Raw genomic sequence first — 72,089 nt, 5'->3', positions numbered from 1 at the left:
ATGGTGCAGAGAATACGGTGACAACTTTCTAGAAATCCTTGGGCATCCTCTGTAGCTGTGCCACTTAAAGTAGGTGGACTATACCTCTTAAACATCTCAAGTCTCTTTTGTTCTTCTTCTGACACTTCTGGCCTGACCTCAAGCCGAACTGGAATAACAGGTTGTACCGGTATTACACCTGGAATCTGACCAACGTGAACTGCTGCTCTGAAGTTGTGTTAGGAGTCTGAGCTACTCCCCTAATCTGCGAAATATTTTGTGCAACAGAGATCAATCCCGCCTGAGTTAATGTACCAAACATACTTAGGAACTGTGCTAAGGTCTCCTGAAGTCCGGGGGTAACAATAGGTGTTTCTGGTACCTGTCCCCCAACTGGAGCTACTGGTGGCTCCTCAACTGTTATTCTGACAGGTGCTCTTGTCACAGCACGTGCCCTTCCTCGACCTCTACCTGGGCCTCTACCTCGGCCCCAGCCTCTTGCAGCCCTAACAGTATGTGTGGATGCCTGCTCAACTAACCCAGTAACACATGTCCTCACCATCTATGAGAGAATGGAGATACAAAGGTTCAAATTCCAAATTCAACAATTCCGCACGAATGGAATGAAAGAAATGGAAATTTCCTAACAGTTCTATAGCCTCTCGAAGATAAGTACAGACGTTTCCGTACCGATCCGCAGGACTCTACTAAACTCGTTCGTGACTCGTAGAACCTATGAACATAGAGCTCTGATACCAACTTGTCATAACCCAAAATCCCACCACAGACGTCGTGATGGCACCTAGTCTCTAAGACTAGGTAAGTCGATTACAATTACATTTCAGGCCATATTTTTATATATAAACTAATACCGGAAATAATCACAAGTATAACAACCTCCCAAGACTGGTAGTACTGAGTCACGAACTCTAACGGAATACATAGAATGATCACGAGGACCGAATATACAGTACCGTTTGATTAAACATTAACAGTACAATGAAATGAAAAGACTCCAAGGGACTGCGGCGACCAAGCAGATCTACCTTGAATCCTTGCGATCCCACTCTAACTATGTCCGAGTCCGATACCTCCAATACCTGGATCTGCACAAAAATGTGCAAAAGTATAGTATGAGTACACCACGGTTGGTACCCAGTAAGTATCAAGAGTAATCTCAGTGGAGTAGAGACGAGGTACAGCCAAGACACTCACTAGTCTAATAACCTGTGCAATATAGTATACAAAATAATAGGAAACACATAACAATAAGGGCAACATAAAACAACCAGTGATGTGCACAGTAAGACAATAAAATCACCATTAATATCGCTCAACAATTGATAAATACAATTACATCCAGTTAAATGAAATTCTTCAATTAAATATCTTTCACACATAATTCTTACGAATAAAAATCTTTTTCAAATATAATTTCCTCAAAAAAACATCTTTCGAATATAAAATTGTTTCAATAAATATCTTCTAATATAATTTCCTCAAATAAATATATTTCAAATACAATTCTTTCATATAATTATTTTTGAATAAAAATTCTTCCAAATAAATATTTTAAATATAATTCTTTCAATTAAAAAATTCACCATGTGGCATCTCATTTCATAGTCATAAAAATGCGGGTCTCATCCCATTTTCATATTTTTTGTAAATATGGGTCTCAACCCATTTTCATATTTCCATGGCACTTCGTGCCCATAATCAAATCATATTATTTCCCCGGCACCTCGTGCCCTCATTTCATATCATAACTGCACGGACAATTCACGTGCCAAATATCATTATCATTTAATCACAATACCTCGTGCCCACATTTCATATCACAACTGCACGGACAATTCACGTGCCAATATCCTCATTATTTACTCACGGCACCTCGTGCCCACATTTTATTTTATAATCCTCCTGGCAATAGCCACATGCTCCCAATTTTAACATAAATCATATTATTATCAATTTACCAACAACAAGACAAATTGCACAAGGCATAAAAATAAATACAAGAAAATCACAACATCACATGAAAATCACCAACACCACAACTCCACATCATCACATATCGTCCCTGACAATAGCCACCGTTATCGCTCCTATAGCTACCCTTATCGCTCCGCCCAGACAATATCAATAGCCACTCTTATCGCTCATATTGCCACCCTTATTGCTCCGCCCAGACAATATTCCAACAAATACAACAACAGTGAAATGCCACCCTTATACCCACATAATATCAACTGTGAAATGCCATCCTTATCTCCCCAAAATAATAACTCACACAACACGACAATTTACAAGAAAAATTATCACGGCGACATAACAAAATCAATTCATATCACAATTTGCCCAATGGCCACAACCAAATTCCAAAGATATAACAAAATCAATTAATTTCACAACAAATAGCCCGAGACTCCACACAATATATATATATATATATATATAAAATCTCAAAAATAATCAACGGAGATAGAAAAATAATCAACATAGGGCACACCTTCATTAATCCAAATTTAGATAATTATATTAACACTTCTTTTTAATCTTGCTTAATTAATTATTTGCATAGGGAAAATTCATATTGAGATTAAATTCCAAGAAATATCAAACCAACAATACTCACGAAATTACATAAAGTTTCAAGTAACAATCACATCAAATAATCATATAAACAAATTCAACAACAAGGATTTAGGCATGACAAATAGATGATTTAATAAATACTAACAATTATCCAAATTACTACATAATTTTTCCCAAGACTTTAACTCAATGAAATTTGCACATATAAGACCGAGTACGTACTCACCACCTTGCGTACACGGCTTTTTTTTACATTTCACAAATGGCATATAAGACTCGATGCCTAAGGGGTAATTCCCCCACTCGAGGTTAAGCAAGACACTTACCTTTTTGAAGTTAGACCGATATTCCAAAATAGTCTTCTTACTTGAATTGACCTCCGGACAGCTCAAATCTATCCAAATTAATTGTATAACTCCATTAAAATTTATCGAAAACAAATCCGGATAATAATACGCTGACTTAAAAATTTATTCTAAAAAGTCAACAAAAGTCATCGCGAGGCCCGCCCCTCGGAACCCGACATATTTTTTATGAAATTCGAACACCCATTCCGATACGAGTTCAATCATACCAATTTTATCAAATTTCAATAACAGCTCGACCTCCAAATCTTAAATTTTCGTTTTTGGAAGATTTTGTAAAAATCTTGATTTCTTCCATTTAAATCTGAATTAAATGATGAATATAATCATGGATTCATGAAATATAAATACTTTAGGATATAGAACACTTACCCCAATTAAGATTGTGAAGAATTCCTCCAGAATCGCCCAAATCCGAGCTCCAAAAATTCCAAAATGAAATGCCCAAAAATGATCATTTTTGGTCCTTATGATTCTGCCTAGTTTCGCACCTGCGGGTACTGTTCACGCACCAGCGGGTACTGTTCACGCACCTGCGAAAAAAATAGCAGTTGCCCAGAAATTCCAGCAGCTTTTCTTCAAGTCCGAATTGTTCTGTTAACCTTCCGAAATCCACCCGAGGCCCTCGGAATCTCAACCAAATATACTAACATGTCCCAAAATATAACAAGAACTTAATCGAGGCTTCAAACCACGTCAAACAACGCTGAAATTATGAATCGTGCATCGAATCAAATTATAAGTTTTCAAATCTTCCAACTTCTATATTTTGTGCCGAAACGTATCAAATCAATCTGAAATGACTTTCAATTTTGCACACAAGTCATAATTGACTTAATGGAGCTATTCCCATTTCCGGAATCGAAATCCGACCTCGTTATCAAAAATTCATCCTTCGGTCGGACTTTTTCAAAATCTTATATTTTTCAACTTTCGCCAAAATGTGTCGAATTGTCCTACGGACTTTCAAATCCAAATCCGAACATACGCCTAAGTCCGAAATCATCATACGAAGCTATTGCCATCCTCGATATTCTATTCTGGGGTCGTTTGCTCAAAAGTTAACTCTTCGGTCAACTCTTTCCATTTAAGCTTCTAAATAAGAATTGCTCTTTTAATTAAATTCTGAATCTTCAGTAAATCAAACACGACCACACCCCCGGGTCATAATACATATTGCGAAGTTGTTCGAGACCTTAAGCCACTGAACGGGGCATTAATTCTTAGAACGACAAGTCGAGTCGTTACAGTAAATCTCCACTAATGTAGGCTCACCTGATCTAAAATCAATTAGGACTTTATATGGTTGTAATGTGGGCTAAGGGATGAGTAGAATATATTTAAGAATAGTGAGTCAACCTCCTAAGCACTTTAACACATCACATGATAACTTAAGCGTACATTCCTCAATCCACTTTAATTTCACAACTACAATTACCCCAACAATGTTCCCTCTTTCTTTAAGTACTACTTTAATTTATACCCCACTAGTAAGAACAAGACAATAATTTATTCACCTATATTTTTCCTTCTCTTTTTTCAGATTTTTCTTCTTTTTTTTTCTTTTTCAATTTCCGCTAGTGGTGTATTATTTTACAAAACAATTGCACCTTTCTTCCTTTTATTGGTTTCACTCAAAAGTCACCCCACACTTAGTTCCTTCTTACTTCTTTTAGTACTCATTTCACAATTATGGTGCTTTAAGAGGTAAGAGGATCAACACAATATCAATTAAGAACAAAAAGGGTATATGCTTGTAATGTGGGTGCCAAATAAAATCTATAGGCTCAAAGGGGTTAACTAGGGATAATTTTTATTTATGGTAAGCAATAAGTTCAAAAAGATCAAAGAAAGCCTAAAATTATTTTTCAAACCGAGCATCACCTAAATTTTCGCCCCGACTCACATACCGGGCAAGTTCTAGAATCAATTATTAAAAATATGGACTACACAAATATCTCACCACACATGGCACATGACTCACTAAGGGCGGCCAAATTCTGACTCTCAACAAATGCAAGCATTCACGGAGCCACGAGATATTAAACATTAAGCACAAAGTGAACATAAGTCAAGTAAACGAGACATAAGCGTCACAAGACATGCTATCCAATTTAACAAGGCATCATGGACAATTTCAAGACATAAGGAAGATACTACACACGCCAAAACCTAAATATGCTACTATCAAACAAGTCAAAGGCGCCTAGGTTCATCTCATCTTTCTTCCTCCATTTTATTCCCTAAATTCCTAATCTACTCTAAAAGAAAAAACTATCCGGTTCAAACTACATCCCATGAAAAAGAACCAAAGTACAAAAAAAACCACGGGGGATTATTGCTACATATGGAAAACTTAAAAGAAATTTTTTTGTATTTTTCAATTTTATAATTTTTTTGTTTAGACTTTAATCCCTCAAGAAAATTGTTTAGGAGATCCATCGTCGAGAAAAGTCCAATTGTTTTTAAAAAAAATTAATTTTTTCTGATTTTCCACATTAAAAACAATTAAGCTACTAAAACTACTACTATAATAATACACAACTACAAAAATAAAAATAAGAAGCTAAAATCAAAATAAGAAGTTAATATTTTTACTAACATACTACTACTAATTATCTAAAGGAATTCTCTCATCTCATACTTAAAAGAGTGCAGTGTCCCCAATGCACAAATAAAAATAATAATAAGGGTTGTAGACAAGAAACTCCTTGAAAGGCCAAAGACCGAAGCAATAGCAGCTCACGGGGTGCTCAGACTTCTCCCACGGATGATCCTTTGTGCGGTTACCTCACACTAGTTCTAATCATCTGGCTTGCTTTTGCACACTTCCAATGGCTTTCTTCCTACGCTCATAATCCTACAAAATAAAACAACACTACAAAAATAAAATAAATCAAAAACAAACAAAAATAAAAGAAAGCAGTAAAACTGGGTTGCCTCCCAACAAACGCCTAATTTAACGCCGCGGCACAACATGAACCACTTTTTTGCCTCCACCTTGAACTTATGAATTGTACCCCTAACAGGGCATCCAGTCTGCGGCTATGCTCCTTTGGTGGGGCTACAAAGATAACTAGGTCAAGTAACAAAGTTTTCACTCTATACTTTTTGGCCTTTAGATGAGGAATGTATTTTTTTTTTCTCTCGCACTACAAATTCAAGAATATAGGCACTCTCACCCTCACCCTTTGACTCCCTCATAGGCTCATATGACTCAATTACTATCTTACTATCTAAACATAATATGGAAAAATAATTAGAATGAGGTCTAATGCGCCCTAACTCATGAATTGTACTACTATTTACATCCTTATATTTACATATAGTAGAGTCTGCAAAAGTTATGTTATCTACTCTCTCACATGACTCTAGAGCACCTTCTCAACATTGGTACCATCAAGGGAAATATGGTCTAATGATTGGTATTCTCGTTTTAGCTCCTCAATTTGGTCTAGAAGATTCTTTTCAGCTTCACAGAACTCATCATTAAATTGTTGGGCGTTGCACGCATCAACCTTTGAACTCAAATATGCATCCAAGTTATGCACAACCAAGCCAAAATTATCAATTTTATATGCAAGCTCATCTCTCCCCTTAGACCAATCATTCACAAACGTTGTTAGAAGACAACGACGTTCCGCATATTTACCTAATCGAGAATATCCATCCCAATACCAACTCTTACTCCCATATTCAAATTCAGATCTCCAAGAGGTCAGGCCATGACAAGCCCAAAAATATGGGCCATAAAAGTCTTCCGTCAAACTAGTATCTTCATTAATAACCTTACCTCCAATATTTTATCCCCATATGCCATGCTGAGAGAACAAGTAAAACACTAAGAGAAAAATCAAATAGTTATAAAAATAAAATATTTACAAAGAGAGAAGAAAAAACAATACTTGTAAATATAAAAGTAAAAGTCTAATCTAGAAAAATAGTTAATTTCTAAATCCCTCGTAACGGCACCAAAAATGTGTTGTGGCCAAACGCACGTGCAAGTATACGCGGTCGTCAAGTAATAAAGTGACTAAAAGTCGGATGTCGAACCCACGAGGACTTGTGATTAACTATTTACTAAATTAGACTATCCTAATTATCTGAACAAGAATTAAATCCAAAAGTAGTGACGCTAAAGTAACTAAACTAAAAAGAAAATAAATAATAAACTCTGAACAAAGGAAGAATAGATTTTTATGTATTAATGTAATGAAAACGATCTAGGGTTATGGGCTATCTAACATTCCTATTGTATTCTTCAATTGAATTGACTAACTAATTTATCTAGTTTATTGATTGATATGGTTAATATTGCTCATAAGAATCTGTCGAGTTCTTACTCGCCTATTCAAGCTAACCTAATGCCCATATGTATATGGAGTTAGAATTAACAAGAATGCATTTATAATTCCTGTACATCAACCAAGCAAGGCAATTAGGTATATGTCTTGTATACGGTCAAAATCGTGCTTACCCGATTTTGTATGGTTAATCGAGATTGGGGTGGCAGACCGAGGTTCAATCCCAAGTTATATTGGATTGTTGCATGAATAAATATTGTCTAGCTCGTGATTCAGGGATCGATCGAGATCGAGACCAGCTAAGGTCGAGACCGAGAAGGATAGGGATCTAGCGAGATCGAAAGAAGCCTGCTAAGTCGAATAATATAAAGCTGAGGAATCCGTGACCGGGCGAGGATTGTGGCGGAGATCTCGACATATATCAAGTCAAGACCGGTTGATTAGCCAATCAGTAGATTTCCTTCTGTATTTAGAATTGTACCATATGTAGAACTCCTCTACTATATAAAGGGGGGTTCCAATCATTTTGTAGAGGGGAATTTCACGCATAACAAAGCAATATATTACGTTTTCTCTCTTAAGCTCTCTTATTCAGTTGTTCAGTTCTTGCTTCTCAATAATATATTCAGTTGGTTCGAGGGCGACCTAGCTCGAGGGACAAAGTTGCGCGTTACATTGGTTTGCTTCATTTTATAGTTAATTTCTAACTTCAATTCTTATATTTCTGAGTTTGTGCCAAATGAAATCACATATCGTTAAAACCACTTACAAATTTAATTGATATCCGATTTTAAGGGTAAACAGTTTGGCGCCCACCGTGGGGCTAAAGATAATAGTGATTGCCTGGTGCTAATTTTCATAACACACACTACTTTACACTTGTTCTTGTAAGCGTTTTTGATTCCAGGATTAGCATGTCGAACTTTCAAGCAGTACCCAAACACATCGACAATGGTCTTGGTTTTCATGGCGAAAACGACAACGTAGTCGCCCTAGGAAACGAAGTGCCTCCAGTTGATCTCGAAGGAGTACTGGTTGCAGACCCCATCGACGTCAGTTCCCATATTGCCCTGAATGCAAATCTGGGCGTCGACCCCGAAGATAGCATCCGTAGAGACGTTCGATTAGCCGGTCAGAACGCACAGGGCGGCGAAGAAGGCGGAATCATCCTTCGAATAAAATTCAAAATGCTACAGGCTCAACAAATTATAATAGCACAACTCCAAAATTAGAACCACACACCGTGTAGGGTCGAACCCGAGCCAGCACAGGAAGTTGTTCACAGGGCCAAACCAGTGTCGGGGAGGTCAAATGTGAATGAGTTAGGGACCAACCCTGCTATCTTGAAAATGTTCGAGGAGCTGACAAATCGAATTGAATCGGGGGAGAAGAAGATTGAAGCGAATGACAAAAAAATGGAAACATATAACTCTCGAGTTGATCAAATTCCAGGGGCACCACCGATTTTGAAGGGTTTGGATTCAAAGAAGTTCGTATAAAAGCCTTTCCCCCCGAGCGCGGCTCCTAAGCCCATTCCGAAGAAATTTCGTATCCAGAAATTCCCAAGTATAATGGAACTACCCACCCCAACGAGCATGCCACTTCTTACACATACGCAATAAAGGGGAACGATCTAGAGGACGATGAGATCGAGTCCGTACTGCTGAAAAAATTCGGAGAAACCTTATCAAAGGGGGCGATGATATGGTACCATAATTTGCCACCTATCTCCATTGATTCTTTTGCCATGCTCACAGATTCCTTCGTCAAAGCACACGCTGGAGCAATAATGGTCGAAACTAGAAAGTTGGACCTCTTCAAAGTAAAACAGAAAGACAACGAGATGCTCAGAGAGTTCGTATCCTGATTCCAAATGGAGCGTATGGATCTGCCCCCGGTCACCGACGATTGGGCCGTTCAGGCTTTCACTCAAGGCCTAAACGTACGAAGTTCGTAGCCTCACAACAGTTAAAGTAGAACATGATCGAATATCCAGCTATAACCTGGGCCGATATGCATAATTGGTACCAGTCAAAGATTAGTGTCGAGGATGACCAGTTGGGGACTCCTTCCAGGTCCGTCTATCCAAACAGGACCATCGACGAAGTTAAAAGGGATATTGACCGGGAACCACGATCAAATAGAGATCGATATTAGTCATACGATAGAGATCGGAGAAACAACGGGCCTGGACGTAACCCCGTTCGAATTGATAGAAGAAATGATCGAGGACAGATCTCTCGAGAGCTCATGAGTAAGAGCGGTTTCGACAGGAATGTCAAATCCAAAGAAGCACCATGACTATCGGAATACAACTTCAACATTAATGTATCAGCTATTGTATCGGCCATTGGGCTCATCAAAGACACCAGGTGGCACCGACCTCTGCAGATTGATCCGGCTCAGAGAAATCCTAATCAAATGTGCAAATATCATGGCACCCGTGGTCAAAGAACAGAAGATTGCAGACAACTGAGGGATGAGGTAGCCCATTTGTTCAACGAAGGGCATCTTCAAGAATTCTTAAGCGACCGGGCTAAAAAACCACTTCAAGAACAAAGATTCAAATAGACAGAATGAGCAAGAAGAGTTACAGCACGTGATCCACATGATTTTTGGATGGGTCGATATTCCTCAGGGGCCCGTTTCAAACGCACCAAGGTGTCAGTCACGAGGGAAAAGCAGACTCGAGACTACGTATCGGAAGGGACCTTGTCTCTCAAAAATGAGGATGCAAAAGGGGATCTTACAATCCCACAACGACGCACTGGTAATATCTGTCCTTATGAATAAAATTCAAGTTAAACGTGTTTTGATTGATCCAGGTAGCTCAACCAACATTATTCGATCGAGGGTCGTAGAACAGCTCGACCTACAAGATCAAATTGTGCCTGTAGCCCGAGTACTTAATGGCTTCAACATGGCGAGCGAAACCACCAAAGGTGAAATTACTCTGCTAGCGAACGTGGCCGGGACCATTTAAGAAACAAAGTTCCATGTGATCGAGGGTGACATGAGGTACAACGCCCTGCTTGAAAGGCCTTGGATCCATAACATGAGGGCAGTACCATCGACCCTTCACCAAGTTCTGAAGTTCCCGACATCGAAGGGAGTCAAAACAGTGTACGGGGAACAACCCGCCGCCAAGGAGATGTTTGCAGTCGATGAAGTGATACCAATATCGGTGCTCTCGTCAATGAAGGGATCGTATTCGAAGGGAAAGCAGGAAGCCAAATAGCAACTACAGACACCGGCCTCGACCCAATTACAAAAGCAAGGGATCAATGAGGATGACGACTACTGGATCCCTCGATCCTTCGTAATTCCCGATGACTCCGATACCACCAAATCGACGGTCAAAGAGCTGGAACAAGTCGCACTGGCTGAGCATCAGCCCGAACGAAAGGTATACTTGGGCACGGGGCTAACCCCCGAGCTCAGAAAAAAACTTATTCATTTCCTTAAAGCTAACATGGATTACTTTGCTTGGTCCCACATCGATATGACAGGGATCCCACCAGAAATTACCACTCACAAACTGAGCCTGGACCCTAAATTCTGCCCGGTGAAGCAAAAATGAAGGCCCTAGTCCAAGGTCAAACATGCCTTCATCAAGGACGAGGTAACCAAACTTCTCAAAATAGGATCCATTCGGGAAGTAAAGTATCCCGAATGGTTAGCGACGTAGTGGTAGTCCCTAAGAAGGGAAACAAACTTAGAATGTGTGTAGATTATAAATACCTGAATAAAGCATGCCCTAATGATTCTTTCCCTTTGCCTAATATCGATTGTATGATCGATGCTACGACCGGCCACGAAACTCTCAGTTTTCTCGATGCCTACTCCGGGTACAACCAGATACAGATGAACCCGGAAGATCAGGAAAAGACCTTGTTTATCACTAAGTACGGTACCTACTGTTATAATGTAATTCCATTCAGTCTAAAAAATGCTAATGCAACTTATCAATGCCTAGTAAACCGAATATTTGAAGAACAAATAGGACATTCAATGGAAGTTTATATTGATGACATATTAGTTAAGTCCCTACGAGCAGAAGACCATTTAAAGAATTGCAGGAGACTTTCGATATACTGAGGAAGTACAATATGAAGCTCAACCCCAAAAAGTGTGCATTCGGGGTTAGCTCGGGCAAGTTTCTTGGTTTCATTGTGTCCAATCGGGGAATCGAGATCAACCCCGATAAAATCAAAGCTATCGAGGATATCACGGTAGTGGATAATGTAAAGGCCGTGCAGAGGCTGATAGGGTGGATAGCCATCCTAGGACGATTCATTTCGAGATCCTCAGATAGGAGCCACCGATTCTTCTCGCTGCTTAAGAAGAAAAGCAATTTTGCATGCACTCCGGAATGCCAGCAGGCCTTGAAGGAACTAAAGTAGTATTTATCGAGCCCGCCGCTGCTTCACACCCCGAAAGTGGACGAACAACTTTACATGTACTTGGCAGTCTCGGAAATAGTGATAAGTAGAGTCCTGGTCCGAGAAGAACAAGGTACGCAATTCCCTGTCTATTATGTTAGTCAGACCTTAGGTGAGGCCGAAACTAGATATCCACACTTAGAAAAATTAGCGCTTGCTTTATTAAGTGCCTCTAGGAAACTAAAACCATATTTCCAATGTCATCCAATATGTGTTGTAACGACTTATCCTCTTAGAAATATTTTGCACAAACCCGAGCTTTTGGGTCGATTGGCCAAATGAGCCGTAGAAATCAGTGGGTACGATATTGAGTATCGACCCCGGACCGCCATCAAGTCTCAAATCTTGGCGGACTTCGTGGCTGACTTTACGCCGGCTCTCATACCCGAGGTTAAAAAAAAACGACTGATAAAATTGGGTACATCTTCGGGTTTCTGGACCCTATTTACGGACGGTGCTTCGAACACGAAGAGGTCCATATTAGGCATCGTACTAAAATCACCCACAGGTAATGTAGTTAGACAGTCTATCAGAACTACAAAATTGACTAACAATGAGGCCGAGTATGAGGCCAATATTGTAGGTCTCGAACTAGCTTGAAGCTTGGGGCGGAGGTCATAGAGGCTAAGTGTGATTCCCTCCTCATGGTAAACCAAGTTAATGGGACTTTTGAAGTCCGAGAAGACCGAATGCAGAGGTACTTGGATAGACTACAGGTAACTCTACATCGATTTAGGGAATGGACCTTGCAACATTTACCTCGAGAACAGAACAGCGAGGCCGATGCTCTTGCAAACTTAGATTCATCGGTCGAAGACGACGAACTCAACTCGGGGACTATCGTACAACTCATGAAATCGATAATCGAAGAAGGTCACGCCGAGATAAACTCCACAAGTTTAACCTGGGATTAGAGAAACAAATACATAGAGTACCTAAAAAACGGGAAGCTTCCATCAGATCCAAAGGAGTCGAGAGCTCTGCGCAAAAAGGCAGCACGGTTCACTTTGTTTGAAGACGGAACGCTATTTAGAAAGACGTACGATGGACCGTTGGCAATATGTTTGGGACCGGGAGATACCGACTACATCCTACGGGAAGTTCACGAGGGCACTTGTGGAAATCATTCCGGTGTCGAATCGCTGATCCACAAAGTCATCAGATCAGGGTACTATTGGACCGATATGGGGAAGGATGCAAGGGAGTTCGTTCGAAAATGCGACAAATGTCAAAGGCATGTGCCCATGATTCATCAACCCGGGGAACTACTCCACTCGGTCCTGTTCTCATGGCCCTTCATGAAATGGGGAATGGACATTGTTGGTCCTCTCCCGTCGGCCAACAGGTAAAGTTCAATTTATTTTGTTTATGACTGATTATTTCTCTAAATGGGTTAAAGCACAGGCTTTCGAGAAAGTCAGAGAAAAGGAAGTCATGGACTTCATTTGGGACCACATCATATGTCGATTCGGGATGCCCTCCGAAATTGTATGTGATAATGGAAAATAATTCATCGGCAGCAAAGTAACTAAATTTCTCAAGGATCACAAGATCAAAAGGATCCTATCAACACCTTATCATCCCAGCGGGAACGGACAAGACGAATCGACCAACAAAACCATCATCCAAAATCTTAAGAAGAGATTGACCGACGCCAAAGGAAAATGGAGAGAAATACTACTCGAGCTTCTATGGGCATACCGCACAACATCGAAATCTAGCACCGGAGCCCGTCGGAGAACCTAGCATCAGGTTTCAATATGCAACAAAGGAGTCAAATAACAAGACAATGAACACGAGCCTAGAATTGTTCGACGAAAGACGCGAAGCCGCTCTCGTCCGATTGGCCGCTCAAAAACAGCGGATCGAAAGGTACTCCAATCGAAGAGCCAATCTTCGACATTTTAACATCGGGGACTTGGTGCTAAGAAAAGTCACCCTCAACATCCGAAATCCGAATGAAGGGAAACTAGGTCCGAACTAGGAAAGACCATACCAAGTTCTCGAAATCATCGGAAAAGGATCTTACAAGCTCGGCACGATAAATGGCAAACAACTGCCGAGCAATTGGAACGTATCGCACCTAAAATGATACTACTGCTAAGGTACGTCCCCTTCCATTTTCATTTATATTTTAAACTAACCCTTGCAGGTGTTCGACTAGAAACAACGATGGATTCTTCCACACGAAGCCTTTAAGTCTGAAAGCACGCGTTGCATTCTTTTTCCCTTAGATCGGTTCTGTCTCAAATGGGTTTTCCGGCGAAGTTTTTAATAATGCAACCATTGATCGTGCTAACTTAGAACAATTCAACAATATCCGAGGTTTCTTTACAATCAACCTCGAATACTGGGGGGAATTGCCCTCGAATGTCAACTTCTATGCGAAGAAATTATTTCATGGCAGCAGGGTCTCGATAGGAAAAATTTGTAAGGGCCAAACGGTCAAACGAACCGTGCCCACGTAGTTTGCTCAAGACCTGGCACAGAACATGTACGCATGTATAATTATTTACAAAGAGAAGTATTTTTCTTTGGCGATATCTCATGCCTTAGAAAATGTTTTCTACTTTACAATTTTATACTCTCGATCTATTATGTAAACAGGCTTAAGGGCCGACTATAACCCGAGTTTAGATAATTACCCCTACGCTCGGGGACTGTCGTCCGAAAAATAAATGAGATCGAATCATTAAAACTTTGAGATCATAAGACCTTTTAGGCAACCCTCAATTTCTATAGGCCATGGCCACCCCACTCGGGGACTGACACTTCGGGGAAGCTCGGAGTAAAATGGGAAAATAAACCAAAGGGGAAAATCCCGAACTAAAAAGGCTACGACCGAATTAACACGGTTCTGAGATATCCGAATTTCGTAACAAAATAGGCTTTCGAATTCCCTCATAAAGCCGGTTAAAAGGGCTACCCCCAGCAAAATCATAAAAGGATTCGATAATATCAAGCCTCGAAAATTCTAATGAGTACAAAATTGTTCGAACTCTCGAACAGTTCCTTATTGCATGCTAAGGAATTACAAGTTTTGCAAATGCAAATGATAAAAAACTTTTTCAAGCCGAAAAGGAGAGAAAGCCATAAACAATCTTTTTACAAAGGCTATATCGGCCTAATACAAAAGCCTAAGGGCTGATTTTGCTTTGAGTTCAAGAGACCATCCTCACTCAAATAAAAAACCTAAGGGTTACCTTACTTCGAGTTCGAGCAAGCACTCACTCGATCATAAAGCCTAAGGGCTATACTAGTTCGATTTCAATCAAATTGTCTAAACCTCGGACCCTAGAATACAACTTCATAATTTTATAAGGAAGAAAGGAAGAAAGTTTTTATATATATACATGTGAAAAATAATTTACAAAGGCAACATGGCCCGATCAAATTTCTCTACAAAAGACCGAAACGGTCTTAAAAGAAACACAAAAAATACTAAAGGACTTAGTCTTCATCGGGAACAACATCTTCGCTCTCGAGGCATTCTCCACTTTTAGATCCGTTCATACTCCCAGAATCATCATCATCAGGAAAGGCCAACACACTGGCTTCTGCTTCGAGCTCCTTAGCATTCTCGATCTCGGCTGTAAGATCGAAGCCACGAGTATGGATCTCCTCAAGAGTCTCCCTTCGAGACTGGCATTTAGCATGCTCGACAACCCAGTTTACTCGAGCCTGAGCAGCTTCGGCAACCTCCTTTGCTCGAACCTGAGCAGCTTCAGCGTCAGACCGGTAGACAGCCACCATTGTATCAGCATTAGCCGTGGCCGTTTCGACCTCCGATTTGGCCGCTGCAAGTTTTGTGGCCAGCCTCTCTCGATCGGAATTTGCTGAACCCAACCGAGACTGGAACTCCTCAATTTTTTTGGCTTGCACCAAGGCTTTATTTTTCAAGCTTCAGAGTTGGGTCTTAGCCAAGGCCAATTGAGCTCGGGCCGCTTCCTTTTCTAAGGCAAGGCGGTCCATGTTCTTCTTCCATGCCTCGGCCTCCGCTTTCACTGCGTCCACTTCCTCACGAAGCTGCCCGATCACATCGAGCTTTCACTGGACCTGTGGGACCGAACAGTTAGCCACTACGCCCAAGTCAGTGTCATTAACTTCAAAGATTCTTTTTACCTGCTCGGCCAGATCAACTTGTTCTTTCTAAGATGCTTCTAGCTTAGCTCGAAGTCCTTTTGCTTCCCCTTCTCTCTGATCACTGAGAAACTTGAAAGCATCTCTCTCCTCAGTAAGCCCTCGGTTTTCGACTTCGTACCGGCTCAGCTCCCCTCGGGATCGAAAGAAAGCCTCGTGATGAAACACAGAAGCCTACAAAAATCAAAAGAAGGAATTATACAAGGGGAGAAAAGTACAAGTATGAAAATTGACAAAGAAAATATGAACTTACCAGGTTGAGGGCCTGTTGGGATTCGTTGAAAAGACAAGGGACTCCCACCTCGTCCATCTGGGATTGGTCTTCTTCCATGACCAAACATCAGAGTTAGCTAGCCACCCCTACGGGGGCAGCAAGAACCCGGGCATCCTCCAGGACCTTGATAACGATTGTTCGCTTACGCCCGGGATCAGCACTAGGGGCTGAAAACTTATTGGTCAGTTTAAAACTCGAGGAAGCTTCGCTCGAGCTCTTCTTCGGAGCCTCCAAGCCATTCAGACCGGTGACATATTTTACCCCAACAAAAATACCACGGAAAGGATCTTCCTCTCCGTGGGCTCCCTCCCCGTGAAAAGTCTTCACGGCCTGAGCGTCGCGTATCATGAACTCAAAAAATGAAGGAAACGAGGGGGAATCCCCGATATCTATTACCCCAAGTGGGTCTTTTGGGGCACCGCCTCCGTTTTGGAGAGCCTCAAGCCCGGTTTCTATACCGGCATCCACCGCCTCTTCAACAGTCTCTTCGCCCCGAGATAAAACATCTTTGGTTTCTCTCGGCTCGGGGACTTGGGCCGAAGTTTCCTCCTCGACCTCATCAAGCCTAGACATAGCAGTATCAACTCCCACCGGTTCCGAAGATCTCCGAATCTCGGTGCTAGCTCGCGTGCAGGACACCAGCCCGGAATCATCTCCCTTCTTTTCTTCTTCTTCTTCTTCCCTTAGTCTTTAGGCTGACTCCATAGTTAGCGGGATTGTATCCCCCTTGGGTCTATGAGCTGTTCTCTTCTTGGGTTTTTGACCCTCAAAGTTTGAGGCTCTTTTCCTTTTATTCTCCTTCGCCGGTTTCGAAATAGGTGGTGAAACTTCTTCATCACCGGGCGGGGGTCTCATAGTCGCATCCTTTCCGAGACCTGCCAAAGGAGAAAATAAGTAAACTCATGTTTGAGGAGATGCTTGAACAATAGGCAAATCAATAAGTCAGGAAGAAGGCTTACCATGAGTAGGAGCCTCCCACCGGCCCTTTGACAAATCACGCCATGCACGCTTGGCGTATGTTGACGTCGAAAATAGGCTCTTAACCCAGTTCTCGAGGTGGGGAACCGTACCCGACATCCAAGCAATGGCTGCATCGAGAAAAACACTGATAAGAAAGGATGAAGAAGTAAAAACAACGAACAGAAATTAAAGATGAAATCATACTTACGCTTCATATTCCGCTTCTCAGGAAATGGCATGCTCTCAGCCGGGATTAGGTCTGCGGTCTTCACCCAAACAAACCGGCCCATCCAACCCCGATTTTTGTATTTATCTATACTCGAGATGAGCGCCTTGATGGACCGATGTTGAAGCTTTATCAGCCCACCTAGATAGAGTCGATGGCTATATAATCTTATGAGGTGGTCAAGGGTGAAAGAAAGCCCGTCGATTTTGCTCACGAAGAAACAGAGCAGTATCACGATCCTCCAGAAAGAGGGGTGAATTTGGCCGAGGGTCACCTGGTATTTCTTGTAGAAGTCTACGATGATCGGATCGAGGGGACCCAACGTAAAAGGATAAGTGTAAACACTCAGGAACCTTTCCACGTGGGTGGTGATCGCTTCTTCTGGTACCGGTATCACAACCTCTTTGTTTCCCTAGTTGTAATCTTTCTTCACCTGGTCGAGGAGGCTTTTGGGTATCGAGCATATATATCTCGATATCGGCTTGCATCGACCAGGAACCGATGAGGTTTTCTCGACCCTAAAGTCAAAATCTATGACAGACCCCCAGGAATAAGTTCTTCAGGGCGTGGCTCCACCACTGGTTTCTTGCCGGCTGGCCGAGATGAGGAAGCAGCCTCTTTCTGCAGAATAGTTTTAGATGTTTTGGCCATTTAGTTTTTGTGGGCAAAGAAGAGTGGAGACTGAAGTATTTGGTGTTTTAGGAAAAACAAGCAAATAAACACAAAAATTTGAAGATAGGAAACTTTGAAGAAAGCATAGAACTATGGAGATTGGAATGTAGAAGATTTGAAAGTAAAGTTTGAAATAATGAAGAAGGGAGCTATTTATCATTTTCACAACGATGGTTCAAAACTGGTAGTGGTCAACCGTCGACTGACGCACAAACCGACGAGACGTTTCTGTCACTTCTACTGCTTATGTTACGACAATTACATCATGATCGAAGGCTCAAATCGTTTCTTGTCATTACTCTCCAAAAAATGAGGAAACTATTTGTATACGGTCAAAATCGTGCTTACCCGATTTTGTATGGTTAATCGAAATCGGGGTGGCAGATCGAGGTTCAATCCCAAGTTATATTGGATCCCAAGTTCAATCCCTACCTCGTGATTCAGGGATCGATCGAGATCGAGACCAGCTAAGGTCGAGACCGAGAAGGATAGGGATCTAGCAAGATCGAAGGAAGCCCGCTAAGTCGAATAACAGAAAGCCGAGGAATCCGTGACCAGGCGAGGATTGTGGCGGAGATCTCGACATATATCAAGTCAAGAGCGGTTGATTAGCCAATCAGTAGATTTTCTTCTGTATTTAGAATTGTACCATATATAGAACTCCTCTACTATATAAACGGGGGTTCCAATCATTTTGTAGAGGGGAATTTCACGCATAACAAAGCAATATATTACGTTTTCTCTCTTAAGCTCTCTTATTCAGTTGTTCAGTTCTTGCTTCTCAATAATATATTCAGTTGGTTCGAGGACGACCTAGCTCGAGGGACAAAGTTGCGCGTTACATTGGTTTGCTTCATTTTATAGTTAATTTCTAACTTCAATTCTTATATTTCTGAGTTTGTGCCAAATGAAATCACATATCCTTAAAATCACTTATAAATTTAATTGATATCCGATTTTAAGGGTAAACATGTCTATCCTAACCGCGAATCCGTTCTCCGATGCCCAGGGTAAGAACTGGCTCTACTCAATCCTATGTGCAATCTAGAATTCCCACTTTCGAGTTCAACTCTAGATTCGTAGATAGTATTCAATTGGAGATCAAATATTTAAATAATTAAGCGCAAGATTGAATAAATAAACCAATATTATAAATCAAGAAAGCAAAATCAATATCCGAATAACAATAGTCATGAAAGAACCACAACCCTAGAACATGAAGTTTAGCTCCACATAAACATGGTAGCCAAACAATAAATCATACAAAGAAACATAAAAATTACTACGTTTGGTAGAAGAAAGATGAAACCGGCCTCCACGGCGGCTCTGTGCTCTCCCCTTGTCAAAAGTTACTCTAAACAATGTTCTCTCTCTGTAAAAAATAGGTTTAGAACCCCTTTTATATGAATTGGGGCCGTGTAGGGCCGAAATAACATTATCCCGAGCGCAGAAAACAGTAACGATTTTGCCGTTCTTTAACTATTTGATTTGAATTGTATTTCTCCTTTTTTTTTTTTTTTTTTTGTCTTCAACTTGGGGGAACAAACGCCAAAGGGTGTCCCCCTTTATCTTTTCCTATTTAATTATTTTTCTTCTTCCGTGTTTTATCAAGTTTGATCCAAATCTCTTCATCTTCACATCGCTTTATTCCTACACAGTTAAAATACAATATTAAGCACAAAATAAAATAATTAATACTCAAAAGACGATTAAAAGTACTAGAATGTGATGCAACAATGGTTAAATATATGCATTTTTTAGCCGAACATCAATATATATATATATATATATATATATATATATATATATATATATATATATTACACTTTGGGTTAATTATACTAGATTGACTTAATTTGTAGTTTGAAGTTACTATAAAAAGAGTAGGTTTTAAGTTCAAAATTAATATACTACTCCTACACCTAATGCGTTTCACTGTATGCAAGAAGTTGCAGATGTTGTAAAATTTCATTAGTTATAGGGCCCAAAAATATTGGATGATTACCTCAAAATGCTAATTAATAACAAACTTCAAGATTTTCTTGCATTTGTTACCACGTAAGAACTTGTTTAAAATGGTGAATTCAAATCGCAGTTTAGAAAACCTCTCAGTATTTTGGTTAATGTATTCACATGCATGGACTCTTGTCCTCAGTTCAGTTACATAGATTATTCACTTAAAAGTATGATCATTTCGACGACCTCTTCCAATAGCTCATTAGTAAGAGCCACTCCTAAAGCTCATAGGACTTAGCTATATGTATACTCCTATATGTTTTCTCATCGTCATAAGCCTGAGCTGCTAGCTCTTTCACATGTTATCAGATTTCAGAAGTGGTTAAGTTATGATGTACAAAGCTAGAGAAAAAAGAATTACTAAAAGTCTAAAAGTTTTAACTCTTTTTCTATTAAGTGGTAACTATGATAAATAAAAGTCGTCCAGATGCACTTTGTTAGCATTGTAAATATTGAGTATCAATATGGTCAAAAATGCAGAGAGATGTATGAAAATGCGAAATCAATTATAGTTCATGTTCATGTGCCCATTCATGTTCTCTCCTAAAGCTAATTAAAAGTGAAGATTTATATATATAGCTGATCAGAGGCGGTTCCAGAATTTTTACGCGACAGGGGCATCGTTATTTTTTTTTTATCGTTGCCCCTTAAAGGTTTTCAATATTCAGGGTGCCAAATTATTTTTTAAAGTACACATACATATTTATACAAGATTTCTGTTGAAGTTTACGGGTCAAGTGACCCCTCAATTATACAAGCAAATCTGCCTGCCTCTGCACGTAGCCGATGCTAACTTGTTTGAAATTGAAATGTAATTATTATTTTTGTTGTGTCGATTTCGAATGGCGAGGGGCTGTTGCGACTCTGGCTGTACCAGGTGCAGTTAGTGGTTTGTGGGGCTACTACATACTTAATATGGTTATGCTTAAATTGACTTGATATCATTTGCAAAGTCTGTTTGTTCAACCCCGTTATAATTTGTTCCAGAAAAGTTATTGCCAAAGTGGGGCGATTAAGCTGCAGCTTTCTTCACTTAAACACTGTTCTCTTCCATCCATATACACCGCCATAGATTACTTTAACCTGCTATAATAGATCAATTTACAAAGTATTATGGTATTAAAGTTCTTTTCCTGTCAGTAAGTATAACTTAAATCCATTTGTAATTAATACTTAAACTGTTAAACATAATCTTTTGCGTTGAACAACAAACACGTATTGTTCATGTAACTATAACATTAGGGCTCCTTTACTATTACCAAACGGTGCTAAAGCGTAAAAAAACTAATGAAAGTAGGGCAACCTAAGGCTACAAATTAAAGGTGGTATATCCGTGGAAATATACTAGTAGGAGGCAATAATATATTCTTTGGCTATAGGTAAAATAAAGGGGACTGTTGCTAGAAAAGGTAAATAAGTGAGCACTCGAGCCTATACAATAACAACATTAACAAATTAAACTTAGTATAATCTCACAAGTGGGGTATAAGGAGAATAATATGACGCAGATCTTACTCCAACCATATGAAGGGCGGGAGATTGTTTACGATTGACCCAACTCGGGCATATAAAAAAAGACAGTCCAGCGCAGGCTAGACCACCAGGGTCTATCATACACCTGCATTTATGCAAGAAGTTATTTTCACGGCTTGAACCTGTCACCTCCGTCACATGGCAACTTTACCAACAACTCGGACGTATAATATAAGGATTTATTCCAGAAAAAAACAGCAGCATTTAAGAGAGAGGAAGATGAGAAGCCAGCTATAGAGTGTTCATTCTTTTGTATATGAATTAAATTAAAGGCCAGTGTCATTAAGTGCTAGGTAGTTGTATGATATTAATATATATATGGTTATTATTTACGACTTCTTATTTAAAATTTTGGGTCCATCATATGACACAACTGCGCTGTACAATTCCTTTATATCATTCATAACCATTCCAACATTAACCTCGTGAAAACGAGAAGAGAGTCAACTCCTTTGCTTTTTGTGAGGAATGAATAATTTAAGATATATGTCAAATATAAAGAAATAAACATAAAAAAAAAATTAAAGAGAATTCAATATATATATATATATATATATATATATATATATATATAATATTTTACTTAGCTACAAAGTATAAATTTTGAGAAAATGAGTGTCAACCCCTTGAAAAAAAGTTGCTCCGCCCCTATTCACCCCCTCTCCCAACTGGGCAACTGACAAAACTTTTGAACATTATATTTCGTTTATTTATTGTCCTTTATCAATCTATCTTTTTTATTCAAAAATCGCTCAACCAAATATTTCACCTGGAAATATATGTTTAACATTAACTTTTCTAATTGGACTTTAATTCTCTATATTTATTAGACGGAGAAGTACTGATAATTCTTTTTCCCATTTCGTTTATTCTTTGAGACTTATCATTGGATGAATTTTTTTGTATGGGAATTTTTTCTTTCCTATATAATATTTGAAATTTATTTACTAAAATTATCCAAGTTTGTATATTATCCGTCCTAAATAAGTTTTTCTTACAATTTATATACAATCCATTATTAGTGTCTTAAATTAGGAAATTCTTTACTTGGAAAAAGGCGTAACTGAAGGGAACGCAGTTCAAATTATTCTTCCATTTAAATAAGACTTCATCCAGTTGTGTGTTACCTATTTTAAGTCATAATTAGCACAACTCTTCTCTATTTTTGCCATAATTATCTATTTTAAGAAAGAATAATGTATGGTACAACATCATACAAATTATCTACAACAACATACATACTAAAAATAAATTTTATACAACTAATTATACAGTATACAACTTATCTACAACTTTCATACATTCTTACCCAGTTAAATACAACTACAATATTATACAACTTAAATATAATTTTCATACAAATTTTATACAATATGTCTTTTGTATGTATTTGTATATAATTTGTATATATTTTGTATGTGGTGTGTTATTCTGCTTCTTCTTTGAATTTAATCTGAAAATCCACTCAAATCAAATCTAATATTACCAAATACCCTCAAAATTGAGATATAAACTCCATAGAATATTCCCAATCGTTTGCAATAACATTCAATCCAAACAATTCTTTTTTTAAAAATTCGAATTCGAGTTCAAAGCTTCGAAACTTTTTAATGGCTGTCAATGGTGGAGAGTCAAACATCTTCAAAATTTATTGATTGACAATTTCAATTCGAATAATCTAGCCAAATAATTAATATATATCTACTGCTAGCTCGCCATCGAAACACCAACAAGAAAAGGGAAAGCTCAGAAAAGCTCCAAACTTCAGCCATGGAAAAATTTAAATCGATAAAAAATTAATCCCTTTCTTCGCCATTGTTAGAGAAAATTGTGAGCTTTAGAAGAAAAAACCTTGTAGAATCGGCGTAGAAAGATGGTTGATGTCAAAGAGAGAAAGAGAAAAATCCTTTAGAAAGATTGAGTTTTGTCTGGGTAAGTAAGGAATTGTGAGAATTTTTCGGGATTTACTAAATTAAAAGGCTAAAATCAAAAGATACTCATTTAAAACTAATTTGTATATAATTGATAAATTATATATGACCATTAGATTAAAATTTGATTAGGAAGGATAAATAAATTTCATATATAGTATAGGCAGGTAAAAATTTCTTTTGTATATATGGTACAATTAAAAACACAAAGTTTGATAATAATACTAGTGAGACTTTTATTTTTCTTCTTTATATAAGTTTGGAAATTGTCATTAATCACGTACTTATCAACTTAAATCTGTGAGTCATATTCATTGTTGACCTAATAATATTTTCTTTTACATCTTCATTATGAACTAGGAGAGAATAAATTATTCTCTCTTTTCCTTTCATTTTACCCTTAGATTAATTGATGCTGTTCAAGTGTTTATGACACGAGAGAGAGAGAGAGAGAGTATTGTTATTTTATTTTTTCTTAGTGTTCATACAATTCTGAGGCTAGCTAACTTGTTTCAAAATCACCATTATTACAAGTAATTAAGTAGCTAGTACAAGAAGAAAAAGAATGCAGCAATAGAATATCAAATCAAACAATTGTTTGCAATACTAAATTTATTAATGCAAACAAACATCACTTATTCCTCCGTCTCGCAAAATCTACATAAGCATAATCACACAGCTCAGTATAAGCTAAAAACTAAAAAAGTGATGGAACTAGAACAAGTTACATGTGTATAAATAAGCTTTCTATGCTTTGTACAAAATTGAAATTGGTGAATTAAAATGTTGAATCACCAATTATACAGGAAAAACTCTACAATAAAAGACAAACTAACGAATGAAAACTAATTTACTGTACCTCTAACGGATAAACCAGTAGTAGTAGTAATAGTAATTTCAAGCCTTTCTTTTCTTGTTGTGCAGAGGATTTGGTCCAGTGGGCACTCTCCTCTTATCGGACTCTAAGTCTCGAGCAAACGGAGCACTTGCCTGAGGTTGAAAAACTTGATGTTTTCTCGCCGACGACGGACCGGAAAATCGGGCCGGCGGTGGCCGGTCGATGGCGTGAAGTAATACAATTTGAGAAGTGAAGAGGAGAAAGAAGAAGAAAAAGAAATGAAAGAGACTGTTCATGTTTAAAGAATGTTGTTATGCTAAAGTGCTAGAAAAGGTAGAAAGTGGTAGCTAGCATTTTGTGATATATATATACGGACATGGTTGGTCCATGCTCCTGTATAAAATTGATGATTAAATTACATAAAATTCCGTGTCGCCATAAATTCTTTATTTTATTTCAATTTATTAAGTCTTAGGTGTTGAGTTTTCACACGTTGATTTTTTTATTGATTTATAGATATAAGATAATTTTATTTTTTGTAAATAAATATTCATTTCTTTATGGTTCAAAAGAATTAGCACCGGTCAAAATTTTTATCTGCATTCAAAATATGTACGAAATAGATATATGATATGTGTCTTTTATATAAGGTCTATCGTTTAATTGAAATAATTAATTTTATTTTTCGACTCTTAACATACATAAGTGTTACTCTTACGTCCCTTGAGATATTAACCACTAAACCATCCTCGTTTGCCTAATTTGTTTAATGTATTTTTATTTTCTGATTTCGGTGATTCTAACTTTTAATTCGAGGTTATTGGTGCTATTTTTATGTAGCAAAATTGATTTTTTTATTTTATTTTTAATTTAGCAAGAGAAGGAGGTGACGGTGAGTGAGGGCGATTGGACGGTTGTGATTAGGTTGACGTTTACAATTTAATGGGACGGTGACTTCACTTAGAGGGGAAGTGAAGGTTTTCATTGTCATTTTGATTACTGAAAAAGACGTAATTATCCTCTTGACTTTCACTTTCATAGGGTAATCATTTCTTTGGAAATTTTATCAGTAAGTTGGTGATATACGCGGCAAGGGGCATTCTGGTCATGAAAAGTCAAAGTCGAATGCCGACGCACTCATTAGTTAGTCCATTATAATACAAAAGTGTCCTAATATTATAAATTACTTTATTTTATGGTAATTAGTCGCACAACAACTATCTAATATGGTGGAAATAGAATAGAAAGGCTAAATAATTTTTGGGCAATGCAATAAATAATGAAGACTTTCCTTATCAAGATCATCTTTCACCAAGTCGTTTTCCATAACAGTTATAACTTATACGATTCAACTCAACTTTCCTTTTTTTCTTTGTATTGAAATTGCGGTACTAATGATGATAACGTGTCATCGAGAATTCTTTTTGTGGAATGAATAACTTAGTAGGAGGAAGAAAAGAGTGTAAAATGCATATTTTCTTATGAGAATTAGAAATAATAATAATAATAACAATAATAATAATAATAATAATAACAATAATAATAATAACAACTTGGGTTACATGCATCCCAATGATGTCAGGCAGGGGCGGATTTACAAGGGAGATTATGAGTCACGTTGTAACGACCCGACTTGTCGTTTTAAGAATTAACGTCTCATTCAGTGACTTAAGGTCTCGAGCAGTTTTGCAATATGTATTATGACCCGCGGGCATGGTCGAGTTGAATTACTGAAGATTCGGAATTAAATTAAAAGAATAATCCTTATTTAGAAGCTTAAATGTAAAGAGTGGACTGAAAAGTTGACTTTTGAGCAAACTGCTCCGGAATGGAATTTTGATGATGTCAATAGCTCCGTATGGCGATTATGGACTTAGGAGCGTATCCGAAAAATTATTTGGAGGTCTGTAGTGGAGTTAGGCTTGAAATGGCGAAAGATGAATTTTTGAAAAGTTTGACCGGGGGGTTGACTTTTTGATATCGGGGCCGAAATCCGATTCTGAAAATTGGAGTAGCTTCGTTGTGCCATTTTCTGACTTGTGCAAAATTTGAGGTCATTCGGACGTGGTTTGGGAGGTTTCGACGTCATTTGTGGAATTCGAAAATTTCTAAGTTCATTAGTCTTGAATCCGTGTGTAATTCATATTTTTGGTGTTGTTGAAGGTGATTTGATGGTTCGACTAAGTTCGTATGATGTTATGGGACGCTTTGGTATGTTTGGTTGAGGTCCCAAGGACCTCGGGTGTGTTTTGGGTGTGTTTCGGATCATTTTGGGCTACTTTGGATGCTGATTTGCTGGTATCTGGTGTTGTTCTTCGCGTTCGCGAGGAGCCTCTCGCGTTCGCGAAGAAGGATTTGACTTCTGGGATTTTGTTCTTCGCGTTCGCTAGGAAGGAAATCTCTATTGCAATAGTCTGACTTTGGAAGCTCATATCTCGTAATCTATAAGGAATTTGGAGATGATCCAAAATAAAAGTTGTAGCCCTTTGTGTCTAGTTTTCAGAAAGGTAAACCAATTGTCCTTCGGAGTTGTGTACCAAATGTTATGGTAGTTACACTACAGGCTGTCTAGGAAGAGTTTGGAAATCTCTATTGCACAAGGCTGACTTTGGAAGCTTATATATCGCAATATATGAGGAATGAGGAAATGAGCAACAAATAAAAGTTATAGCCCTTTGAGTCTAGTTTCCGGAAAGTTAAACCATTTGTAATTTGGAGTTTTGTACAAAAAGTTATGACTATTATACTAGAGGCTGTCTGAGAAGAGTTTGAAAATGGTTGTTGGAGAATTTGTTCATTGCGAACGCGAGGGAAGGGTCCCGAACGCGAAGAACAAATCTCTGGGCAACAGAATAAAGTCCAAATTCGTCTCATTCTTCCATTTTTGGACCAAGGAAGCTCGGGTGATGCGATATTTCGAGAGTTTTTCAAGGAAAACATTGGAGTAAGAATTCCTAACTTGATTTTGGTTAAATTACATGAATCTAGTGTTGTTTTTATCACTAAATTAGTGAATTGGGTTGAAAATGGTAGAAATCCTCTAGACTTTAATTTAAGATTTGAAGGGCGATCCGTCATCGAAATTTGATAATTTTGGTATGGTTGAACTCGTATCGGAATAGGTGTTCGGATTTCGTAAAAATTTTATCGGGTTCCGAGGGGCGGGCCCCGCGCTGACTTTTTAGAATAAAAATTTTAAGTTGGTGTTTTATTATCCGGAATTATTTCCAATGAATTTTAATGAAGTGGTACAATTAATTTGGATAGATTTGAGCTGTCTGGAGGACAATTCAAGTAAGAAGGCAATTTTGGAATATCGGCATAACTCCAATAAGGCAAGTATCTTGCCTAACCTCGAGTGGGAGAATTACCCCTTAGGTATTGAGTCTTATGTGAAAATTATGTGATTTGAAAGCCGTGTACGCGAGGTGACGAGTACGTACTAAGGCTTATATGTGCAAATTTTATTGGTTTAAAGTTTTAGGCATTCTTATGTATTAAATTAGATAATTGCTGGCATAAGTAAATCCTTGAATTATCACGCCTCATTCCTTATTTATCAAGTTTTTATTTTATATAATAACTTGGTGTTATTGTCATTTGGATTTTATGTGAATTACGTGTGATTTTTGATTTGATATTTTTCTTGGAATTAAATTCATGATGGAATCCTTATTTGCAAATATTTATTAAATAAGTTTAAATTGAGGAGTTAATATAATTATCAAGAATTTGGATTGATGAAGGTGTTGCCCTATACTGAGTATTTTTCACCTCTGTTGATTGTTTTGAGATTTTATATATGTTTTGTGGAGCCTTGGGCTATTTGTTGAAGAATTTATTGATTCTGCTACATATTTGGAATTTGGTTTTGGTCAGTGGCAAATTGTGATATGAATTGTTGTATTGTGCTGTGGTTTAAACACTCTCCTTGATGTTATTTATGCTTCCTACCTTGCTTGTTAATGATATACATGTGCTTGGTAAGGAAGAGTGTAATGCACGAAGGGTGATGCCGTGCTTTGAACTATATTATCATGCGAGGGAGAGTGTATAGCACGAAGGGTGATGTCGTGCCATTTGAGAGTGTAAAGCACGAAGGGTGATGCCGTGCTATTTCATTTATATTATCAGGTAAGGATGAGAGTAAAAGCACGAAGGGTGATGCCGTACAATTATTTTTATATTATCATATATTCATGGTACGAAGGGTGTTTCCGTGCAGGCGAGGACGAGAGACATACATTATATTGTAATATCGTTTTGTTGTGTATACATTCATGCCTTTATCTTGAGATGTTATTGTGCACCTTTATTTTCTATGTGACTTGTAGTCGTTATTGCTTTCTGTGTGCCTCCATTTTATTTCTTTTATTGTTATTGTCATTTCTCCCACCTAGTTGGTATTGTTATATGTATGCACGGTGAGAAAGATATAAATGCCCGAAGGGTGTTACCGTGCCAATTGATTTGATCTACATATATGTATTGGGTGAGAATGATACAAGTGCACGAAGGTATTGTCGTGCCATTTGATGTGATACGGTGAATATATTTCTCATGCCAGGAAAGTTAAATGAGGTGTCACAAGGTGACTTTTATTTGAAAGAATTATATTTGAAGGATATTTACTTGAAAGAATTATATTTGAAGGATATTTACTTGAAAGAATTATATTTGAAGGATATTTACTTGAAAGAATTTTATTTGAAGGATATTTACTTGAAATAATTATATTCGAAAGATATTTATTTGAAAGAATTATAATGGAAGGATATTTATTTGAAGGAAGTATATTTATTAAAAAGGATTATATTCTAGAGACTTTTATTGAAAAACTTATAGATAAAAGATGTATACTGAAAGGACTTGATTAATTGGTTGTACCTGTGTTTATTATTCATTTGAGTAATATTTTACGGTATTCTTGTTGCATTATTGTTTAAATCACTAGTTGATTTGTGTTGCTATTACTGCTATTTGTTTTCTATTATTTTGTATATCATATTGCACAGGTTATTAGATTAGTGAGTGTCTTGACTGTACCTCGTCTCTACTCCACTGAGGTTAGTCTTGATACTTACTGGGTACCGACCGTGGTGTACTCATACTACACTTCTGCATATTTTTGTGCAGAGCCAGGTATTGAAGATATCGGACTCGGATAGAGTTAGAGTGGGATCGCAAGGATTCAAGGTAGAGCTTCTTGGTCATCGCAATTCCTTGGAGTCTTTCGATTTTATTGTACTATTATTTATTATTCAAACAGTATTGAGTATTCGATCCTTGCGATCATTTCATATATTCAGTTAGAGTTCATGACTCAGTACTACCAGTCTTGGGAGGTTTTTAAAATTATTTCCACTTTTGGTTTCGACACATGTATTAAATTATATCTTTAAAAAAATGGCTTGAATTATGATTATAATCGGCTTACTTAGTCTTAGAGACTAAGTGTCATCACGACGCTTGTGGTGAGATTTTTAGGTCATGACACACGTGAACTCATGGTCACTCTGCAAAGGAAAAGGGGCCAAATATATCCCTCTACTTTGATATATTATTCACCTTTACCCTTCATTATACTATCGGGTTAAATCTACCCTCGCCGTTAGCAAAGTTTTCAAATTTGCCCTCTAATCTAACGAAAAGCCCCCTAAATCCCAAATTCCTTCTATTTACTACAATTTTTTCTCACAAATTACTTATTCCTACGTGTACTCTACCAGATAAGAAAATATCCTCGACAAGTTGATTTCTTATTCCACTTTATTATTTAGAGCAGGAAAACATAACAAACTCGCCACCTCCAAGCATGAGAACACTAGAAAATATTTCTTTGAAAGAATGTTCTGAAACTGGACATAAATTTAAACAAATCATTTAATTTATGATTTCTCAAACAATACTAAAGAATCATATGTCACAAATTTCATGCAGAAGTGCTTGCGCAAGCAAAATTTGCATCAAATGACATGCTAAATCCAAATCTGAAAGGGAATGCATTTACATGTATACCTACGGCCTTGTTATGCCGGTAGTCCATAAAAAATAGTAACTATTAGTAACAACTTCATAAGCGAATGCATTTCGACCACCTGAAGAATCAAATAAATCTCTTTCAAATTATCTACGGTATTTCACTTCGTTGCAGACGTACCCATAAACTGTGAATTCTCTATTTAATTTATGGTTTGAGCATAAAAAAAGATAAAGGGAATAATTATGCTATAACTCAACACTCCCATTGCTATAATATGGACCTTTTTTCTTCTCTGGTGGATCACACAAAGGAGATGACTAACTTGTGAGGAAGAATTGCAGTAAATAGAAGGGATTTGGGGCTTTCCGTTAGGTTAGAGGGTAAATTTGAAAACATTGCTAATGGCGAGGGTAGATTTGACCCGATAGTATAACGCAGGGTAAATGTGAATAATATATCAAAGTAGAGGGGTATATTTGGCCCTTTTCCCCTCTACAAATTTTGATATTTTATGTACATTGTCGCACCCAATTTTCTAGCAAAAGCGGATTTCGACGTCGTGACAACTCTTTTTAGAATGGGAGGTAGAGTGATAAAAGAAGAGTTGCCACCTAACGTTTTTTAAGGTGCGTTAGGGCACCTATTGTGCAGATAACTCTGTTTGACTAGTCAACGCCATCAAAGATCGGGTAAGGGCTCAAATTACCTCAAAGAGAAGGTGTTAGGTACTCTTTGAGGTCCAACACTATGGGTCCCGGCCGAACTTAAAATTATGCGAATTTTAATTAGGCTAAGTGATCAAATAAGCAAAGAGAATATAAAGGTAAAAGAATTTCAATATAACACAATGAGAATTGGTACAAATCTTAAGGACTATAAGGATACAACTATAACGGTCTATATTAGATGACTAAGTATATAAAGAGAAAGAGAGGTCCTAAGTTTTTTTAGCCTAAAGGATCACCCAGTGCAATATAAATAATACTTTGCAACTTCTTTTAGATAGGAGTTGCTCATATTATTCAGCGGGCACAGACTATCATCTCCTGCTACCCGGTTACTATGTTAAAGTGATTACCTAAAGCATTCTAATTCAATTCTAAGTCGTACCCTATGCATGCACTACCCGTCTCATACCTATGGTCCAGGAGGTATTGGACCTCTATTTGGGTGGTTCTAGACCTCACTTAGGCTGCTCAGAAATGTCAAAACTAGGCGACATACAAAAACACATTGGACTTCATATATAGGCAGTTAAGTTTCAAGTTTGCCTCCACACTTAAGCAACAAATGCACGCAAGATAAAATTCATGTTAAGAATTTTAGAATTAAGAAACTTAAATCCCTATAGACATGATTTCTACGTGACAAGGTATCAGGGCTTGCAAATAGTTTCAAAGGCCAAGCGTTGCTCATAGACAAGATTATACGATTTGCATGCTGATTAATGAAATTGTAGATTTTCGGTTATTAAGCATGCTGTGTCTAGGTGACTCGTGTAGTAAGGATTAATGAAAGGACCATTGGGAAGATCCCAGAAGTGCATAATAAACCATATTGAGAGGTGCAACATTGACTCTTATTAAGACGAAACAGTGTTGTCCTATAGACAGGATCTCTAATGTTTAGCACTTGGAGCTAATTTTATCATTACACTCAACCCTATAGACATGTTTTCTAGGTGTACAATGCGATGCAGTAACGAATGAGATGATTAAAATCATATAGGCATGGTTTCTAGTGAACAGTACGAGATAATAGCAAATGAGGTGGTCAAAATCCTATAGGCATGATTTCTAATGAATATGCTGAAATGAATTGAAACAAAGTTCATTGACATTTGTTCCTATAGGCAGGTTTTCTAGTAACATGTAGCAATAAGAATAATTGCAGCATTTGAATTCATGTTTGCCAACAGACAGTGTGTGTGTGTGTTTATCCTAATGACATGGTTTCTATAGTGCACATATAAATTGAACGGCACATATAACAAGTGAATCAATGAGTCCTATAGGCATGTTGTCTACCCCTTTTACACAAACATTAAGAATCTACCCCTTCCCCATTTTTACTAATATCCCAATCATTTATACAAAAGTTATAACATGCCCAATAATGAGTAAGATACAAAATGTTATACAAATAATGACAATAGGCCCACAACATGCCCGAATGAAGTACCCAGCACTATCTGGACCTTCAGCAGCATACCCAGACTTTCAACAAAGAGCCATGTTCATCAACATAACCCAGAATCCATAGAAGAGATCGAAGCCAAATCACACAATCATATTGCCAAGTATTGAATTACTTAAACCAACCAGCTTAGATATTCAGCAAATAATAGGAAGAAAGGGTTGAATGGGGTAGTTCAAGTTTCAGAGAGTGATTAAAGACCCAAATCCTAGTGTGTCAGAGTTCACAAGGGTCTCAAATGAACCCCCGAGCAGTGCTCACACTAGGGAGGTCAGTAGTAAGAGCCTTGGTAGCCTTGGCTTTTAGCCGGCCAAGAATGAGAGGTTCAAGATAACATAGGTAACAAATGAGGGAGAGTGGACAATAGTTGAGGGACAGGAATTGAGGGATATACTTATAACTTAGAATAGACATAGCAAAGTTGAGCATACATAACAGCTAATCAAACAGGTCACGGGAGTTAGAAGTAGGTTCAGTAGGGACTTAAAAGCAGGTTCAACACTTAACACATAGACAGTCACATATTGAAAGAGTTAAAGAAAGAACAAGTTTGTAGGATTGACAAAGATTATCATCCACAAATGCACAATACTAAACAAGTTGAAACCTGAGAGGTTCAAATTATGCTGAGTATACATCCTAGTGTCATTATCAGGAAACAAGACAATATATAGACATGATGGGGAAAACGCATTGTGATGAGCCAAGTAATCACAGAAGGAACAGGGCATCAAGTGAGTCAAAGACATACCGAGGGACATATTAGAATAGAGACAAGATCATAGTCAATAGAAAGGTCTCAACACAAATTAAACACATTACATATGCAAGACTATCATTACAGAGATTCAGAACAGAGTGAAAAGTAAACTCATGTCAAATAGCAAATGTAGGCATGCATGCATTGACACAGTAAACTAATTAACTAAAAAAGGTCCAAGTTATACCAAGGATTCATCCTAATATCATGAAACAACAATTCAAAAATGGTAGGGAAAACAGGCTAAGATAATTGTTCTAAATCATAAGCAATCACTGAAGGGGTATGGGATCGAGTGAGCATGTTGAGTGCCACAATAGCAGAGAGACAAGTTATAATTAACAATGAAAGTCTTAACACAAATTATTACAAATGTGAGGCATTCGTTACAGAGATTCAGGGCCAAGCAGGTAAGCATATTCATGAACATTCAGGCGTCAATACACTAACTAAATAAGCTTATGAAGATTCAGATTATCCAAGTTAGACATAGATAATCTCAGAACTAGCAGCATTAGGAGTAGTTAAATGCTAAAGAGACTTAAAACGCATGTAAAGTTAATAGAGTGGTGCATAAAAGCAACCTAGAAACACATTAAGCCATGGATTTCAGAAGTAAGAACACATGCCAATCAGAGACACATAGGGATGAAATTGTAAAAGTCAAGTAACTTACCAGTTAAACGAACAACAGTAAAGAGCAAAATTCCACAAGAACTCAGAATCTCAATGCGTCAAAGTTCCCAAGAGCTTCAAAAGAACTCTGGGCAATGCTCGCACCAAGAGAAAGTTCGAATTACAGAATCTCAGTGGCCTTGGCTTTCAGCCGGCCAAAATGAAGTACAGAACAAGAGAATGAGGGAATCAGAGAACAAAGCTCCAATTTTTAGTGAAAGTATATCGATTCAAGTCTGTCCTAAAAGGGGAATGGGGAGGGGTTTATATAGTAGTAAAAATTGAACGAACAAACAAGGAAACAAAATAAATCAAACATAGAATAAGGAAAGAAGGCATACAAAATCAGTTCAAAATCAATTTAGGAGAGAAATCGGGTAAACCCTAGTTCAAGAGGGAGAACTCAAATCGATAGAGATCTCACTGAATCAGACTCACATAGCATGGTACTGAGTGTATATAAACGAAATAATCATCAGAATCAAAGGTTCAAACCACTTTAGTTCGATCTCAGGAGATATTGCTAGACAAACTTAGGCAAGCACCTAAGTAACACCACAAACGGACGACCAGTAGTGAGAGGAGACCAATAAGGTAAGTGAATCAGTGATTGATTTCATTTTAGAGCCGGATTTGGAGAAGTTGAGTGATACAGCGGCTAGGGTTTCTCAGAGAAGAAGAGAGAGTAGAGAGGATTTAGGGGCGGCGAGTTAAGATAAAATGATAGGGTTTGGGCGGGTTTGGTTAATTAAAGAAGGATAATGAACGAGGGTCGTTGATCTTAAAAGATCAACAGCTGGGATTCAAAAACAAACGGGGCAGGTCATAAAAACGGGTACCGACCGTGTATTATACAAGGGTCTCCTGGTTTAGGCTTGGGGTCTATTGGGCTAAGGATATTGGGTCAATTTAGTTCAAAAAGTATATATATTTTGAGAAAATATGAGGGCAAAATTGAGTATCAACAGCTGCCCCTCTTTACCCGGGAATGATGAAAGAGTTGTCGGGTAAAGAAAATGATGACCAATTTTGGCCGAATTAAATGAGGGATGATGTGATTTGGAAAAAGTGGGGGTCGAACCCTGGTTCCTGAGTTGCCTACATATCCCTGGTGTTACGGGAATCAGGTTGTGTATAGTTCTAGATCCAACGGTGAACAAAACCATTGGAGTTGTTATAAGAATGGTCGTATGTTTCGGAAAGTGTTCCTTTGGGTAGCATAGTATCGGATGAATTTATGCGAAGTCATGAATGCAAATTTGAAACGTTATGGATGTATCACTGAGCAAATATCTGAACGGCCATAGAGTAAAAGGCGGGTAATTGACGGTGGTCATTTATGTTTGAAACAATTGCAGGATGTGAACGTTGTGAATGGAAACCGGAGTGAAGATTGCTACCGTTTGAAGACCGGTTACTTCCTGGGTTACCTGCAAAACTTAAAACACGATGCATGCAAATATATATGGGTTATTGTGAAAATTCAAACTTGATGCAAATTCCCTTTGGACCATGAAGATTATCTTCAGACGGTGAGGATGATATCCTTAGACCATGGCGTCCTGGGCTATGAAGTGTATGATAAGGGATTTGCAGGCCATGAAATGATGTCCTCGGGCCATGAGGATGGTGCCTTTGGACTATGACGCCTTTGAATAATAATGTACAATTTTGAGAGATCCTCAGGCCATGAAATAGTGTCTCCCGGCTATGAGGATGATGCCTTCGGACTATGACGCCTTCGGACAAAATGGCGATATTTCAGCCCATGAAGTGCAAAGATGTGACGCTTGGTCACATGCAAAGTTGAGACAAAACAAGGCTTAGTCTTGTGTAAGATATGGGCAGTGCTTAGCCCTAGGTGAACAAGGGGATAGTGCTAGGTCTTAGATGGCGTAGTGGAGATAGTATTTAATCTTATGCAAGGAAAAGGCAATGCTTAGCCTTATGCCAAATGGGAAGACAATGCTTAGTCTTGTGCAGGGAAAGGCAATGCTTAGCCTTATGGAATCAGGGAGGCAGTGCTTAGCCTCATGCAAGAAGAGGAGGCAGTGCTTAGTCTCATGCGATTAGGGAGGCAGTGCTTAGCCTCATGCAAGAAAAGGAGACAATGCTTAGTCTCATGCAAGGAAAGACAATGCTTAGCCTTATGCAATTAGGGAGGTAGTGCTTAGCCTCATGCAGGAAGAGGAGACAATGCTTAGTCTCATGCAAAGAGGGAGGCAATGCTTAGCCTCATGAAAAGAGGGGAGACAGTGCTTAGTCTCATGCAATTAGGGAGGCCATGCTTAGCCTTATGCAAGAAGAGGAGACAATGCTTAGTCTCATGCAAATGAGGGAAACCATACTAAGTCTCATGCAAGGAAAGGCAATGCTTAGCCTTATGCAATTAAGGGGGCAGTGCTTAGCCTTATGCAGGAAGAGGAGACAATGCTTAGTCTCCTACAAGGAAAGGCAGTGTTTAGCCTTATGCAAGAAAAATGATGAGTGACAGTGAGAAAGTAAAGTATTTCTTAGCTGGAAGTGTTTGCGTTTGGTAACTTGTCATCATGAAGGTAGTGATTTGATGTATCTACGGGTATTGTTGTCTTATCGTACCTGCATCCAAAGAAAAATTGTGAGTTTTGTGGGGGAAGGTTGGTTCGCGCTTTTGTTTTCTGTTTTGTCTTTGCTCATGTCTTGAGGTCCTGTTTGATTACCCTGGTTAGCATCTGGCTGTCATAGAAATAAAGTTTTCATAAAATATGCATGCATTTAATAAATATAGTTATTTGAAATGTAGTAGTATGCGATTTCAAATAATTTAGATGAACCGGTGACTGTGACATATTTTAGAGACATTGTGACCTCATTGCTTTAGAATTTTGAGGGAGTTTAAATGCAATACTTTGGTTGTTTCATGTATGACGATGTCGGCTGAACTTGCTTCAGAATTTTGAGGGTCCTCCTCAAAATTCTGCCCCAGGTTTCTGATCATGGAAAAATGAAGATTTTATTACGATGTGACCGAACCCACAGGGCTGCCTACGTATCCCCTCTTAATCGGGAATCAGGTCAAGCGTAGTTCAGTTACATCAGATGAAGAAATGTAAACAATCCTAAACATAGTATCTCTTGATTGCGTCTGAGTTGATAGGTTTTGGCCAAATTTCTCCGTCCATTTCTGCAAGTATAAGTGCCCCTCCTGTTAGTACTCGATGAACCATGTAGGGACCTTGCCAATTGGGTGAAAACTTCCCTTTAGCTTCATCTTGATGAGGGAAAATTCGCTTTAGCACTAATTGTCCCGGTGTGAATTGCCTTGGTCTGACCCTTTTGTTGAAAGCTCTTGCCATTCTGTTTTGGTAGAGTTGATCATGAGATACTGCACTCATTCTTTTTCCATCAATGAGGGTCAGTTGCTCATATTGGCTCTGTACCCATTCTGCATCGCTGAGCTCGACTTCTTGTATGATTCTCAGAGAAGGGATTTCTACTTTGGCAGGGATAGCCACTTCAGTACCATAAACCAATAAATAAGGAGTTGCCCCAGTTGATGTGCGAACCGTGGTACGATATCCAAGCAAAGCAAATGGTAGCTTCTCGTGCCATTGTTTGTAATTATCTACCATCTTCCTCAATATCTTCTTGATGTTCTTGTTGGCGGCTTCTACATCTCCATTCATTTGCGGCCTATATGCTGTGGAATTCTTATGCTTGATCTTGAAAGTTTCACACATTGCCTTCATTAAATCACTGTTAAGATTGGCGGCATTGTCAGTGATGATTGACTCTGGGACCCTGAACCGGCAAACAATGCGATCCCGAACAAAGACTGCGACGACCTTCTCGGTTACAACTTTGTAAGATGCAACTTCAACCTATTTTGTTAAATAGTCTATAGCCACTAGAATAAATCTATGCCCATTTGAAGCAGCGGGTTCGATTGGACCGATGACATCTATACCCCAAGCGGAGAAAGTCCATTGTGCACTTGTTGCATTGAGTTCATTGGGTGGCACTCGTATCATGTTAGCATGTATCTGGCATTGGTGACACTTCTGGACATACCTGGTGCAGTCTGTCTCCATGGTCATCCAGAAATACCTTGCTCTTAGTATTTTCTTGGCTAAGACAAAACCATTCATGTGCGGCCTGCAAGTTCCGGCATGTATTTCCTCGAGCAATCTGGATGCTTCCTTGGCATCGACACACCGTAATAACCCCAGGTCAGGAGTCCTTCTGTACAGAATCCCTCCGCTTTGAAAGAAGTGGTTGGCTAACCTTCGGAGTGTGCGTTTCTGTCATGACCCAAGCCGATGGGCTGTGACGAGTGCCCGAGTTCTACCTATCGAACACCCCTAAGCATTCGTCTAAGATATAAACATGAAATAAGTGTAGGTCATGCATAAAATCCGAAAATAAACTACTAATTTATATGAACAACCTACGTGAGAAAACATGCCCAAAAGACATATATATATATATATATACGGAATACGGTAGGGCTAGACGACAAGGCCACATACTATCTAACTATGCATGACTGTCTACAAACCTCTATTAGAGTGTACAACTGTATAAAGGACGGGACTGGGCCCCGTCGTACCCATATATGTATGCAAACACATCGTACCAAAACTCAAAGCAGCTCCGGATCAAATGGAGCATACCAACTCTCGCTGATCAAGGATCCTAAGAAGGGGGACCGTCAGCCTGTCTACCTGCACCTGCGGGCATAAAACGCAGCGTCCCCAGGCAAAAAGGGACATCAGTACGAATAATGTACTGAGTATGTAAAGTATGAAAATCAATACATAAAAGACATAGATGAAACATGGGGTAAAGAATTCCACCTGTGAGTCTAAATAACTTTGTGAATCCTAAAACATTTATAATGTCATGCACGTGCGTGTTAATGTCGTATCATGCATAGGTATAGGTGTACATAACATCATCAAGCCTCTGAGGGCATCCCATCATATCATCTCGGCCACTGTGGGCAAAATCATCAACATATACTAGCTGATCAGGTGGTGGTGCGTATATAACGCCTTAACCTTTTCCCATATCCCATATACATATAATATACGCATATATAACGCCTTCTGGTCATGGGTCAATGTACATGTATAAATGCATGAAATGCATAAGAAATACGTTAATAAGATTTCTCGAATATCATAAAATTAATATTCCATTCAGACAAACTTTATCAAATACGTATTTTTCTGGGACCCATGAACAGAGGATATAATAATAATTCACATGGGGAATCAATAATATATACACCCCTAGTATTTTTATGAATAGAGTCATTTATAAAAGTTACGTATTTTGCTTGTGTCGTTTGTATCATTTGGATCATGACAAAATGAAAGAAGAAATAGCCTTAACATACCTCAAGTCGTCAATGCAACTCAACAAAAAGCTTATGACAACTAGCGCGCCAACCCTATAACAAAGAAATACGTGTACAATTTAGATGGCGGTAGTATATTACGTATCTCAAACGATAACTCGATTCTAAAATAAAACGGGCAGCATCTCCCCTGATTTTACTGCTCCCTCAAGCCTACTATAGGCGAGATACAAACATAATACAATCAGCAACTCAAAACCAACCTAATTACAATCCGGCACCTTCAATATAACAAAACCCCCAAATATACCGTAATACATCCAATCAACAAGTTATCAATTAGCCTGTAACTATAACGACGATTGACCAACCTACTACCCTACCACATGTGGCATTTCTCCACGCCCTTTTTATCCTTCCAAACTCCATAAATAAGCAGTATAATAGACAACCCAAAAGCAACACGAAACAGCCCACAAAACAGTCCACTATAAGTCAAATAACTCAAACTCACGACTTCCGATCACCGTCCCATGAGGTCTAACTATTAGGAAATGAATTTGTCGAATTTTCTTGATATTTTAAAGCTTAAATACAGAAATTAGGAATTTTTATTAACTATTAAATACATTCCAAAACTCAAACTACAAAGAAAAAGAGAGGCGATATAGCGATACTTACGTCGTAGGGATCGTTTTAATGTTATCGCTTCTTTTTTCGTGTCCGAGATGATAGTCTTGTTTGAAAAAATATTAGAGAGCTCAAGGACCGTTTATGGTGTTATCTGGTCATATTCTATGTAAAAATGAAGAGAGAGAGACGAGTTAAAAAAAATATATCATCTTTTGAAAAGTTAAAAGGTGCTAGCTTGGCACCCTTTGATTCGCCCATCTTCCGACGCTTATATATTTTTATCCGGATATCGTATGAAAGAACGGTTAAGAGCTTTGGAGCCTACATTCCAAGATAATTTGGTATATAATATGTCTCAAAAGGACCTAATATAGCACACGAAATATATTTCTCAAAAAGCTCTGTTACAGGGCAAATTCTTAGTTGGTTTTTCCGCAACTTTAATCCGATTTTTCCCAAACTTTATATATTTTATCCAAACATCATATATAGTCATATTATGACTTTAAACTCATTTAAATTGTGATTAACAAGTCTGATATTCATTATACGTCACCTTGGGACACACAGGGTGTAATAGTTTCTGAATATAAGTTGTGTGCTCCGGGTATTCTCCTTTTGCCAAGTATTCTTTGAGGTCATGGAACCATGGATTTCCATCACTTTCTTCTTCAACATGAGCACAACAAACTGTTTTCTTATGAATTCCTATTGGGATAGGGTCGATTAAATTCTTGTCTCGGTGTTGTATCATGGAAGATAGAGTGGCCAATGCATCTGTGAACTCATTCTGAATCCTCGGAACATGTTTGAATTCTATCTTTGTGAATCTCTTGATCAGCTCTTGCACACAGTACAAATATGGTAATATCTTAGTGTTCTTCGTGGCCTACTCTCCTGAAACCTGATGTACCAAGAGATAGGAATCTCCAACCACCAGCAACTCCTGAACGTTCATGTCAATGGCCAACCTGAGTCCCAAGATGCAAGCCTCATATTCTGCCATATTGTTAGTACAAGAAAACCCGAGTTTTGCGGATACCGGATAGTGTTAGCCAGTTTATGATACTAAGACAACTCTAATACCTACTCCTTTGAAGTTCGCGGCTCCGTCGAAGAACATCCTCTAACTATCGTATGCTTCAGTGATGTCTTCTCCCACAAATGGTACTTTCTCGTCAGGAAAATACGTTTTCAACGGTTCGTATTCTCCGTCTACAAGATTTTTTGCCAAATGATCTGCCAATGCTTGCCCTTTGACTGCCTTCTGAGTTACATAGATGATGTCGAACTCACTCAGCAATATTTTCCATTTCGCAACTTTCCGGTAGGCATGGGTTTCTCGAAGATGTATTTCAACGGGTCCATTCTTGATATGAGATATGTGGTATAAGCACAGAAGTAGTGCCTCAACTTTTGAGCTATCCATGTTAAAGAGCAGCAGGTGCGCTCCAGCAAAGAGTACCGTGCTTCATAGGGTGTGAAATTTTTACTCATAATATATATGGCTTGCTCCTTTCTTACCGTCTCATCATTTTGTCCCAGAACACAACCAAAAGCCTTATCTAGTATGGACAAATAAAGAAGCAAAGGTCTCCCTGGTTCCGGTGGGACCAGAACAGGTAGTTTAGATAAATACTCCTTGATTTTGTCGAAGGCTTTCTGCATTCTTCAGTCCAGCTCGTTGCGGCATCTTCTTCAACATTTTGAAAATTGGTTCACAGATCACAATTGATTGTGCTATGAAATGACTGATATAGTTGAGACGCCCTAAGAAACTCATCACATCTTTCTTGTTCTTTGGAGGTGGCAAGTCCTGGATAGCTTTGACCTTTGACGGGTCCAATTTAATCCCTCGGCAGCTGATGATGAATCCTAGCAATTTTCCGGCAGGGACTCCGAAGGCACACTTTGCAGGATTCAGTTTCAGATTGTATCTTCGAAGAGGATTAAAGAATTTTCTCAAGTCTGCTATACGATCTGTGCTTCTCCTGGATATGATGATGACGTCATCCACGTACACCTCTATCTCCCTGTGTATCATGTCATGGAAAATGGTTGTCATGGCTCTCATGTAAGTGGCTCCAGCATTCTTTAGGCCAAACAACATCATTTTATATCAGTACATCCCTCATGGTATGATAAAGGTGGTCTTTTCGGCATCCTCTTCATCCATCCAGATCTAATGATACCATGCGAAGCAATCCATAAAAGACTAGAGTTCATACTTGGAACAGTTGTCAATTAGTATGTGTATATTAAGCAACGGAAAATCATCTTTGGGACTTGCTCTATTTAGATCCCGATAATCGACACATACTCTGACCTTCCCATCCTTCTTCGGAACTGGCACAATGTTGGCTAACCAAGTCGGATATTCAACCACTCTGAGAAATTTGGCTTTGATTTGCTTAGTGACTTCCTCTTTTATCTTCAAACTCATATTTGGCTTGAATTTTCTGAGCTTCTGTTTCACTGGTGGACATATGGGATCGGTGGGTAACTTGTGAGCTACTATGGATGTGCTCAGACCAATCATATCATTGTAAGACCATGCAATGATGTCTTCATACTCCTTCAGGAACTAAATGTATTCTTCCTTCTCTGACGATGATAGGTGAATGCTTATACGGGTTTCCTTGACTGTTTCAGAATCCCCTAAGTTAACCGTCTCGGTCTCGTCCAAATTAGACTTAGTCTTGTTTTTAAAATTTTCCACTTCTCTGACAATTTCCTTAGGTATTAAATCCTCTTCCAGATCCTCTAAATCACTATCCTTACATTGCGTTATCTCATTACATGTCACAACCGTAGGTTCATCGGGATAGGTAATAATAATGTTGTAGAGAAAAAATGTAAAGAATAATAATAAATACTAAAAATAACAATGCATTAAATAAATCTTGAAAATGTCAAACAAGTACGGCTTGATGACTCGAGCAATTATTTCTAAACAAAATAAGTTCAGAACAAAATACTGAAAATGTTTTAGATGCTCATAAAATTGCTTTTAAAAATAATTGATGCTAATTGCCAGGCTACCCAAGAACTTGACGGGCCTGACATGGTGCAACAGTCTAGTTCTTGAGAACAGCTCCTTTCTCCATGGGTTGAATAGTAAGGTCTTCCTCCTCCTCCTCCTCAACTATCACACTACAGTCCATGTCTTCATCATCCAAAAATAGCTTCCTTATGCCAGCTAGAGCTTCATCTTCTTCAGACCCCCACATCATGTCGACTTGATGAAATGTCTGGTGTAAATATGGTACCGGTTGTTCCATCAGATAACAAGGACCATGCCATGGCGGCGACCAATCCTGATTCTTTTGCCAAGTGTATTCATACCCAAGCCTAAAAGTTGTACCATGATGCTTCAACTGTACCGGTTTGGTGATCCCTTGGAGATTCTTACCGAGACCCTTGCCAGGCTCGTACCCTATCCATAGCAATATACTTTACATCTTGTTGCTCTACTATTTGTCCTTTTTAATTACGTTGACGCGCTCAATGCGATGGTATGTTTCTCCACCCAGCTTCATCCTATTCTCGATGACTGGAACATCCTGATTGGTATAGATGGGATTACTCCCGTCTCCATGGATGATCACTTCCCGATGATTCCATTCAAACTTCACAACCTAATGTAGAGTAGAATCTACGGCCCAAGGGGCATGTACCCAGGGTCGTCCCAACAGTAGATTGTAGGTAGCAGATATATCCAGCACTTGAAACTCAACATCAAACCGGGTTGGTCCCATCTGTAGGCTGAGGTTGATTTCTCTAATTGTGACCCTCTGAGATCCATCAAACTCCTTCACATTCATACTTCCTGCTCGTATCTCGTGCAGACATTTACCCAGCCTCTTCAGAGTAGTCAGCGAACATATGTTGAGACTTGAACCCCCATCTATCAAGACCCTGGTGATGAATTTGTCCTCAAATTGCACTATAATATGTAGTGCCCTATTGTGACTGAGACCTTTCGGTGGCAGCTCGTCTTCATGAAAAGTAATTTTGTGGCTTTCCAACACCTGCCCTACTATGTTGGCCATTTCCCCACTGGTGATGTTGGTGGGTACATAGGCTTCACTCAGCACCTTTATCAGGGCATTCATGTGTGTCTCTGAATTTTGCAGCAATGATAAAATGGATATCTGAACAGGAGTTTTGTTCAAATGGTCAACCACAGAGTATTCTATTGCTTGCACCTTCCTCCAAAGGTTGTCAGGGCCGGTCTCGACGACAACTTCTTTGCTTGTTCCTCCCAAATGATCGGGTGTATAAACCCTACCGGTTCTAGTCATGCGTTATGCTAAACTTGTTTCTTCCATTTTCGCTTTTCCTTTCCTTCTTGCCTCCGTAACATAATCCCATGGTATAGCTTTAGACTGGTAAGATGGAGTAGGTGCTACCATCACAGTGAAGGGTGTGGTTACCTCAACTTCAAATGGCATTAGTGCGGCTACTTCAACTTCAATTGGTGACTAGGTTTGCACTACAATGGGTGTGAGGGTGACTGGAGATATTTTAGGATCATCCCCCTCCCGAATGAGTCCAATTGACCCTTACGGATCCCATTCTTCATCGGTCTCTATCACATTTACTCCTTCACCTCTGTGATCTGGGAGAGGATTGTTACAAACATTAGGTGCAGCCTCTTTTTCCTGTATGACTTTAGTGTTAATTAATGCCTGGATCTTGTCCTTCGGAGTGCGACATTCCTCAATGGTGTGACCCTTCATGCCTGAGTGATAGGCACATGTCTTGTTTGGGTTAATCCATTAAGAAGAGTTTTCCATAGCAACAACGGGAATGTGAGTGACATAACCGGTAGCCTTCAGTCTCTTGTAGAGTTGGTCTATGGGTTCAGCAATCGGAGTGTATTGTCTGTGTGGTTTGCGGTCAAAATTTGGCCTTGGTTTTTGATAATTCTGGCGGGCTGGTGGTGGCGAGTGGTAATATGCGGGTTGGTGTTATAAGTGTGGTAGGTGGCAGCAAGTTGTTGGTATCTGGGGGGTGAAGGCTGGTATGCGGGTGGAGGTGTTTGGTATGTGAGAGGAGACTTCAGACCTTGGGCCACCATTACTGCACCCACTTCTTTCTTCTTAGAGATACCTCCCGACTGCAAAGCTTTATTTGTGGCCTGGAGTGCTTTGAAATTCGTCACAATTCCGCTTTTGATCCCTTCTTCTATTCTCTCTCCCAGCTTGATGATGTCAGAGAACTTATGGTTTTCAATAACCATCAACCTTTCATAGTATTGCGGGTCTTGAGCTCTAACGAAGAACTTATTCATTTGTTCTTCTTCAAGTGCCGGTCTTACCTTCGCAGCTTCAGACCTCCATCGAGTAGCATACTCGTGGAAGGTTTCCGTTGGTTTCTTCTTGAGATTTTGAATGTAGAAAATGTCTGGTGCATTTTCTGTGTTGAACCTGAATCGATCCATGAAATCTGACACCATGCTCACCCAATTAACCCACTTCTTTGGGTTCTGACTGATGTACCAAGATAAAGAATCTCCAGTGAGGCTCCTCATGAACAGCTTCATACGGATTCGTTCATCTTTGCCAACTCCTACCAACTTGTCACAATATATTCTTAGATGCACTTTCGGATCACCAGTTCCATCGAACATTTCGAACTTGGGAGGTTTGTAACCCTCCGGCAGTTCTACATACGGTTGTATGCATAGGTCCTCATAATTCAAACCCTCAATTCCCTTGCCACCTTCGACACTCTAAACTCTGCCAGTGAGCTTATTGAGTTCTTCCGCTATGTTCTTGATGAGCAGGTCCTTCTCAGTGGATTTCGGTATATATAGGGCTTGTTGTGGGGTGTGGAGTAAAGTTTCCACATATATGGGATTGCTTTGGTGGACTTCGGGAATCTGGGCGTAATGGTGGTCATTGGTTGAGTTTTGTGGATCAGGAGTAGGTTATGGTGCATTCTGAGGGGTATGGTATGTGGTTGTTTGTGGGTATTGAGTTGGATGGTGATGGTGTTGTTGAGTAGGTACCGGTGGAGGGTTGTGGTTCTGAGGACGTGTGGCGTATTGATGTGGTGCGGGAGGATCTGGTAGTGGGTTTTGATTCTGTGTGTTTTAGGGAGGTGTCGGGTTTTGGGCATTTGTGTTTTATTGGTTGATATCAGAGACGTTTAGGGTGATGGAAAGATTTGCCAAGTTCTGGACCTTCTCAAGTTCCCCTTGTAGCTCCAATATTTTCTGTTCCAGACGTAGGACCAATTTATTTTGTGCTGGAGTACTCCGACCGTCCGAAGTTTCAATGTTCTCTGCATTGTCCTCTCTGATACCGCTTAAATCGTCCATTTTTCCTTTCCCTTTGCTTTTGCCTTTAGGATCACTTGGTGGAGGAGGAGGTGGAGGACCTCTGGATCTAGTATGATATGTGGATGATGCCAGTATGTACGAACCAACCTTGGGGAATGGGAATAATCAAAAGAAAGAAAAATAAAATGTAACCAAGCCAGTAAGGGATATTGAAAGGATGCTTGCAATATTGAACATGCTTTGCAAAGTCATGTAACAGAATCGCGTCCTAATTTGGGGGACCTCGTTGTGCTCGAGGTAGGCCTAAGCGACACATAGACTTGGAGAAAAATTATGCCAATAATTGTGTCATTTCATTAATGCGAAAATGAATCAAATCCTTACTAAAACGACAATAATAAGAAAGTTACTAATGGCATTTGCCTTATTACAATCGAAATCTAAAACTAAGCTAAAAAATAGTAAAGAACATCATTTCCTAATCTACTTGGTCCCAGAAGGACCTTCCCCGTGCTTGTCTCTCTTGACTCCATCAATCAGATTCCCCAGGTCGCGCATATCCAACAACAGGTAAGTCTTTGCTAGATGCCCCTCTTCATTGCCATCCGTGTTCTGACAATCTGAAAGCCTCTTTCTCATCTTTCCCTCAAGCTCCATCAACCCTTGCTCTAAATATTCTAATCTTTCTGTTGATTTAGTGGCGGTTTCCCTCCATTCGTTGATTGCTTCCATATCCACTTTGTGTTGTTCTAGATGCCTAGCTTCAAACTCGAAGACCCTTTTGTGTAATCTCCTATACTTGACTTGTGCTTTAGCAGCATCATCTATGATCTTGTTTTTCAGATTAATTCCCGGCTTGACGTCTCCTGCTATATCGTCCACTAACCATGATGGGTAGAAGTACATATGGCCAGCATGATACCTATCTGGCTCAATAGTATCCTTTTCCATAATGACCTTCTGATTCCACATGTGTTGTGCCTCAAACTTGAATGGAATAACGTCCCCTTTAAAATATACTTTGTACTGGACTATGTTGGAAACCCGAGGTATAACCTGTTTTCTTCCCGCTTGTCTCATTACCCTTATAGGAGCATAAGGATAAATGCCCCTCAACCCAATCAGTACTAGGTGAGTAGTCTCTCTTGACCTGATGATGAACTCACTGCTAGGAAATCATTCAAACATCCAATGTACCTACTCGTCTGTCATAATGCTAAAGAAACGCACCCAGCTCACAGCATTTTCAGGTTGTGCAAACCTGTCTGGGATAAATGTCATTCTCTTTGGGTGATGGTAAGCTATGTAGTCATTCAATGGTCGATGTAGAAGCTCTTGGCGATATTCTCCTCTTTGAAAATGCTCTAATAACCAAACTTGCAGTAACAGATTACAACCCTAGAAGTGCCCGAACCCCTGCTTGCACCGATCTAGAGCGCGATACATCTTGGCTAGGATCATAGGGATGATGGTATAAGTCTGTCCCTCGATGCCTTCCATCAAAGTCCTGGCAACCATGGCTAAACGGGTATGAATCCTTCCCTCTTTCATTGGAAATAACAACAACCCCAAGAAGCAGATAATGAACACATAAACCCGACGGTGCGTCTAACCCAAGGAAGTAATGGCAAGTTCATCATGGTGAAGGCGATATGACTTGTTGTGCCGATAACGCTCATAAAAGAATTCAAATGGGATGTATGACTTCTTCAAACAAAGCAACTCATCATTTTTCTTGAAACCCAGTATTTCCAGAAAAATGCAAGGGGTGCGATTCTCTAGCACTAATAACCCTGGACTATCCCACAGCATCTTAGCGAAACCTCTTATTTCCTCTAAGAGAGGAGTCATTTCTGTGTTACCGAAGCTGAAGACGACCTTTTTCTCATCCCAAAACATAGTAGCGGCCTCAATCAATGCTCTATTCGGTCGGATGTCTAACAAGGACGGAAACTTACCAAGGACCCTTCTCACATGATTCTTGTCGCTAGGCGCGAGAGTTTTCCACCAATCAAGTAGCAGAGGTGGGATGTTTTGGACCATGCCAAACCTGGGGACTTCTTGCTTCATTTTCTGCAAACAAATAGAGTTAGCCCTTTCCCCCTCCAGATTCGACTATTTACACACTTATGATCAACATATTGGTCTATTTTCTCCAAGTAATGCACATAACATGACGGTGTCCATTGGGATTATGGAAATCCCGTCGAACTTTGGACAAGGCTTATCTTAGCAGACTATCACGTTAGCAACGTTATAACCCGTACTAGGTTTAACATGATGCATTTACATTTAATGTTGGAATGAGGTTTCTAGAATGGCCTAGACTTGTACTCCTAAGTGGAAAACTTGAGAGGGAAAGCCACAGGACAGTCGACTGTACTGCTGATCGACTAGTCTACCGCAAATAAGCCTTTCCAATTTAAAAGGATAATTTTGGAAGTGCACGGATACTCATCAAGCGCCGCTATGTTGATAATTGGCACGAGTGGATTATAATGTGGAGCATGCTTTATGCAGAGAGAATAACACATTGCCAAGTATTTGCATGATAAATATGTAAAAAGCGGTAAATACAGTATTAAGGTAAAACATGAAAACCATAAAAGAAAGACAAAGGAAGAAGTTAGTCCGTGGAATATATGCAAGAATGTAATAAAGCAAACAAGGGAGTAGGGAAGGGAGAGGCATGATATAGCTAATGAAGAGCAGTTAGAGCAACTAAGGGCGAATAGGGAAAGGGATGTGCATGTTATAACAAATTTAAGCAAATAAAGGTGGAGAAGGGAAGGGATGTGCGTGTTATAACGGGTTTAAACAAGTAAAGGTGAACGGGAAAGGGATTTGCATGTAATAGCAAAATTTAACAAATAAAGATGGAAAAGGAATGTGCGTTTTATAACAAAGAAAACTAATCCACATAAGCCAAGTTCATTATGGTAAGAGCCTAAGTTTGCCCAGTAGAGTCGTCATGCTGTCGTGCCCTGTTTTCTCATGAAAGCAGGTTTGACGACGTGATAACTCTTTTTATAATGGGAGATAAATTGCTAAAAGAAGAGTCACCACCTAACGATTTTTAAGGTGCGTTAGGGCACCTATTGTGTAGATAACTCTGTTTGACTAATCAATGCCACCAAAGATCGGGTAAGGGCTCAAATTACCTCAAAGAGAAAGTGTTAGGCACTCTTCGAGGTCCACAACTGTGTGTCCCGACCGAACTTAAAATTATGTGGATTTTAATTAGGCTAAGTGATCAAATAAGCAAAAAGAATATAAAGGTCAAAGAATTTCAATATAACACAATGAGAATTGGTACAAATCTTAAGGACGATAAGGATACAAATATAACAGTCTATATTAGATGACTAAGTGTATAAAGAGAAAAGGGGGGTCCTAAGTTTTTTTAAAAGGATCCCCCGTGCAACATAAATAATACTTCATAACTCCTTTTAGATAGGAGTTGCTCATATTATTCAGCAGGCACAGACTATCATCTCCTGCTACCCGATTACTATGTTAAAGTGGTTACCTAAAGGCGTTCTAATTCAATTCTAAGTCATACCCTATGCGTGCACTACTCGTCCCATACCTATGGTCCAGAAGGTATTTGACATCTATTTGGGTGGTTCTAGACCTCACTTAGGCTGCTCAAAAATGTCAAAACTAGGCGACATACAAAAACACATCGGACTTCACATATAGGCAGTTAAGGTTCAAGTTTGCCTCCATACTTAAGGAACAAAACCATGCAAGACAAACTTTATGTTAAGTAATTTAGAATTAAGAAATCTAATCCCTATAGACATGATTTCTACGTGACAATGCATCAGGGCTTGCAAACAGTTTCAAAGGCCAAGCGTTGCTCATAAACAGGATTATACGATTTGCATGATGATTAATGAAATTGCAGATTTTCAGTTATTAAGCCTGCTGTGCCTAGGTGACTCGTGCAGTAAGGAATAATGAAAGGACCATTGGGAAGATCCCAGAAGTGTATAATAAACCATATTGAGAGGTGTAACATTGACTCTTATTAAGACGAAAAAGTGTTGTCCTATAGATAGGATCTCTAATGTTTAGCACTTGGAGCTAATTTTATCATTACACTCAACCTTATAGACATGTTTTCTAGGTGAACAGTGCGATGGAGTAACGAATGAGATGATTAAAATCCTATAAGCATGGTTTCTAGAGAACAGTACGAGATAATAGCAAATAAGGTGATCAAAATCCTATAGGCATGATTTCTAATGAATATGCTGAAATGAATTGAAAGAAAGTTCAATTACATTTGTTCTTATAGGCAGATTTTCTAGTAACACGTAGCAGTAAGAATAATTGCAGCATTTGAATTCATGTTTGCCAACAGACAATGCGTGTGTGTATGTGTTTATCCTAATGACATGGTTTCTACAGTGCACATATAAATTGAACGACACATATAGCAAGTGAATCAATGAGTCCTATAGGCATGTTGTCTATCCCCTTTTACACAAACATTAAGAATCTACCCCTTTCCCATTTTTACTAACACCCCAATCGTTTATACAAAAGTTATTACATGCCCAATAATGAGTAAGATACAAAATGTTATACAAATAATGACAATAGACCTACAACAGGCCCAAATGAAATATCCAGCACTGTCTGGACCTTCAGCAGCATACCCAAACTTTCAACAAAGTGCCATGTTCATCAACACAACCCAGAATCCATAGAAGAGATCGAAGCCAAATCACACAATCATATTGCCAAGCATTGAATTACTTAAACCAGCCATCTTAGATATCCAACAGATAATAGGAAGAAAGGGTTGAATGGGGTAGTTCAAGTTTCAGGGAGTGACTAAAAACCCAAATCCTAGTGTGTCAGAGTTCACAAGGGTGTCAAATGAACCCCCGAGCAGTGCTCACACTAGGGAGGTCAGTAGTAAGAGCCTTGGCAGCCTTGGCTTTCAGCCGACTAAGAATGAGAGGTTCAACATAGCATAGGTAACAAATGAGGGAGCATGGACAATGGTTGAGGAACAGGAATTGAGGGATACACTTATAACTTTGAATAAACATAGCAAAGTTGAGCATACATAGCAGCTAATCAAACAGGTCACAGAACTTAGAAGCAGGTTCAGTAGGGACTTAGAAGCAGGTTCAACACTTAACACATAGACATTCACATATTGAAAGAGTTAAGGAAAGAACAAGTTTGTATGATTGAAAAAGATTATCATGCACAGATGCATAATACTAAACAAGTTGAAACCTGAGAGGTTCAAATTATACTGAGTATACATCCTAGTATCATTATCAGGAAACAAGACATCATTTAGATATGATGGGGAACGCACATTGTGATGAGCCAAGTAATCACAGAAGGAACAGGGCATCAAGTGAGTCAAAGACATACTGAGGGACATATTAGCAGAGAGGCAAGATCATAGTCAATAGAAAGGTCTCAACACAAATTAAACACATTATATATGCAAGACTATCATTATAGAGATTCAGAACATAGTGGAAAGTAAACTCATGTCAAATAGCAAATGTAGGCATTCAGGCATTGACACAGTAGACTAATTAACTAAAAAAGGTCCAGGTTATACCAAGGATTCATCCTAATATCATGAAATAACAATTCAAACATGGTAGGGAAAACAGGCTGAGATAACTGTTCTAAATCACAAGCAATCACTGAAGGGGTATGGGATCGAGTGAGCATGCTGAGTGATACAATAGCAGAGAGACAAGTTATAATTAAAAACGAAAGTCTTAACACAAATTATTACAAATGTGAGGCATTCGCTACAGAGGTTCAGGCCCAAGCAGGAAAGCATATTCATGAACATTCAGGCGTCAATACACTAACTAAATGAGCTTAGGAAGGTTCAGATTATCCAAGTTAGACATAGATAATCTCAGAACTAGCAGCATTAGGAGTAGTTAAATACTAGAGAGACTTAAAACGCGTGTAAAGTTAACAGAGTGGTGTATAAAAGCAACCTAGAAACACATTAAGACATGGATTTCAGAAGTAAGAACACATGCCAATCAGAGACACATAGGGATGAAATTGTAAAAGTCAAGTAACTTACCAGTTAAACGAACAACAGTAAAGAGCAAAATTCCACAAGAACCCAGAATCTCAATGCGTCAAAGTTCCCAAGAGATTCAAAAGAACTCCGGGCAATGCTCACACCAAGAGAAAGTTCGAATAACAGAATCTCAGTGGCCTTGGCTTTCAGCCAGCCAAAATAAAGTACAGAACAAGAGAATGAGGGAATCATAGAACAAAGCTCTAAAAGGGGAATGGGGAGGGGTTTATATAGCAGTAAAAATTTCAAAATCAATTTAGGAGAGAAATTGGGTAAACCTTAGTTCAAGAGGGAGAACACAAATCGACAGAGATCTCACTGAATCAGACTCACACAACATGGTACTGAGTATATATAGATAAAATAATGATCAGAATCAAAGTTTCAAACCACTGTAGTTCGATCTCAGGAGATCTTGCTTGCCAAACTTAGGCAAGCACCTAAGTAACACCACAAACGGACGACCAGTAATGAGAGGAGACCAATAAGGTAAGTGAATCAGTGATTGATTCCATTTTAGAGCCGGATTTGGAGAAGTTGAGTGATACAGCGGCTAGGGTTTCTCAAAGAAGAAGAGAGAGTAGAGAGTATTTAGGGGCGGCGAGTTAAGAGAAAATGATATGGTTTGGGCGGGTTTGGTTAATTAAAGAAAGAGAGTGAACGAGGGTCGTTGATCTTGAGAGATCAACGGCTGGGATTCAAAAACGAACGGGGCAGGTCAAAAAACGGGTACCGATCGGGTATTATACAAGGGTCGCCTGGTTTGGGCTTGGGATCTATTGGGCTAAGGATATTGGGCCAATTTGGTTCAAATTTTAGTTTAAAGCTAGGCTATTATTTAAATACACGAAAATAATTTATAAAAATATTTGACAAATAAGTAAAAATATTATTTATACACTGAAATGCTTAAAAATAATAACTTTGTATTATAAAAATATAAAATGCTATTTTGACATAAATAATATAAATAAAGAGCATTTATGTACAGATATAGGCTATTACTGCAAAATTACTCAAATAGCTTAAAAATATTAATATAATTACATAAAATGAAGTAAAATATTTGAAACATATATTATAGGTGAAAAAATAATAACTTTAAGTAGTTAAGTCATCATAAAATAATTTGAAGAAGTAATTAATATATATTCAAGTAATTTAAATACAGAAAAATTAATTTTAAAGCTCTAAAAATTATAGAAAATTATAGAAAATGATTGTATAGATTTGTAAACTAAATAATGATGTAAAAATGATGTTTTTAAAGTATATATATTTTGAGAAAATATGAGGGCAAAATTGGGTATCAACATACATATTGTTTAAAGTTAGTATAATATTAACTGTTGGCACTTATACTCCAAGAAGGTTGAATGGTGCATGTAGTTGAATATTGAGTTATTTACTAAGAGGAATAGCGATCGATTCCTATTTAATTTTTTTTCTCTTTTTTTTTAATAGTGCACCCATGTACTGCAAATCCTAGATCTGCCTCTGATGGTAAGAGGTAAATTACTCTAAATGTATATACATTCACATGCACTTTCCCTCATTCGATTTTCTCTTCAATACACCAAACAAATAATTTGACTAAATAGCAATATTTTCTATTTTTTCTTCTTCAAATAATTAACAAGAGTCAAGAGGTAGAGAGTTTATTAACTAAATAGCAATGTTTAGAAATTAAAACATTAGGTTTCAAACTCGTAATAATATTTTTGGACTTAGTGATATCTTGGCTATTGTATAGCTCTCTTGAGAACTTAGCTTTGACATATAATATGGCAGCTAACAAGTTAGCTAGACACAAAAGAAACTATCACTCTTAAAAATCCCAGATTCAGTTTCAATTGATCAGAGGAGTAGGATCTCTAATTCTTGATAGTTTTCTTCTTCAGTTCCCCGCATATTATTCTGAAAGAATCAGAAAAAAAAAATAGAAAATAATGCGAAACAAACTGAAGTCCACAAATAGGTTGCACTTTTTTTAGTCCTTTTTTTTGGGATTTTTTCGTTCCTATACACCATTTGAAATTTTATTACCAAAAATGTTCAAGTTTAGGTATTTACCCGACCTAAACACGTTTTAGCTGCAAAAAATATATATTTGTTGACACTAGACTCTTTTTTGCGATAGTCTTCCTTATTTGGACACAGGATTTTGGGATCGCTTATATTTCAATTAGAGATTTTACTGACGCAATTATCGCACCATAATCAAGGCAACATATTTGTAAAATCCTTCTATTACGCAAATTTTCTCTAGTTATCATCGTACCATAATCAAGGCAACATATCTGTAGTATCTTTCTATTCTCTAGTTTTCCATAAACAAAGGTTTTGAAGAAAACAATTGCAAACAATTAGCTACAATTGAATTGAATTTCGCTACATAATGTCAAAATTAGCGATTATGCTTCAGCTCAACAGTCGGTGGGATAGCGTTGGGAGATACAAAGATTTTGATGTTGTTGGAATTATAGTCAATGAAGATTCAAATTATAGTCAATTGAATTCTGCAATTGCAGAGCATCTAATGATCGATATCTCCGCAATAATTATCGAAATCAAATACACTGTCAACGAACGTTGTCCTCCAATGGAAATTCAGAATGATATGGGAGTTCGAGTGTATATGGAGACGAAAAAGGAAAATAAAAACTTAGGAATGTATCCGCCGTGTATAACAGTGCATGATTTCGATTTGGAATGCAGTATGTCGAATGCGAGCACAATTGTATGTTTGCTCTATTTTTTCAGTGATGTTTTTCAATTTCAAGTATTCTACAATTTTACTATAAATTATCTACAATAATACAACATAACAAATGTAGTTCAACTGTTATGTCTCTACAAGTATTTTGTCAAATACTGAACACATGAATATACAAACGTCTGTATTACTATACTTTTAATTGAGTGTAGGTTCATCTAATTATCGTAATATTAACGTAGTACAATTGTCAATCAATTGTAACACAATTGAAGAAGTATTAGGAACAGTGAAGTTGATTGATATGCAAACATCTCCGGCAATTATGGAATATGAAAGTATCATCATAACAGAACATACGCCAAATGTAATTGAAGTGGGCCAAGTTTACCAAGACAAGTAAATAATTGTTAGTGCAATGAAGCACTATTCTGTCATGAATAAGTTTCAATCTAGGGTGAAAAGGTCTAGTGCAAGAAGGTAGGAATATTTTATTTGTCAAATTCATATTATGTATAAGTTGTAGTTTTTTTGTATATAAATTGTTTAAGACAAGTTGTTGTGCATAAACAGCTTTATATTCTGTAGCTACAATTTGCATAATATTTTTTGAATTATTTTTATTCTGTAGTGTCATGACCCAAAATCCCACCTCAGGCGTCGTGATGGCACCTAGTCTCTAAGACTAGATAAGTCGATTTCAATTACATTTTGAAGCTATTTTTTTTAAACTAACAGCGGAAATAATTACAATATACAACCTCCCAAGACAGGTAGTACTGAGTCACGAACTCTAACTGAATACATGGAATGATCACGAGGACCGAATATACAATACTGTTTGATTACAAATTAACAGTACAGTGAAATAAAAAGACTCCAAGGGACTGCGGCGACTAAGCAGCTCTACCTTGAATCCTTACGATCCCGCTTTAACTCTGCTCAAGTCCGATGTCTCCAATACCTGGCTCTGAAAAATATACAGAAGTGTAGTATGAGTACACCACGATCGGTACCCAGTAAGTATGAAGACTAACCTCAGTGGAGTAGAGATGAAGTACAGTCAAGACACTCACTAGTCTAATAACCTGTGCAATATAATATACAAAATAATAGAAAATAAATAATAATAAGGGCAACATAAAACAACCAGTGATGTGCACAGTAAGACAATAAAATCACCATTAATATCGCTCAACAATTGATAAATACATTTACACCCAGTTAAATCAAGTTCTTCCATTAAATATCTTTCACACATAATTCTTACGAATAAAACTCTTTTTCAAATATAATTCTCTCAAATAAACATCTTTCGAATAAAAATTCTTTCAATAAATATCTTCAAATATAATTCATAAAATAAATATCTTTCAAATACAATTCTTTCATATAATTCTTTTTGAATAAAAATCCTTCCAAATAAATATTTTGAATATAATTCTTTCAATTAAAAGTCACCATGTGATACCTCATTTCAAAATCATAAAAATACGTGTCTCAGCCCATTTTCATATTTTTCGTAAACACGAGTCTCAGCCCATTTTTCATGTTTTCACGGCACCTCGTGCCCATAACTAAATCGTCATATTTTCCCGGCACCTCGTGCCCTCATATCATATCACAACTACACAGACAATTCACGTGCCAATTATCATTATCATTTCATCACAGCACCTCGTGCCCAAATTTCATATCACAACTGCACGGATAATTCACGTGCCAAATATCCTCATTATTTACTCATAGCACCTCGTGCCCACATTTCATTTTATAATCCGCCTGGCAATGGCCACGTGCTCTCAATTTCAACATAAATCAGATTGTTATCAATTTACCAACAACAAGACAAATTGCACAAGGTATAAAAATAAACACAAGCAAATCACAATATCATACGAAAATTATCAACACCACAACCCATCATCATCACATATCGTCCGTGACAATAGCCACCCTTATCTCTCCTATTGCCACCCTTATCACTCCTATAGCCACCCTTATCGCTCCGCCCATACAATATCAATAGCCACCCTTATCGCTCCTATTGCCACCCTTATCTCTCCGCCCAGATAATATTCCAACAAACACGACCACAGTGAAATGCAACCCTTATACCCACATAATGTCAACGGTGAAATGCCACCCTTATGTCTTCAAAATAATAATTAACACAACACAACAATTTATACGGAAAATTATCACGACAACATAACAAAATCAATTCATATCACAATTTGCCCAATGGCTACAACCAAAATTTCAAAGATACAACCAAGTCAATAAATTTCACAACAAATAGCTGAAGGCTCCACACAATGTGTACAACACCCAAAAATAATCAACAGAGATAGAAACTACTCAACATAAAGCAAAGTCTTCATTAATTCTAAATTTTTAATAATTATATAAATACCTCTTCTTAAGCTCATTTAATTAATTATTTGCAGAGAGAAAAATCCAAAATAAAATTAAATTCCAATAATTATCAAACCAGCAAATTCACGAAATTTCATAAATAATCAAATAACAATCACATCAAATTGTCATATAACAACAGAGTCAACAACAAGGATTTAGGCACGACAAATAGATGATTAAATATATGCCGATAATTATCCAATTTACTATACAATATGCTCAAGACTTTAATTCAATAAAATTTGCACATATAAACCAAGTACGTACTTGTCACCTCGCGTATGGTTTTCAATTACACAAATTGCACATAAGACTCAATGCCTAAGGGAAATTCCCCCACTCGAGGTTAAGTAAGACACTTACATTTTTGAAGTTAGGTCGATATTCCAAAATAGCCTTCTTGCTTGAATTGACCTCCGGACAGCTCAAATCTATCCAAATTAATTGTATAATTTCATTAAAATTCATCGGAAATAATTTCGGATAATAATACGTTGACTTAAAAATTTATTCCAAAAAGTCAACAAAAGTCAACGCGGCACCCGCCTCTCAGAACCCGACATAGTTTTCATGAAATCCGAACACCCATTAACAACTCAACCTCCAAATCTTAAATTTTCGTTTTTGGAAGATTTTGTAAAAATCGTGATTTCTTCCATTTAAATCCGAACTAAATGATGAATATAATCATAGATTCATGAAATATAATCACTTTAGGATATAGAACACTTACCCCAACCAAGCTTGTGAAAAATCCCTCCAGAATCGCCCAAATCCGAGCTCCAAAAATTTCAAAACGAAATGCCAAAAATGACCCTTTTTTTGGTCCTTATGATTCTGCCCAGTTTCGCACATATGGACTAATTTTTGCACCTGCGTGCTCGCTTTTGCGAGCGAATACATGCTTATGCGAGGTCACTGCCAGCCACAAAGCTCGCACCTGCGGAGCCATTTTCGCTTCTGCGCTGATCGCAGGTGCATAGCATTTCCGCTTCTGCGTAGAAAATATCGCACCTGCGATTGCACAGGTGCGGAAGGCTGTCCGCATCTGCGACCTTCCTCCAGCTCTTCCCAGTTCGCTTCTGTGATGAAATCCTCGCTTTTGCAAGGTCGCAAATGCGGCCAAAATAAGAGATGTAGTTGTAGACAATTCCATCTTGATGAACTTCCTTGTCCACATGCTTTGGCGGCTTTGAGGCATAGGAATGAGTCTTATGAAAACTATTGTTCTCCTTATTACACGAGGGAGAGCCTTCTGTAGACTTACGAAATACCAGTAGACCGCTACTTGATGAAAGCAAATGGAATTTGCCATAACATATAGATGAAGAAGTTGTAATGCTACCTACTGGGAAAAGTCAGCGAGGGAGACCTCAAAAACAAAGATACAAACCATATGAGGTAAATGCAAATAAGTACAAGGTTTCATGTGGCAACTGCGGACTAGAAAGGCATAACAAAAGATCTTGTAGGAATGCTCCCAAAAGGAAATAAAAATTGATACAGTTTAAAGATTTTTCTTTTACTGAGTACTGTTGATGATAATTTGTCCTTTAAGACACATGAAGTTGTATTTGTTCTGTTCTGGAGAATTATAGTTGTGGTGTAATTGTGTTGCTAATTTGAATAAAGATTGTCTCCTATAATGAATGTTTGATAAACAAATTTCTACTCTTAATGCAATTGGTTTGTAGTTGTTTTGTTCAAATACAGTGTTTATTTATTACTTTTCAGCCTTTCCTAACAACACTGCTTAAATTGAATAGATTATGTATTTTTGTATAATAGTTGTAGAGATAATTGTAGTTATGCTGTAAAGAACTTATATAATACCAATATCGAGATCAAGTACTAACAACTTTCAACCAAAAAAAGCCACAGATATTTTCTATTCTAAGTAGTAGAATTCTGAACAAAATAACAAAACAAAAGGTAAAACAACTGTAGCACAAATCTGCTACAAATAAATTGCAGCTGACTTGTTCTTAATAAACAATTTGTCTACAACTTTACTACAATCCAGCTACAACTAAACACTTTAACTACAATGTTTCTACTAAAAAGGGCAACTAATTCTTCTTTTTCCGGACTTGTGTTCTCTCATTCACAGCTGGTGCACCTTTTCTTCTTGGATACGAGTGACGGAATTCGGCTAAAATAATTTAAAATTCTAAAAATTGATCTATAAAAATATCCTTGTAGATTATTTGTTGGTAATTAGGCTATATGTAGATATAATGTAAATATAATGTAGATTATTTTCCATCAAATTGTGTTAAAATTGTTAAAATACCTATTTTACTGTTGCTGCCCAACACTGGTTTAGCACTACTGCCAGGATTTTGTTGTTTGTTCTTTTCTTTGTAATGCTCATCATTTTTTGTTGAACTGCCAGTAAAGTGCAAGCAGAATTTGTTAGGCTATATACTTTATGAATGCTAATATAAAAATAAACATGGTAAAAATCGTTGTCCAAAATGAATATATTTCGAATGAAACCTTAGCATCAATGTTAGTATCATGTTGACTTTTTATTGCCTGTAACACAAACTTGATGGAATCATTGAGTAACAGTCGAATGCTACCTAGTTCTTGAAAAACCTAAGGACAAAAAATGGTTATAATGTATCTCACAATTAGAGGCTTACAGATATATAAAGAAGACTAAAAATCTACAATTAGGTATACGTCTTTCTTGAACAATCCAAGGTCTGAACCGACCTTAAAATAGAAAGAGTTAAATAATTAATTTTCATAACATAAATTAAAGAAACCAGTTAGGATTACTTTAGATATTACTTTATCAACATCTTTTCTTAATTTTTTAAGTTGTTTCACAATATCTTTCTTGTCATCTATTCCCATTGTCTGCTTATGTCTAGATGGAGATGGAGCATCTGTTGGATGATCGGCCTTTGTTTCAGCTTCTTCAAGGATGTATTCAACTTTGTCTGGCAAAGTTATTCTAGAAAGCTCTTCTGGGACTTCAAGCATGTTGGTGAATTGAGTAAAAAAATATGAGGGACCTAGTCATCATATGTATGAAATGTGTAGATAATTTATATTATGTTGTCACGACCCAAAATCTACTATAGGTCATGATGGCGCCTAACGCCGCCGTCAGGCAAGCCAACATTTATTCATCAATTTATTTACTTATTTTATTACTTTCGAGATCATAGTCTTCATTACTTAAATAGTATAAAATAGAATTTACAGGGTAAAAAGGTAATAACTACGTGAACTACAATAATGAACAACCAGTAGGAACCCCCAAAATCCGGTGTCACAAGTGCATGAGCATTTTTCTAAGGAATACAATAATAATAAAATATCTGTCCCGAATGTAGTAAGACAAAATAAAATAAACAGTATAATGGAGACTCGGTGGACTGCGATGTGTAGCCTGGAATGCTGCTCACATAAAATCTCCTCAACAGGTGCGCCTACGCGCCAAGGTGATCATCAAATGAACCTGTCAGATCCTGCACATTTAGTGCAGAAGTGCAGCATGAGTACGTAAACCAACGCGTACCCAGTAAGTATCTAGCCTAACCCCGGAGAAGTAGTGACGAGGGTTCAACATTGACACTTACTAAAGGCCCAATAAAACAATGTAATAAAACATGAGCAGATATGAAGCATACGGAAATGATAGAGTAAATTTGTAAGTTACATAATCTTCCAATTACTTCTTTTAAAGCAAGAATTTCTAAATCTTGTATTCTACATTAACGGTTATGAAAATGGAAAGTGTCATTATCGAATAAATAAGGAGTACCATATAAATGCCAGGCATCAGCGGAAAGATTAGCTCGTAAAAATTTGGACTACTAGTGATATAACGCACGATTCTGCCGAGGTCGTTCGGCCCGATCCAGAATAATATGTACACTGCCGAGGGTCGAGCGGCACTAACCATAGATGAATCTATATACTGTCGAGACGTTCGGCCCACTCCACAAAAAAAGTAAGAAAGTTATCGAATCACGAGACACGTGTTTACAATACCGCATATGAGCACAGAATAAATATAATCTTTATTATTCCTCAAATAACTCGCCCACAACTCAAAATATTAAGGCTTGGCCTAGTGTACATATAATTATTTCTAAATCAATTTCAATTATAACTTCAATTAATTAAGCCAACAGAATGAGTTCAAATAATTCAAATATTACATGATGAGATCCTAAGTCTACCCGGACATAAACATGTTATAGCTACAAACAGACTCTCGTCACCTCGTGCGTATGTAGTATCCACAACTAGTTGCACATAACAACAAATATCACCTAAGGGGTAGTTTTTCCCTCACAAGATTAGACATGAGACTTATCTCGCTCCGAAGTTCATAACCGGCTCCAAACACCTCAAACCAATGCCCGTTGATCCAAAACTATTCAAACAACATGAAAACCAATTAAAATATATTCTAATACCCATAATTAATCAATTTAAATAAATTTTCAACTCCGCTAAAAATGTCGATAAAGTCAACCCTCGGGCCCACATGCCCGGATTCCAAAAATTTTCAAAGATAAACCTTACACATAACACCACGAACTCAAATACATAATTCATTCCAGATTCCATATCCAATTTTGTGGTCAAAATCTAAAAATATCAATTTTCTAGGTTTTCTACCAAAATCCCAATTTCTATAAATTTCCATGCTTAAATTCATATACAAACCATGTATTTAACTCACAATGTGAAGAAATCACTTACCCCATGATAGTTGATAAAGATGGCACTCCAAAAGTGCTCCAAAATCGGCTCTCATAGATGAAATGAAGTGAGATTGAGCCCAACCTTCATTTTAAACAAACACACGGCTCATCCCGACCTTCGCACCTACAGTCCAATAGCCGCTTCTGCGGCTCTGCACCTGCAGAAAATCCATCGCAGGTACGGCTCCAACTCAACCCAGCATCCTCCGCTTTTACAGCCCAAATAGCGCTTTTGCGCTTCTGCTTCTTCGGACAACAAGCACTTCTGCGCTTACGCACCTGCGTGCCAAAGTTTGCTCTTGTGGCCCCATACCTTCTTGGCCAAATCCGCTTCTACGATCTCCCCTCCGCATTTGTGGCTTCGCAGGTACAGATATTTCCTCGCACCTGCGCTTATGCCCAGCTCGCCTAGAACCGCTTTTGCGACCCTCTTGTCCGCTTCTGCGGCTCCACACCTGCGGCCAAAACCTCACAGGTGCGGTTACACCAGATGCCAGCTGCTTCAGCATTTCTCCTAGGTCCAAACTCGATCCATTTTCAATCCGACTCACACCCGAGGCCCCTGGGACCCCGTTAAAACATACCAACACATCCCAAAGTATAATACAAACTTAGTCAAAGTCTTAAAACACGTCAAACAATATCAAAATTATAAATCGACGGCCAAAATCTTTTTTTCAACTTTCCAACCTTCAAACTATGACGAACGCGTCCGATTCTGATCAAAACATTCTGGCAAGTCAAACTTAAGTATTTCTTAAACTTTTAAAATATCAACCTTCCTTAATAAGTATTGAAATGCTCCCGGGTTATTCGATACTCAACCCGAACATACGCCCAAGTCTGAAATCATCATATGAACCTATTAGAACCTTCAAATCCCAATTCCAAGGTCGTTTACTCAAAAGTCAAATCTTAGCAAATTCTTCCAACTTAAAGCTTCCAAAATTAAAATTTTCTTCCAAATCAACTCCGAACTCCCCAAAATTTAATTTCGACCACATGTACAAGTCATAATACCTGAAGTGAAGCTATTCAAAGCCTCAAACCGTTGAACGACGCGCTAGAGCTCAAAACGACCGGTCAGGTCGTTACATATATTGTCCGTCTAGAAGTAAAAAACATGTACCTTGATCCATGATGGTTTGATTATCCTCTCTTCCAATGCAGAAATTCATATTTTGTCCTTACTAGCTATCCAGTTAAGTATGCGGGATATCGAATTACCAACCCTTGTAGCTATATCAGTGTTCACTGTAGAGCAACACTCATACAACTAGATTTGCATAGCGAGTGGAAAATCTTGAATGAGATAAAAATGCACAGAAGAGTTCAGCTTATACCTAACAGACTGAAGCAATTGTGTATAAGCTTCGATACCCCATGCGAAATTCGCATACTGCCCCGAGTCCACCAAATAGAACCTAAAATGGTATATCAAACCATTATCTTTCTCTGAAAGACAGAGGAAGAATACTATCAGATAGAGAATACACAACTTGACTGCATCCTTATCATTCACCCAACTACAGCTGGTTACAATTTGTTTCAAGTACGACTTCTCAACTTTTTCCTTGTTCGAAAAATTGCTCCTCATTGTTTTACTGTCATACTTAGTTGTATAACCAAAGTCTATTACTTATGTAAAATATCTAAGGCCAGTGATAAGGGCAAACTCCCTTAACCCAAAGTTCAGCCTCTCACCCTTTATCTCTACTGTAAAAAAATGAGAACCGGATGCGTTCAATTCATACTTCATGAGAAGGTGAATTGCCTGATTTTGGCGACATATTTTGGGCAGGGAAAGAAAGTGCCCAAAACATGTCTTCTAAAATAACTTTAATCCATTTTCAGATAATAACACCTTGATTTGGCCAGAAACAGCAGGGTCGAATAATGTCTAGAACCTAGTGATGCCATAATCAATATCATGTGGTACAAAAAATATTTGATTCTGCACCAAAAGACAATAAATTAATAAAACTTGTTTAAAGACCAAAAAAATAAAATAATCACAATTCTACTACACTTTAGCTACAGTCAGAATGACATTCATACATTGCATACAAGTTACAAAATTAGTAAACATATATAACAATTGACTACATTGAAGCTACAAATGTAGTGATAAAATTATGTTTAGAGCAAAAAATTAGAAACTAACAATTAGACATAATATATACAATTTATTTACAGAAAATAAAATTAACATCTACAAATAGAGAAAATAATAACCAATAAAACCAACAAAATCATGCAGTACATTCCCTAACAAAATTATTTCAAATAATATATTGGAAATCTACAATTTTCAGAAAAATGTAGAAAAGTTGATAACCAACAACAAATATACACAATGTAGACAAAATTTCTACAAATACGGAAAAACAAAAAATAGGTATAGTCATGAGAATGAGATCAGATTTTGTAACTAAAAAAAAAAAAAGAATCAAAATTGTAACTACTAAAATTTTATCTTCCCCAATGACTATTGGGATATGGTTTTAGGAGATTTTTGAACCTTCTTCTTTTTTGAAGGTTTGACAGTATGAGAAACTTTGATTCTTTTTGCAGGTTTCGGGATAACTTCTTCTTCGACGAAATCATCATCACGAGCAATTTCTTTGCCCTTCCGCTTTACTGATTTAGCAGATGTCGAAGCTTCACCAGCATCCCTGTCATGCTTGAGTTTTGTTCGAGCTTCAACCCTAGCTTCACGAGGGGAAAGCTTGGACTTTGTCTCTTGTTTTGCATGTGTCGATTTCACAACTTTTTTTGGGTGAATCCTATGAGAAAACACCCAAATCCAAAGTAGGAATATCACCAACATTAGCTTTTTTAGGGCTATTCTTTGGAACTCCTTTCTTCTTCATTGTAAGGGAAGGAAAATTTTAAGCTGTTACTGATTTCGTAGGATTTTGAGAGAGAATTCAGAAAGATTGAGAGAGATTATAAAAGATTTTTGAACAAAAATGGAAGAGAGCGTTAATAGAGGGAGAAAGTACAGAATCGTGGGGGGTATGAACAGAGAAACGTGGGGGAAGTGGGTTATGTACGTTAGCGAGATTATAAGAGTTAATTGATTCTCATTAAATTCCTAAAATGTATATAATTAGTAAATTGTATATGCCTATGTAATTAAATTAAAACTTGAGTAGGGAGGATAATAAAGTTTCAAATAGTGTATAGAAAGATAAAAATCTCCGTTTTTTCCGGCACTTTTTTTAGTCCATAAATAGACAGTTTGCCTTTTAAATCGTAAATAAATAAAGGACCGAGGTGACAGGCGTTTTAGCCCAGTGAACTATAAGTCGCATAACGAATTAGCGAACTGCATTTTTGTAATAACCCAAAAATTTATATATACTTATTAATTATGGAACTGGAGAATTAATTTTATTGATAGCTATTGGATTAATTACTAAGATAGTGAAGAAAATTTATATAGTGTACTAAATAAGTAATTAGCAGGCTTAATCTACAATTATACATAGTGAACAATAGGGTGAAATTCATAAATAGTCAGATTTACAGGTGATAATTGAAAAATAGCCACACTTTCAAAAGTAATCGAAATTTAGTCACTTTTCATGTAAAGATAAATCTGTACGAAAACACTGTTCAAAATTCGGAAAATATTCCAGCATAATATACTGCAGTTCAAATTTTTTACATGTGAACTTCCAGCATAATATACTGGAGTTCCAGCATAATATACTGGAGTTCCAGCATAATATACCGGAGTTCTAGCACAATATACTGGAGTTCCAGTATAGTATACTGGTCCACCATAATATACTGGAAGTTCATACACAAGTGTTCCAATCTCCAGTATATTATGTTGGAACTTTTCGTGGGCTGGAGTTCCAGCATAATATGCTGAAAGTTCATACACAGGTGCACCAATCTCCAGTATATTATGCTGGAACTTTTCGTGTTGCAGTAAAATAGTGGCTATTTTTCAATAACTTTACAAACGCTGGTTATTTTTTAATTATCAGTCCGAAAACTGATTAGCCCATATTATTTTCACTGAACAATATTTTAGTAACTTTTGGATATTAGTAGGGAATGAAATAATGGGCCAAGCCCTTTTTTTAACGCTACTGTCAGGTCTGGAGAGTAAATATGTTTACAAAAAAAATTGACTTCTTAGTTCTAGGAATAAGGGGAAAAAACCTTAAGCATAGACGGAGTTTGGTATAGTTGACGGCACAAGCAGTAGGAAGAAAAGGCTATAGAGGTCTTGGGTGGAGTTGACGTCGTCTCTCCTGCAACTTAATATTGGTGTCCAGGTATATTATTAAGTCTACCCTATGGCTAAATTTTTGGGATAAATTAAGGAGAAAAATCACCGTGTTATCCATTTGTGATTATGACGAAAATTGAATTGGAAAATAAAGTGATCTGCACATTAATGTAATTTTGAAACTTCAGGAATATAAATATAATATAATAATAGAAACAACTTTTTAGTGAGGGATAAATTAAGCTCTTAAGGTTTCATTTTGGGAGACAAACTAATGTGCATAGGGAATCTGTCTCATACTTTTGCATACAAAGTTTGATTAGTTATATTTATATGTCCAGATAATACTTCACACTTCTATATAAGCCACGTATATGTGTGAAATTAACTTTCTATCAATGATACTTATAAAATAAGATTGATTGCTCTAGTGGTGAGCACCCCCACTTCCAACCAAGAAATTGTGAGTTTGAGTCACCTCAAGAGCAAGGTGGAGAGTTCTTGGAGTGAAGGAGCCGATGGTCTATTGGAAACAGCCTCTCTACCTCAGGGTAGAGGTAAGGTCTGTGTACGCACTACCCTCCCCATACCTCATTAGTGGGATTATACTAGGTTGTTGTTTATTTGTTTTTCAATGATACTTAGAGGTAATTTTTCTTCAGTCGAATGAGTTCTTGAATGTATGTAACCGAAGGTTAGCAGGGTATATATATAGAGTAACGAATTGTATTTTAGGACTGAGACATTATTTCATTTTTAGATTCATGATTTGAGGGAAGGTTGAGATGTAGCTCTAAGCCTGAAATTAAGAAAAATTAGGATTTGATATGAACTAGCATAATTGACATCTTTAATTAAAAAATTTGAATATATTGAGGTCATTGGAGGTTGTTTGGTTGGTGTTCTAGATGTTGCAAGATTGGGGACTTCCCGTTAGCGAAATAAGTGAGACTTTAAGGTTTGATACTTGATTTTCTAAAACCCGTTTTAAAAATATAGTTTCTGTGCCTGACGCATTTGTTAGGATAAGCGTGTTGTAACGACCCGATCGGTCGTTTTAGGAATTAACGTCTTGTTCGGTAAGGTGTAGCTCTGTATTATGTATTATGATTTGCGTGTGTGGTCGAATTCGATTTTTTGGATGATTCAGAATTTATTTGGAAGAACAATTCATATTTTTAGAAGTTTAAGCGGTAAGAGTTTATCGGAGTTTGACTTTGGTGTAGACGAATCCGAAATGGTATTTTAATGATTCCAATGGCTTCGTATGGTCATTTTGGACTTAGGCGGGCATCATGATTGGTATTTGGAGGTCCGTAGATTGATTTAATGCATTTTGGCGAAAATTAAAAAGTTGCAGGTTTGGAAGGTTGAGAGGTTTGACCGGGAGTTGACTTTGTTGATATCGGGTTCGAAATTCGGTTCCGGGAGTTGGTATAGCTCTATTGTGTCATTTGGAACTTGCATGCAAAATTTGACGTCATTCCGGGTTGATTGTATATGCTTCGATGCGAGTTGTAGAATTTGAAAAATCATAAGTTCATCACATTCGATTCGAGGTGTGATTCATAGTGTTGATATTGTTTGATGTGATTTAAGACCTCGAGCAGATCCGTGTTATGTTATGAAACATGTTGGTATGTTTGGATGGGGTCCGAGGTGTGTTTCAGATGAGTTTCGGATAGTTTGCATGCTTTTGGTCAAGTGTGTTTCTGGTGCGTCACATCTGCGTATTTTGGAGTGCGAAGTTGTTGTCGCTTCTGTAATGTTGGGCCTGGCATGGCCGGCTGGAGCCTAAGGCCACTAAGGCAATGGCCTTAGGGCCCCAAAATTTATAAATAATATATATTAATAAATAATAATTATGCGTCATTGATAGAATTTTTAAATTATTTGGTTAAAATAGTTACGAAAAAAATCAGCTCGTACGCTCTCTGAAATCGATCTTGTGGACGAAGAGCTTTTCTCACAGCTTTGACCAGGTAAGACCCCCACCCCAGCCCACCACCACCCACCCCACCCCTGTCTTCTTTTCCTCTCTCTCCTGCGTTCTTCTTCTTCCCCTTACTCCCTTCCCCCATTTTTTGCTTTTCAGATTTGCCCCCCTTTTTTATATTTCCCTTTTCTTCTTCTCCTTTCTTTCTCTCCCCTATACCTCATCTCTTCCACCCCCGTCCCCCTATTTTCTGGCGCACTGATCTGGCCTAGCGGCGGTGGTGGTGGCGGCTGAGATAATTTTCCGGCGAGCCTCGGACAAAGCGGGTGGGAACTTCCAAAATATAGCTATTGAGGACAATACATTTCTCGGCACTCGTGGTGACTTCAGGTTCTATTGTTCTTTCTTTGAATTTTCTATTCTGCTCGCGAAAGTTGGTACCTCCCATTTTTCAGTTTCCTTTTGTTGTGTGAGTTAAATTGCTGGCATCTTACCTCGTACTAGTTTATTTACCGTATTAGTGTGCCTGTTGTTGCAACTTGTATTCTTCTTGTTTGGTCTGTTGCCTAGTGTGATAGTGATTCCCCTTACTCTGCCGTAGGTATAGTGGCTGTGGTCTGGGATGGTCGAGTGAGGTTATGTCCTCGGGGGGAATGGGGGGTGGGGCGGGAGGTAGGGCAGGGTTTAGGGGGTGGGGCGGGAGGCAAGGGAGGTAAAGGGAACAAAGGTGTCTGTAGGTTGAGAATTGGATCATGGAACGTAGGTACATTGACGGGTAAATCTATAGAGTTGGTGAAGATCCTCCAGAATAGGAGGGTCAATATAGCGTGTGTCCAGGAGACAAGGTGGGTAGGGTCGAGGGCGAGGGACGTGGACGGGTATAAACTTTGGTACTCAGGAGTCCAGAAAGGTAAGAATGGAGTGGGCATCTTGGTGGATAAGGAACTTAGAGAGTCTGTAGTTAAGGTTAGACGAGTGAATGATAGATTGATGATTATTAAGTTGGTGGTTGGAGAGTGCACCCTAAACATCGTTAGCGCCTACGTGCCGCATGTGGGCCTAGATGAGGAGGTTAAACGGCGCTTCTGGGAAGAGTTAGATGAGATAGTGTGCCAGGTTCCGCCTGCTGAGAAGCTATTCATAGGAGGGGATTTCAATGGGCATATTGGGTCGACCGCATGTGGTTATGGCGAGGTGCATGGAGGCTTCAGTTTTGGGGAGAGAAGCGGAGGAGGTACATCGTTGTTGGACTTCGCTAAGGCTTTTGGGTTGGTGATTGCGAACTCTAGATTTCAGAAGAGGGAGGGGCATTTGGTTACTTTTCAAAATGCGGTGGCGAAGATCCAAATTGACTATCTCCTCCTCAGGAGGTGTGACAGAGGGTTGTGCAAGGATTGCAAGGTGATTCCGGGTGAGATACTCGTGACGCAGCATAGGCTCTTGGTGATGGACATCGGTATTATGTTAAAGAGGAGGAAAAGGTCTACTCGAGGAAGAGCCTTAACTAAGGATAAAGCCCAAGCGTTGGAGGGGCGGTTGTCGGCTATGGGAGCTTAGAGGAGTAGTGGTGACGCGAGCACTATGTGGTCAACGATAGCAGACTATATTAGGGAGGCTGTGAGAGAGGTGTTAGGGGTCTCGACGGGCGTATCTGGTGGGCACAAAGGAGACTGGTGGTGGAATGAAGTGGTCCAAGGTAAAGTGGAAGCAAAGAAGTCGGCGTACTTAAAGTTAGTGGGGAGCATAGGTGAGGAGGAGAGGCGAGTGTGCATGGAGAGGTATAAGGCAACTAAGAAGGAGGCTAAGTTGGCGGTCACAGAGGCTAAGACTGCGGCTTATGGTCGTATGTACGAGGAACTGGGGAAAAAAGGTGGGGAAAAGAAGTTATTCCGGCTGGCCAAGTTGAAAGAGAGGAAGGCTCGGGATTTGGACCAAGTGAGATACATCAAGGACGAAGATGGTAGAGTATTGATGGAAGATGCCCAGATTAAGAGAAGATGGCAGACCTACTTTCATAAACTTCTGAATGAAGAAGGGGATCGGGATATTGTGCTAGGCGAATTGGAGCATTCCGAGAGTCACCGTGACTTTGGGTACTGCAGGCGTATCGAGGTTGAGGAGGTCGTGGGAGCTATGCGTAAGATGAGTAGGGGCAGAGCGATCGGGCCAGACGAGATTCCGGTGGAATTTTGGAAGTGTATGGGGAGAGCAGGTTTGGAGTGGTTGACTAGGTTGTTTAATATTATTTTTAAGGGGAAGAGGATGCCGGATGAGTGGAGGTGGAGTACGGTGGTTCCATTGTATAAGAACAAAGATGATATCCAGAGTTGTAACAATTATAGGGGTATCAAATTACTGAGTCATACCATGAAAGTGTAGGAAAGGGTGGTTGAAGCGAGGGTGAGGATGACAGTGTCTGTATCCGACAACCAGTTCGTGTTCATGTCGGGTCGTTCGACTATAGAAGCTATACACCTTGTTAAAAGGTTGGTGGAACTATACAGAGAGAGGAAGAAGGATCTGCACATGGTGTTTATTGACCTAGAGAAAGCGTATGACAAGGTTCCTAGAGAAATTCTCTGGAGATGCCTGGAGGCAAAAGGTGTGTCGGTTCCCTACATTATGGCGATTAAGGACATGTATGATGGGGCTAAGACTCGGGTTAGGATAGTAGGAGGCGACTCTGAGCATTTTCCGGTTGTAATGGGGTTACACCAAGGTTCTGCGCTCAGTCCGTTCTTATTCGCCCTGGTGATGGACGCGTTAACACACCATATTCAAGGGGATGTGCCATGGTGCATGCTATTCGCCGATGACATAGTTTTGATTGATGAGTCGCGAGCCGGTGTTAACGAGAGGCTGGAGGTTTGGAGACAGGCTCTTGAGTCTAAGGGTTTCAAGCTGAGCAGGACGAAGACGGAATACCTGGAGTGTAAGTTCAGCGCTAAGCCAGGGGAAGAGGGCGTGGATGTGAGGCTTGATTCGCAGGTCATCCCAAGTAGAGGCAGCTTCAAGTACCTTGGTTCGGTTATCCAAGGGGGAGGGGAGATCGACGAGGATGTCACACACCGTATTGGGGTAGGATGGATGAAGTGGAGGTTAGCATCTGGAGTCCTGTGTGACAAGAGAGTGCCACCGATACTCAAAGGTAAGTTTTATAAAGCGGTGGTTAGACCGGCCATGATGTATGGGGCTGAGTGTTGGCCCGTTAAGAACTCACATATCCAGAAGATGAAAGTAGCAGAAATGAGGATGTTGCGGTGGATGTGCGGGCACACTAGGATAGATAAGATTAGGAATGATGATATTCGGGAGAAGGTGCATGTGGCTCCCATTGATGACAAGATGCGGGAAGCAAGGCTTAGATGGTTCGGACATGTTCAAAGGAGAAGCCCAGATGCTCCGGTACGGAGGTGTGAGTAGCTGGTTGTGGATGGCACGAGAAGAGGTAGAGGGCGACCTAAAAAGTATTGGGGAGAGGTGATCAGACAGGATATGGCGAGGCTCCAGATTTTCGAGGACATGACACTTGATAGGAAGATGTGGAGGTCGAGTATTAGGGTTGTAGGTTAGGAGGTAGTTGAGTCGTGCCTTACTTCGTACCATTGTGGGACTAGCTATGTAGGGTTTTTGTCTAAGATAGCTATTGGCAATGTTGTGGTTTACTATTTTGCTTTTCAGTGCATGTCCTATTTACTAGCTATCGCTTTTGCTTTGCATCTTTCTTCTAGATTTCATGGTGTTCCTATTTTTCTTATGATTGTTGTGGTGATACTAATATTTACTAATAT

At 38.5% G+C, this 72,089-nt stretch overlaps 2 protein-coding genes and 1 long non-coding RNA gene across 3 annotated transcripts; all 3 read right to left on the bottom strand.

Annotated features, from left to right (window-relative positions):
- Positions 1-24,014: 24,014 nt before the first annotated feature.
- Positions 24,015-24,649, bottom strand: LOC104115382 (uncharacterized). The gene is made up of 2 exons (XR_690596.4): positions 24,300-24,649; positions 24,015-24,097 (listed from the first exon to the last, which is right to left on the bottom strand). It is a non-coding gene; the product is annotated as an uncharacterized lncRNA (long non-coding RNA).
- Positions 24,650-40,392: 15,743 nt separating this feature from the next.
- LOC138895256 (uncharacterized) lies at positions 40,393-40,872 on the bottom strand. The gene is made up of 2 exons (XM_070179927.1): positions 40,780-40,872; positions 40,393-40,698 (listed from the first exon to the last, which is right to left on the bottom strand). Exons 1-2 carry the CDS (start codon positions 40,870-40,872, stop codon positions 40,393-40,395), a joined length of 399 nt encoding a protein of 132 aa, XP_070036028.1.
- A 3,559-nt stretch (positions 40,873-44,431) lies between these two features.
- Positions 44,432-45,501, bottom strand: LOC138895255 (uncharacterized). Its single transcript, XM_070179926.1, has 3 exons — positions 45,334-45,501; positions 44,937-45,249; positions 44,432-44,610 (listed from the first exon to the last, which is right to left on the bottom strand). Exons 1-3 carry the CDS (start codon positions 45,499-45,501, stop codon positions 44,432-44,434), a joined length of 660 nt encoding a protein of 219 aa, XP_070036027.1.
- Between the last annotated feature and the right edge of the window lie 26,588 nt (positions 45,502-72,089).

The sequence above is a fragment of the Nicotiana tomentosiformis genome, chromosome 7 (assembly GCF_000390325.3).
Source record: "Nicotiana tomentosiformis chromosome 7, ASM39032v3, whole genome shotgun sequence".
In the NCBI taxonomy this organism is placed as follows: Eukaryota; Viridiplantae; Streptophyta; class Magnoliopsida; order Solanales; family Solanaceae; genus Nicotiana; species Nicotiana tomentosiformis.
Note: the sequence above shows the minus strand (reverse complement) of the source record. Positions and strands in the feature narration are given on the sequence as shown.

What these genes read in the sequence shown, in the direction of transcription:
- LOC138895255 (XM_070179926.1), bottom strand. Translation starts at nt 45,501, where the DNA reads ATGTTCGATGGAACTGGTGATCCGAAAGTGCATCTAAGAATATATTGT. An exon ending in CAAAGAAGTGGGTTAATTGG is followed by an intron (nt 45,250 to 45,333) that starts GTGAGCATGGTG and finishes CAAAATCTCAAG; the next exon opens with AAGAAACCAACGGAAACCTT. An exon ending in TGCAGTAATGGTGGCCCAAG is followed by an intron (nt 44,611 to 44,936) that starts GTCTGAAGTCTC and finishes CCTATCACTCAG; the next exon opens with GCATGAAGGGTCACACCATT.
- LOC138895256 (XM_070179927.1), bottom strand. Translation starts at nt 40,872, where the DNA reads ATGGCAGAATATGAGGCTTGCATCTTGGGACTCAGGTTGGCCATTGAC. An exon ending in TTGGAGATTCCTATCTCTTG is followed by an intron (nt 40,699 to 40,779) that starts GTACATCAGGTT and finishes GAGCTGATCAAG; the next exon opens with AGATTCACAAAGATAGAATT.